Source organism: Cornus florida, unplaced genomic scaffold (assembly GCF_030987335.1).
Source record: "Cornus florida cultivar Cherokee Brave unplaced genomic scaffold, ASM3098733v1 CherokeeBrave_3.0.0_Hap2_Chr03, whole genome shotgun sequence".
Taxonomy (NCBI): Eukaryota; Viridiplantae; Streptophyta; class Magnoliopsida; order Cornales; family Cornaceae; genus Cornus; species Cornus florida.
The window spans coordinates 69,760,250-69,832,338 of record NW_026775573.1 but is presented as its reverse complement, the minus strand read 5'-3'; the positions used below and the strand labels follow the sequence as shown (position 1 = coordinate 69,832,338).

At 35.8% G+C, this 72,089-nt stretch overlaps 3 protein-coding genes across 5 annotated transcripts; all 3 read right to left on the bottom strand.

Annotated features, from left to right (window-relative positions):
* Window positions 1-46,376: 46,376 nt before the first annotated feature.
* LOC132301722 (peroxidase 10) lies at window positions 46,377-49,839 on the bottom strand. The gene is made up of 4 exons (XM_059798951.1): window positions 49,615-49,839; window positions 47,664-47,855; window positions 47,393-47,558; window positions 46,377-46,786 (listed from the first exon to the last, which is right to left on the bottom strand). Exons 1-4 carry the CDS (start codon window positions 49,837-49,839, stop codon window positions 46,377-46,379), a joined length of 993 nt encoding a protein of 330 aa, XP_059654934.1.
* Window positions 49,840-50,591: 752 nt separating this feature from the next.
* LOC132301721 (B3 domain-containing protein Os01g0234100-like) lies at window positions 50,592-53,175 on the bottom strand. Its single transcript, XM_059798950.1, has 6 exons — window positions 53,137-53,175; window positions 53,064-53,095; window positions 52,811-52,955; window positions 52,521-52,727; window positions 52,003-52,093; window positions 50,592-51,921 (listed from the first exon to the last, which is right to left on the bottom strand). Exons 1-6 carry the CDS (start codon window positions 53,173-53,175, stop codon window positions 51,170-51,172), a joined length of 1,266 nt encoding a protein of 421 aa, XP_059654933.1. The 3' UTR covers window positions 50,592-51,169.
* A 2,788-nt stretch (window positions 53,176-55,963) lies between these two features.
* Window positions 55,964-71,785, bottom strand: LOC132300736 (uncharacterized). Of its 3 annotated transcripts, none has more exons than XM_059797948.1 (7): window positions 71,384-71,780; window positions 70,708-70,943; window positions 70,372-70,630; window positions 57,464-57,523; window positions 56,925-57,104; window positions 56,694-56,849; window positions 55,964-56,387 (listed from the first exon to the last, which is right to left on the bottom strand). In XM_059797948.1, the coding sequence occupies exons 1-7, from the start codon at window positions 71,411-71,413 to the stop codon at window positions 56,214-56,216; spliced, it is 1,095 nt and encodes a 364-aa protein (XP_059653931.1). In that variant the 5' UTR covers window positions 71,414-71,780; the 3' UTR covers window positions 55,964-56,213. The 3 variants fall into 3 exon arrangements, with proteins under 3 accessions (XP_059653931.1, XP_059653932.1, XP_059653933.1); XM_059797950.1 differs by lacking the exon at window positions 55,964-56,387 and adding an exon at window positions 56,441-56,561 and having other exon boundaries at window positions 71,384-71,785; XM_059797949.1 differs by lacking the exon at window positions 57,464-57,523 and having other exon boundaries at window positions 71,384-71,776.
* Window positions 71,786-72,089: the final 304 nt, after the last annotated feature.

The window sequence follows — 72,089 nt, the reverse complement described above, 5'->3', positions numbered from 1 at the left end:
AAGACATCGAAAAGTTAGACAAGCTCAAAAAAAATTTCACTCGATTTGGAGTCCGGACGAGGGAGAAACGAGGGTTTGAAGTTGAGACATCGCAGCGGCCCAACGAAGGCCATGGCGCACACGGCGCCCATGCACGAGCCCACCGGCGCCCATGCCGGCGCCCAATGGCATGCACAAGCTGACAGCAAGAAAAAAAAAAAAGTGAGGTTTAGAACTGAGGCTTGAAACGGAGGCCAAGACGAGTTTTTCTGGAAAAACACGAAGAAGAAACCCCCCCCCCCCCAAAATTGAGTTTTCTACCCGACTGGGGGGACGGAATCGAAAAAAAACTCACTGTGAAATCCCAAAATGCCCCTAGATCAAAACTGGACAAGAGGGCAAAAAGTTGCTACAAGATCTGTCTATATCTGAAATGCCCCTCCATGAAATCTGGTCATAGAGGTTCAAAAAGCTGCTAAAAAAAACAGAAAGCTGAAATTTACGATCGATTTCCGGCAACAAGACGACATTTTCTAGAAAAACATGAAAAAGAAACCCCCCCTTAAATCACGTTTTCTAAGCGACCATATAAAGACCGGAATTTATTTCCTAAAGGAAAACCTCAGGATGCCCTAAAATCAGATTACCTTTCAACAAAACCTCAAAATGAGTTCCTAGGAGGCTCAAATTGCCAAGGAAGAGGTTTTTCTTGAAACCGATCATGCACACAAATGTAACTTACCTATTTGGATGCGCTACAATGGTCCATGGCTTAAAAATACCGCCGATGCAAAATCCGACCTCCCAACGGCCGAGAAGGCAAAAATGGACTTGAAATGGAATACATGAAAACCAAAATTGACAAATGATTTCAAATTACCGTTTGGCCCATGGCCACACTTCAAATATGATTTATGAGACCCTATGAAAGAATGAAAATGGAATTCCCACACCCGATGCAACCATGGTGAGACAATGACTTGGCATTTTTTCAATATTTTCATAATATTTCATGAAGTTAAAACATATAGAGAATTCAATATACATGTCAATGGCCTCCGGCCTCATCTCATACATATCAAATACATTGTAAAGAGTGTACTTAGGTACACATTACATACATGGAATCAAAGAATACAAGTTTTGTCAAAATAAACAAAAGTAAACATGATATGCTAACATGTGCTGTGACGACCCTGGTTTTTAGGCCAGTGTGTCCTGTGATGAACCGTAAAGATGATCCGATAATAGATCTGAATGCAGAAGCGAAAACAGAAAACAAGACTCTAAGAAGTCAAAGTGACCTTCCATGAGGTCGTGGAACTCAACAAGAACTGATGCGGAAGCAAAAGATCGAAAATATGACAAATAAGCCCCCAGGGGCAAAATAGTCATTTCTTAAAACTATAGATTCGGTTGCCACCGAGCACACCGCTGGAAGGACAACGAAAAACTAATCAAGATGGACTCAAGAATCGCATGATTCGGAGTCCGAACGAAGGAGAAACGGCATGACGAAGAAAAATGAGCACTTAAAGCAAAAAGTGTAAACTAGTAATTATCCAGGAAGAACTGGGTGCAACCGAGCACACCGTTGGAAAGACAGCGAAAAATTAGTCAAGTTAAAAAAAAAAAATTCACTTGAATCGGAGTCCGGACGAAGGAGAAAAGCCCAAAAGAAGAATTGACGTCGCGGCGGCCCGACGAGGGGCCATGACTCACACGGTGCCCATGCGCGAGCCCACCGGCGAGCACGCCGGCGCCCAAAGACATGGCTGGTGGCAGCCCTTGGCTGCTGATACATTTTTTTTTTTGATCTGCCCAGAACTGAGGCTTGAAATGGAGGTCAAGACGAGTTTTTCTGGAAAAACACGAAGAAGAAACCCCCCCTAAAATCTAGTTTTTTACCTGACATTGCGGACGGAATCGAAAAAAACTCACTGTGAAATCCCCAAAATGCCCCTAGATCAGAACTGAATAAGAGGGTCATAAAGCTGCTAAATCAAAACTGGAAGCTGAAATTTCACGAGGAATTTCCAGTACCAAGACGACATTTTCTGGAAAAACATGAAGAAGAAACCCCCCCTAAAATCATGTTTTCTAAGCGACCATGTCGAAAGAAGAAAATAAAACTAAGGTGAAAGGTCCATAATGCCCCTAAATCAAAATATGCAAAAAAAATGCGAAATGAATTCACAAGAGGCTCAAAACACAAACGATGAGGTTTTGCCTGGAAACGACTATGCACGCAAACATAGCTTACCTATTTAGATGCGCTACAATGGTCCATGGCTTAAAAATATAGCCGATGCAAAATTCGACCCCCCAACGGGTAAAAAGGCAAAAATGGACTTGGAATGGAAAATATGAAATCCAAAAATGCAAAACGGGATCAAATGACCGTTTGGTCCTTGGCCACACTTCATACAAGATTAATAAGACGCTATAAAAGAATGAAAATGGAATTCCCACACCCGATGCAACCGTGGTGAAGGAATGACTTACGATTTTTCAAGTTTTTCATAACATTTCATGAAGTTAAAAAGTTGCATAAAATACAATATACATGTCATTGGCCTCTGGCCTCATCTCATATATACCAAATACATTGAAAAGAGTGTACTTAAGTACACATTACATACATGGAATCAAACATACATATTTTGACATATAAGTCTACAAAATGACATTTCATGCTAACATTTACATGAAATGGAAACTTAAAAGCTACTCGACATCCAAGGAATGCTAGGCTTCACGAACCAAGTTTTCGTACCTGAAATATGCCCCAGTATTGTAGAGGTGAGTAACATAAAGCTACTCGTAGGAGATGAGCATGCATCGACCTAGCATTTTACAAATTTATCACCTTAAGGTGAAACATGTTAAAGAGGCTCATGCCACCTAACGTTTATGTCCAAGTGAGACTCGGGGAGCATCCTAAGCTACCTTAGAGTCTAAGCAACAAGAATCATGATATACATACGTGTATGAAACGAATCATGGTTGGAATAATCTAAAGAACACAACAAGAAGAATGCTTGAGCATATATTAACATGAATTGTATTTTCAATACAATTGAACTAGGTTTAGAGTAATCCATACAACATACCAAAAGCATATTTGAATACAAGTTAACAAGAATCACATTATCCATGCAATTCAATAACAAAAGAGCATGTTATACAATGCAACAAGGTTTAAATTCTCAAAGCCATCAACTTAGAATCTAAAGCACAAAATAATAGTAGTGGTTCATGCCACCTAACGTCTATGTTATAAATGAATCAATAGGATCAATCCTAAGCTTTATTAGAACATCAAAACACGATTTTCAATATCGATGCAATTTAACCAACATTGGAACTTCCGATACAACGCATAAAGCACAATTTCGCAAAGTTAACATCATGTAACTTAAAATGGAATGACAAATAAGAAACAACAAGTTACAACATCATCTAGTTATCAACTTGAAAATGAAATGCGAAATCAAACAAAGTGGATACTCGGACGTCACGCTGGATCAGACCGACAACATAATTACTTTAGGGTTACTAGCCTATGGGTAACCTCCCTATGTACGCACTAGACCATATAGAGGGACTATCCCCCGTACTAGAACCACGTTCTAGCCATAGTCAAACAACGACATCCCCAAGTTTCCAAAATCAACAAGTTGTGCAATAACGCATATATCAACAGGAATATGCAAGATAATCAACTATCTACTAAGCACAGCCAAATTTGGAAACCTATACAATACATGCTCTAAATCCACAACTAATATGATATGATGAATGTCGAATCTTTAGTGTGCGATTTATTACACGCTATGCATGAAAGATGTTAAACACGAAGTGTGCAAATCATTACACAAGGCAACAATATATTCAATAAGGAAAACATATTATCACGAATACAAACATAGCAACTATGTTATCCAATGTTCAAAACATAACCAAATGAATATACAACAAGTCTAAGTCCATGATTTTGATATAGAAACGACTTTCAAACACAATTAAATCCATGGCTCAATTCGATAGAATTTAATTAAATAAAAATAATTAAATTCCCTAAATTCTAATTCAATTCCAAAACCTCAAATTAATACATATTAAAGAACATGGCATGGTCATTACCTATATCCATTCTAAAACTCAATTAGGTTATTGGAATAACAAAGTAGAACTCTAATTAAATCATGCTAATTTAATTACCAAGGTTCTAAAATAACTTCTAACAGTCCCAAATTAATATATACTAGTAAACAAGTCATGACCAATACAAATATCAAGTTAAAACCTTAATTAAGCTAATGGGACCACAAAATAGATTTTAATTAATTCTTTTAATTAAAATCTCTAGATTTTTCAAACTTAACCAAATACTCTCAATTTAACATATCTTAGAGAACATGCCAAGGACTAATGTAATATCACATTTCAAGCTTATTTCATGCAAGTTACACCTATGTAAATTAAACTTTCACTAAAGTTAAATATAAAATAAAGGTTGCAATTCTCATGCAATTAATCCCAATTTAATACATGTGAACAACCCCGCCAAAGCTTAATTTTCTAGCATGCCACAATTCAATTCCAAATTGTATATCACCTTGAGGATTAAATTTTAAACAAGGAAATTAATTAAATGAAAGGTTTCAAAACCTCACCGAATATTCTAAATCAAATATATGTGAAGCTATATGGCATGTAGATCAAGAATATCAAGTCGGAATTCGAATTGAGTGAATAGTGCACTCGGGGCAAATTAATTAATCAAATTAATTAATAATTACTAATTTTCCAAAACACCTCCAATTACTTTCAAATTCAACTATATTGGAGAGCATGCAAAGGCCTAATTTAATATGCTAACACATATTGATTTTAAACTAGTTAAGGCCATGTGAATTAATCTTTCACCTAAGATAAATATTAAATAAAATCTTTAATACTTATTCAAATGTTCCAATTTTAATACACGACAATGAGCATATCAAGGGGCAATATAAAATTATGCTACATGTTTAAACCAAGTCATGAACAACTGGGAAAATTAGATCCCGTACAAGAAAAATAAATAATAAAATTTCTAGATTTTATATTTAATCATGCAATCAAGTAGTATAAGCATCACAAGCATGTTATATAACAAGAATTTAAACCTAAAACATCCCCTACCTCAATTTGAGATGAAAATCTCAAATGCCATCAAAATGGAACAGCTCCGAATCCGACGAAACTACTAGGTTTTGTCGGGGACAACGCCGTAAACATAACCCCCACAAAAGCCCCATCAAAATCATAACTTGACCTCAAAAGCAAACTCAAGAAATGGTCAAAACTAAATTCTAATAAGGGGGAAAGGTAGAGCACGGCGAGGGGAACAACAAACATTAAGGCCGAAGACTTTCCATCAAGGAAAAGTGAACCAAAAGAGGAGAGAGAAGATGGCAACACCCCTTGGGCTGCCATGGGAGCTCCAGGTCGTGCATGAAGAGGGGAGAAGATCAAAAATGAAATATCTCACCCCCCCCCCTTTTATAGAAATCTCAAAAAGTGCCCCGAACGGGCCCCGCCGGGTTCGAAAAAGTAAAATTTGAGCAAACGCGCTCAAATGGCAAAACTTTGTGAATGAAAAAGATTCAAAATGATAAAATATGAACAATGGAACAAACAGCTTTAAAAACCAAGTCCTGAGCAGAAAGTTATCCCAAAACAAGTTTGGCGAAAACCGGAGCCAGAAACCCTGAAACTGGAAAACATCGACCAGGAGGAAATTCCAAGAGTACATAACTCGACGAAATATGAAAATGAATCCTGTACGAGGATCCAGGCTCAAAACAAGACATTTTGTAATAATTTTCATTAATTGCACAATGGCCCCTCCAAAAAGTAAAAACTGCACTTATGGCCCAAAATGAAAATATCTTCCAAAAATATTTTCTTAAAAACCCCTGAACTAAAATATCTTCAAAAGATATTTACTAAAAACACCCTAAGAAAAGAAAATAATTTCAAAGAACTTTGCATCCTTGCCCCTATGGACACCGGGAGCAACCAGAGTACTTTCTTACAAAAGTAAAGATACGTATTTCGTGGAAACCACTCAAGATGAAGGCACGTGAAGTCAAAAACCAACTCCGAGCATGAGAAGTGAGGTTGTGCCAAAAACTGACAAACGGAGATAAGACAGAATAAGGAAAAAGACGAAACAGGGAAAAGGACGAAAAACGCATAGTGTCCGAAAAGTGAAAATGCAGAAATGACTCGGTCCTCAAAGGAAGTTGTCAATCCACGGAAAAGAGTCTCAGGAACCAATTCCAAGCACTCGAGATGACACTAAGCGACACGAAACAGAGCTCAAAAAAGAAAATTAAACGAAAAAAAAATTCATTCGTAAAATTTCAAGAAAAATGATTGGAAGGCAAATGACCGGGTCATTACATGTGCATATTCAATGTCATAAAAAAATACTTCAAGACTTCTAGCATGTCTAAGAGAGTTGTGTATCCCACAACAAAGCTTCTTTACCTATAAAACACCTAGTAACTTCGGGGTGAATAAACAAGACTAACAAGTTTATTCTAGGGGATGAGCATGCATTGACTCGATTTCTTTAGAGATTTTTAGGACTAACATGATATAGTTCAAAAGGGATCATGCCACCTAACGTCTATGTCAAAGATTAGACTCAGGGATCATCCTTATCTACCATGGAGTAATAGCAACAAGAATCATGATATATATACACACATGAAACAAGTCATAGTTAGGATAATCCAAGATCATGACAAGAAGGATACTAAAACATAGGTTAACATGAATTGCATTATCAAATACAATGGAGCAAGATTTAAAATGATTCCATACAACACGACAAAAAGATACTAGAATACAAGGATTTCATTTTCAATGCAATTACCATGGTTGGAGCATTCCAATTAACACGATAGGATTAATACACGAAGTCAAGAACATGGCATAATATCTATGCAATTTAACAAGGTTTAGACATTCCAATTAACAAGACAAGAATAGTACATAGAATCATGGATAATACATTGTATCAATGCAATAAAACAAGATTGGGACATTCCAATTAACAAGATAAGAAATTATACATGAAACCAAGAACAAAGCATAACATATATGCAATTTAATAAGGATGGAATCTTCCATACAATACGAAGGAGTCTTAAATCTTCAAGGAATACAACACTTGAAATTTAAGGAATTAAATCACGAATGAAGCATAAAATCTATGCGATGAGACAAGATTGGAGCATTTCACATACACGACAAGTTTAAATCTTCAAGAAATAGCAACTTGAAATTTAAAAAGTGAAATCAACCAATGTGGAAACTCGGATATCGCCCGAATTAAAACCGTACTCTTGAGATCACTTTAGGGCTATTAACCCATGGGTACCTTTCCCCTAGTGCGCACTATAGTGTAGAGGGACATTCCCCCGTACTAGAATCGAGTCCTAGCTATGTCAATTCTTAATTGATATCCTAAGTCCCAAAATCAACAAGATGTGCAAGTCAAGATTGTATCAAAATACAAGAAATGCATTAACCACATATCATGCACAACCAAGATTTTGGAACACACAAGTCATGCCTTAAGTTTTCAACTATGATGGCATGTGAAATGTCAAGAAATCAATGTGTGCATTTATATAGACCACAACCAAGATAAATAGCACATGGAATCCATCGAAGCAAATATACCATAAGTGTAAGATACATGATTCAATTGTATACTAAACAACACATGTGAATAAACTAATCCGAAACAATTGAGTATGTTCATTAAGCACATTAATGAAACCAAGATACAAGAAGTCTAGATACATGATATCAAGTTGTATAAGCAGCATAAGCATGTAATATAGCAAGAATTTAAATTATAACACCCCTACCTCAATTTGAGATGAAAACCCCAAATCCCTACCGGAAAAAAAGTGTTCTGAATCCGCCGAAATCGAAGGGTTTTGACGGGGATAACACGATCAACATGAATCCGAAGGAAGACCCATGAAAATCACAACTTGAATCTTAACCCAAACTCAGGAAATGGTCAGAAATGAATTCTAATAAGGGGGAATGGTAGAGCACGTTGAGGGGAGCGAAAAACGTAAAGGTTGAAGAGATTTCACTTAGGAAATCAAGTGGAGGAGAAGGTCAAAGGGTGGCAGCCAAGGAGCTTCCGTGGCTGCCAGCCAAGAGGTGGAGAAGAAGAGTGAAAATCTGATTTTTAACTTTAGGGCATCCTATTTATATTAAGTCTCAAAAAGTGCCCCGAAAGAGCCCCGCCTAGTCCGAAAAAGTGGAATTTAAGCAAATGAGATCAAATGGCAAAACTCTGTGAACAAAAAAGATTTAAAATGAGAAAATATAAACAACGGAAGAAACGATGTCAAAAACTGAGTCCGAAGCGGAAAGTTATGCCCTGAACAAGTTTGGCTGCAACTGAGTCCAGAAACTCTAAAACTGGAAAAAAAAATGATCAGAACGGAATTGTAAGAGTCCATGACTCAACGAAATGTGAAAATGAATTCCGTACGAGGATCCAGGCTCCAGACGAGACATTTTGCAATAACTTTCGTTAATTGCACAATGGCCACTACAAAAAGGGTTAACTGCGAAACTGCCCCAGAATGAAAATATCTTCCAAAAGATATTTTCTTAGATGCCCCTGAAATAAAATATTTTCAAAAGATATTTACGAAAAGCACCCCAAGAAATGAAAAAAAAATTCTAAAGAATTGTGCATCAATGCCCTTATGGACACCGGGAGCAACCAGAGTACTTTCTTACAAAAGTAAAGATACGTATTTCGAGGAAACCACTCAAGATGAAGGCACGTGAAGTCAAAAACTAACTCTGAGTATGAGAATTGAGGTTGTGCCAACAATGTGACAAACGGGGAAAAGACAGAATAGGGAAAAAGATGAAATAGGGAAAATGACGAAAGACGCATAGTGTCCGAAAAGTGAAAATGCGAAAATGACTCGGTCCTCAAAGGAAGTTGTCAATTCACATGAAAGAGTCTCAGAAACCAATTTCGAGCACTCGAGATGACACTAAGCGACACGAAACAGAGCTCAGAAAAGAAAATTAAACGAAAAAAAATTCATTCGTAAAATTTCAGGAAAAAGGAAAGGAAGGCAAATGACCGAGTCATTACATACACTGTAGTATAAACCTCATAAATCCAATGCATTTACATATATATAGCTTCAGAAACAGATTTCAGGATATATTGACATGTGTCCACTCCAGGGGTATTTTGGTCATTGAGAATTATGAACACTTATGTGACAAATGTCATGTGGTCCTAGTGTGAGAAATTAACTAAGGAAGGTTTTGCATTGCTTAGTGATTAAACTTTATATATGTCGTTGATATACTCATATACACAAGCTGTCAATTTACATGTGCACTAGAGGACAAATTAGTGACCAGGGGCATTGTGGTCCTTTTACTCAATTAAATATACTACATATATATATATATATATATATATATATATATATATATATATATAATATCAAATTGGCAGTTATTGCGGAAAACATGATTAACGTTAGAATTACATGAAGTAGGAGAATATTTTACATAAGTTACTGATAAAATTACATTTGCTCCCACTAAAATTACAAAAAAATTACCCATAAAATATTACATTTGCTCCCACTAAAATTACAAAAAAAATGCATTATTGCCCCCCCAAAATTTATTTTTGCCCCCACTTGCTTTAGATCTTGGCTCCGTCCCTGGCAAGAGTGATAGTTCGGTCAAGGGCTAAAGCATTCAACAAGCATCGAAATGGAAGCATCGGAGTAGAGCAACACAGGCGAGTTGACTCACATGACTCGGGTCAAGGTGGGTAACCACCCAAAAGAGCTCTTTTTCTCTTCCGGTTAAACCACCTGACTAGACTCGGGAGCGGTGGGGTTCGAGCCACTTAAGAGAATGGTTGGGCCCTTTTTGCGCAGCTTAGCGAGCTCATCAGTCCAGATATCTACAAGTGCAGACATGCCCACTCTTTTTCCTTCACTTGAGCAACAACTAACAAAATGAGACTATAGAGAGATACCAAAGAAGGGAAAAGATCTAGAGGGGTTTCTGAGATAGATGAAACTTATTTGTTTTGAGATATGAAGCGTCACAACAGCTCTTTATATCTATATATATATATATATATATATATATATATATAGTATAGTATAGTATAGCATACAATGTGGATATGGACTAATTGATAAGTCTATGTGCCATGAAATACAGAGGCATCATTGTCGGCTCTGTCACATTTTGTTGCCCCCACAATAAAGTTATAAAAACCGAAGCAAGTTAGATTATCCTGGGAATAAAAATAAATAAATAAATAAATAAAAACCATGTTTGGTGCATATGGTATAAGTACACCTTTCAATGGATCAGATTTTGATCCGAATTCGATCCAATTATTCGGACATAGATTAAATAAAATATCCGATATTAATCCGAATCCGATAACCCATTAGCTTAACAAATCGAATATGAATTAGGGTTAATCCGATCCACTAATGATTCGATCAGACTAAAATAATATATATATATATATATATATATATATCAGATATATTAACATTGTATTTTTATAATTGTAATGAAAATCAACAAATCAGAATGTTATACTTACAATAAAGTAGGTGTTCTCACCCCCATAGTAGTAAACCTTTGTCACCACATATTAGTAAACCTACTCGTATCTATCAGTTAATTCACGAGAGAGGAAGAAGACTTCGGAAGTAGGTAATCTGTATGCATAAATCGAATACAAGAAGGAGAAGGGGGAAATCAGCGATCAACAAACATTTTCGTAGTATTTGTCTGTTACTTATTCTCCCTCATTTTCTTCTATACTTTCTTCTCATTTCTCTATTACAAGCCCTAATTTGTATCTTTCAAAGCAAAGTTATTTCAGATTTTCCTCTTTCCCTCTCTCTTTCCATGTTTATGATGATTTTAGTTTCTTGTTACCGAACTCATTTATCTCTTCCTCTTTTTAACCTAGTTTTGGTTCAATTTGCTTGATTTGTTTGTGTAAATTACAAAAGGGTAAAAACTCACAATCGGATCGGATTTATCGAATCGGACATCCGATAGAGTGTGTATCAGATTCGGATTGTCTATGTAAAAATTCGTCAGATTATCAGATCGGATCAAATCGATTATATTTCTTATCGGATTCGGATCGGATCGACCATGATCCAGTCCAAATCCGATCTGTTAACAGGTCTAGGTATAAGGCTTTCAAATACTCAGAGAGTTGGGTTGGCATCCGGTTTTCTTGACAAAAAGGAGGGGAAAAAAAAAAAAAATTCACTACTCAATTATTGCTATTTACTAGGTTAAAACCTAATGATATGTTCTGCATTTTCCAAATAGAAGGCCAACAATGAGTGGATAAATTGTTTGATGATTTTGGTCTATTTGACGGGTGGTTGACTAATTTAATAAAAGCTTGTGTTGGAATTTCTTTGTAATATATTAATACACAGAGTCATTTTCTCAATTCTAGAGTCTGAATTTAACTGGTCAATTAAGTGTCAATGAACCAGGATTATTTAATAAATTCTCGTATAAGTGTATTTGTTGCAAGACAAATGATTTTTAGGCTCATCCATCAAAGTCAATTGCTTGACGGACAACTTTTGATTGGTCATCCTTTGAAAACAAAAAAAAATCTTAAACTTTGATTAGTTATATATGCAAAATATAAGAAAGAGGGACAAGGATCCTCTACTGTAAAACGGGTCATGTTGTAGCCGTACTATAGTTCCAAATGCAACATTTTGAATAAAATTATTAAAATATTTCTCTCTTTGCTAATTCTTTATTCTCAGCACCTATTCATCATTCTTCACTATTTGCATATATTCTTTCTGTAAGATATTTTCTTATATTTGTGGCCCACATAATTTGGACATGTGATTTACTTCTATTATTTAGTGGTTAAATAAAATAGATATGAGACTAAAAATGTATTATTTGGTCAACTTATAAATTACCTTTTTGGTAATTAATTATTGGGAAAGTATTTTCCTATTTATTCCTTACTTTGATGGAAAGTGAAATTAAGGTTACTAAAAGAAAAATTGGTCCTCTCTTTGCCTTTAATTAAAATGCATATCTCCCATCAATTAGGTAAGCTAATGAAAACAACACGTATAATGTTTATGTATGGAAAAGGCTAAGAGAGAGAAAACAGTTTCCACCCTTTGCCTATTGTTCAAAGTTGCGGCTTATTTCGTTGTTAAAGGATCTCGACATTGGACTTGATCTCAACAAAGTTTGCTATCATGGATTGAGGTATTTATATCTAACTATATTTATTTGTGCATTATAAGTATGTAAGAATAATGAAGTTCTAAGATTTGGAATTCATGTTTATTTGTGATTAATGATTTGCACGAATAATTAAAGTTTACATGTGGTATCAGAGCTTATGGTTTAGGGGCTCATTATTTTTCACTAAAGATTGCATAAATAACATGTGTAAGTATAAATTATAATTATATAATTTATTTATTTATTAGGATCATGTATTGTTAGCGAATTACGATGAAATTAGATTCGGATTGTACTTTATTATAGATTTAAATAAGATATATCTAGCATGTATTTATTTATTGATTTTCGTAAGCAATGCAATGGTAAATTAATAGACAAACAAGATATGGGTTAGTTTCTTGATTTTTGTGCATCACTAAAATAACTTATTGAATTAGAAAGTTTTAATAAAATTATGTTTATTATTGTTCTGATAAAACTTATTATTATATTAATTGATGTCTAATGAATTCAAAGATTCTATTTTAACCATTTAAAAGTTAATAAATTATTAAATACATAAAGTATGTGTATTTATTTATTTTATTATTTAAAATTTTAGAATAAAATGTGAATCTATAAATTTGATCTTATTAGACATACAAATAAATTATTGTTTTGTACCCATATATGCATACATGATGGAGAGTCAATTTTAGATTAATTCAATTATGATTTTCGAGTATGAAAATAAAAATAATATATTTTATTATATATATAAAGTAAAATGATATTTTTATTGAATTTTTGGACTATTAAATTTCTGGGATCGAACTTACTTAAACTTGGATTAATTATTATAAGTATGTGTGTATAATGTTAAATGGGTAAATTAAATGATTAATTAGTTACTAGCTAATTTAATATTCATATTATGTGTGGCTTAAAGCATCTCTAATGCTAAAATGCTAAATTCAGATGCCAAATCTATATTTTGACAGTGCTACAGTATCAAAATGTTACATTTTAGCAATTCTGCTCTAATGATGCATTTTATGCAAAATGCTATTTTTTGACACAATCACTATTCTTTTTTAACTTCCATTCCCACCATTCATATTTGCATCAGTAATGTTAATATTAGGTACATTCCAAGTCAAGTTGTACACATTAGAAGGAAACTAAAATTAAACTTTATTAAAAAGAATTAAAAATCTAAAATATCTGGTCAAAAAAGGACCAAATATATATATATATGTGTGTGTGTGTGTGTGTGTGTGTGTGTATAAATTTATATATTTGATTATATTATTATATAAATATTTTTATATAATTTTTTTCTTTTTTAGAAATTTATATATATTATATATATATATATATGTATATTATATATATTTGATTATATTATTATTAAAAATATATATATATATATTTAGGGCAAATCATTTCAGCCTCCCCAATCGCCTCCATCTCTATTCTCGTTCTCAACTCTGAAATTGCCCCCCCTTTCTCTCTCTCTCTGCAATTACAAACCACAAAATCAATAAGAATCAGAAGTTCAAAACCTATATCTTTCAGTTTCCATCACCCGCTATTCCAGTTCGGGTTCGCCGTTCGCAAGCTTCAGCCGCTGTTTCTCAACTCTCAAGCTTGCCCCCTCTCTCTGTGTAACTGCTAACTTGTACGTATGGGTTTTGTTTTAATTTTTTTTCTAAATCAACTAATCAAGGTCTGTAATTCTTGTTTTGCAAACTAAATCCTATTTGGTGAAATTTTTTATGATCTTTTTTAAATATATGTATATATATATATATATATCCCTGAACCCATATCGGCATATCATTTCAGATTGTTCAAAAAATCAAAACCCATATCTTTCAGTTTCCATCGCCCCCCTCTCCTCTCCTTTCCTCTCTCTCTCTCTCTCTGCTTGTTCTAAAATAGCAGTAGCTATTTCTTGTGCTACAAATGGCATAAATTTTGGTAAAGTTAAAATTTGGCAGTCTATATAGCATTGCATTGGAGAACCCATTTTTACCATCTCCTGCTATATTTAAGAAATGGTAGCACATATAGTAATGGATTGGAGATGCTCTTAGTAGTTACCAAAGTGGTCTAACCATAATGGTCGTTGAATATTAGTGATGAATATAACTTAATGATGAATATGTCACTAGATAATTTAATATTCATATTATGTGAGGGTCGGTAGTTGCCAAAGTGGCCTAACCATGGTAAATGATGAATATTAATTATAGTAGTAAACATAACTAATGATGAAATTAGTCAATACCTAATTTAATATTCATATTATGTAAAAGTTGGTAGCTGCCAAAGTTGCCTAACCATAATAGTTAATGAATATTAATTTTAGTAGTAGACATAATTGCAATATTTCATGAATTATTGATGCTTATGATTTCTTGTGATATTCATAAATATTGAGTTTATTTAATCATGAGAAATAATTCTCCAAAGGAAATTGATTTTCAAGTGATTAAATAAAAATTAAGGGGTTATATGTATTTTTTTTATTTGGTAGGTATAGGATATCCAAAGGTAACTTATCTGTCTAATTAAATAATACTTCACCAATAAAGGTATATATATAAATACATGTAAACATCATTATTAATATTTTATAGTTGTCACCTAAAGGGGTACTATAGTTATACATTGTATTTATACTTTTAAGTTATATATACGTGTTGTTAACTCAAAGCATTATTGTTGTGAGCATTTTATCCTATTATGTTTGTTTTATTACATCCCTTAATTCGCATGCTACATCTGTTCTAATTCTCAATATGACTAATTTCTCATAATGGAATGAGTAAGTTAAGTTTAAAATTTAGATGTGCTAAATGATGATTTAGTATTTAAAATTGAGAAACCTATTGTTATTATTGATAAAGACAGTGAGGAAGAAAATATATGTATCTATTTCTTGAATTGATTGATTTTATATACAAAAGAGAATGTAGTACAAGTGCATAAGGATGCATACCTCCTTTTACAGTTCAAGAGCTAGTATAAGCCCACTTCCAGTACAAATTGGAGAACAAAATAGAATACAATAACATAAAAAAAAAATTAAAACACTAGTAAAAAATCATCTAAACTTAGTTTGAGGTAAGTCAAAACTTCCCAAACTAAAGTCTTAGCAACATATGCAGCCTGATCTTTACATCCATCATGAAGCACAGCATTTCTAGCAGTCTAAATCTTCCAAACAGTAGTTATAAACATAGCACTCAAAATTTTTGTCTTGACAAATTTAATATTAGTATGTAAACAGAACCAATCAACAACTTACATCAAGTTATCACAAACTGGCATCTCCATATTCATCAGACCAAAAATTTCCAGCCAAATTGCCTGTGCATAAGGACACTGATAAAATAGGTGATCATTTGTATCCAAACTCTTCCAACAATTGTGACAAATAGATGTTAACATAATCCCACGCTTCTACAAATTAACCAAAGAAAGATTTTTATTGTGTAAAATAATACACACCACCACAACAATTCTAAGAAGAAAAAAAAATTCTGCATAAAGCTTAGGAGAGATCGAACAGATTAAGCATTATGGTTCGAATAATTATTCCCTATAGTGATAGTGGTAAGGAATATTTGACTAAAAGAATGTTTTCGTATTGTAGATAAATATCTAAAATGAAAATTATTAATTTATATCACTACTGTGCATTTTTGTTGGTTCTCTTACCATGTATGGGTATGTTCTTAAGATGACTAATGTTGCTGCAAAATTGAGAACCTTATGGATGATTGTGGATGAGAATTTTCTTATTCAATTTATTTTCAATTATTGTCTACTCAGTTTGGGTCATTTCGAATTAACACTATTAAGATAAGTGGAAAGTGAAAGAATTGACCATTATGTTAATTTAGGAGGAGACAAGGCTTAAGCAGTAAGGTAATCATTATGTTCATCTGATGACTAAAGAAGCTAAAAAGAAATTTGGAAATAAGCCTGAAAATGCATTAAGTGAGCAACATCCAAAATTAAAAGATTTAGGTCAATCTGCTAAAAGAAAGGAATATAATAATGTAAAAGCGTCATTTATGTATTGAACACTTTTAGAAGATTACATGAAACATAAAGGATAATTTGAAAAGAAATAGTAAGCATTTGGCTTTTGTATATTTCGAATCACTTATTGATATTCCTTCTAATACATGATAGGTTGACTTAAGTACTAATGTTTATGTTTCTAATAGATTTCTTATGGCCTAAACCACAAATTCAAAAGAGAATCTCTTACTTATGAGAATTGGGAAAAAGTTTTGATGAAACCATTGAGATATTTTGTTTAGTTTTAGACAATAAAGTTTTATTTAAATTGTTTAAATTCTTTATATTTCTTCAATTTCCCATAATTTGATTTTATTTCAAAAACTTTATGTTAATGGTTTTTTCTTTAAATTTGATAATAATGTTTATTCCAGAAATTCTAATTTGTGAGTTACGGTATTCTTTTGATGATTTATTTAAATTCAAATTTGATAATTTATTTATTAAAACACTTTTGACCTTACATCATAATGTTAGAATTAAATGTAGCTTAATTAATAAAAATTCATTTATCTTGTGGCATAAAAGACTAGACAATATATCAGTGAAAGGTTAGGAAAATTAGGAAATGATGTGATTCTTCTGAATTTATACTTTACTGATGTGATACCTCTCAATTCTAGAGCCACGGGTGATTAAGTTCGAGCACAGATCCGAGGGATACTAAACAATTAAGTATGTAAATGAACACAGAATACAAAAAGAATTTAAAAATAAATAATTAAATAAACTGAAAAGAATTCTAAATAATAATCCTCAGTAATGCTAATTAAATAATCCTACAACATAATCCATAAAATTCTCCAATAATGGAACAACTCGGGAATCCATCGAGTGGACCCCTAATAAAAATTCCAACTGAAGAAAACTGAACTAAAGAAGAAATCTAAAACTAAACATAAAAAGCAGGCCTACGTAGTCGGAAAAATGAGTAACCGTCTCTGCTCAGCACGAACAAGCTCTAATACTGGAACCGTCCGATACCTGAAAAATAATAGTGGGTCAGTCCCACGAACAAGTTCTATTCAACTACAATCCAAATAGAGACCCGATACGCAGATACATCCTAAACAACTCAACAATATCTATCTAGTCCATACATATAGATATATCCACACTAAGGGACTCTCATTGGACTACAGGCCGGTCTCAACCTGACTAGTAAGCAACATGCAAAACGCACCTAAGGTGGGCATGAGTACCTAGACCTAACAGGGTACACCTCTAACTATCATAGCTAGCTATGCATCCCAATGCATATACGCTCCCTAACCATCGATCCTGAGATGACACGAAATATAAGTAGGATTTAATGTAATAATTAATCCATTCCCTTATTCCATAATAGGTAGGACTTAGTATTTTGAACTAATCCATCCCTAGTATGCCACCATCCCATACCGATGCATACAATCTACAGCATCCATGTAATTGACACAACAAAATTTAATAGTTCATCAATTAAAATTCAGAATATTAATCCATGTAATTGACAGAACAGGATTTAATAGTTCATCAATTAAAATCCAGAATATTAACCCTTGTAATTGACATAACAAAATTTAATAGTTCATCAATTAAAATACAAAATAAGCATAACAAAATTTGATAAGTATATGACCATATTATGCATCCAATACAGATTTAAAAATCATATCCCAGTCATTTAAATTGTTAAAATCAGATTTAGCAATTAAATCCTCTCTATCCGTTAACAGTATGCAAACTTGTTTAAACTTCCATACTGTTCAAATCATTAGCATATGGATAAAAATTGTGCATTATGGGATCCTAATATGTCATGAAAATGATTTAGAATTCCCATTTATTAACCCAAAACCGTTCTGAAATCCCAAAAAATATCTAAATAGTGCCTAAAAACACTTCCCGTACACCTCGTAGCAAGAGAGCAAGCTCTCATAAGTTGAGAGCCAGCTTTGTACCAATGGGAACTGGCTCCCCTACCCTTGGAGCTGGCTCTGTGCCTTAGGGAGCCGGTTCCCTTTACCATGGAGCCAGCTCTCTCTCTCACTAAGAGCCTCGGCCAAAAAACTTAGGGAGCCGGCTCCATCCCCATGAGAGCCGGCTCTGTCCCTGCTTCCCATCATCGTCTTCATCTCCAACGATGCTAAAATCCCTCTATAATTAAAGTTCCTAGATGTCCGACCATGTCCCAAAAATTCCAGAAACTCATAGCAATCCAGTACGCATCGTTAACCAGAATTAAAACACAATCTAAAACAATTTTTGAAATAAAACAATTCCAATTAATCAATACATAAAATAGTTTACTGTCTAAATTAACATGCATACAATAACCATTTTAAAGTCTGATTTAAGTCCTGGAGACTATATAGGCATGCACAGAACACAGGTCTAAGGGAAGGAGTTAGAATAGGAACTTGCCTTTGATTTCAGCTTTGAAACCTTAAACCTCCTTCACTGACAAATCCGACGACCTTAGTTGCTTTCACAGACCCTTTGTTGCCCCTGGTTTAACCTACGAGCAAGCTTCAATTATCCCTCCTTGGTTCAGCCTTTGTTTGTGGCCAAACCCTAAATCACCCTCTCTCAGTTTTCTCTCAAACCGCACTGTTCTTTCTCTCTGCCTTCACTGTTCATGAATAGGGTTCTCAAACCCTCGACAGACTTATACAAGTACATTTATAGGCCAATTACTTTACCCTAATTCTAATCTTGTGAGGAGATGGAAAAGAAATAAATTAATTTAATTTAATATTTAATTTAAGCCCACACAATTACAGGATTTTAAATAAATATACTTGTCACTTAGTCAATTTAACCCTACAATGTCACTTAAACAAACTAAACAAGTTAAACAATTAATGAAATGCCATATAAGCACATAATTCAATTAAACAAATAAACCACGTAAATAATTAACTAATTAAACAAAATAAACAAATATAAAATATAAAATATAAAATTACAATAAAATCATAAAAGAAATACCGAGACTATCCTTTTAAAATTAAGGGTATTACATTTTTTCCCCCTAACAAATGGAATTTCGTCCTCAAAATTCGCTCTTACCTCTGAAACTGCGAGCGAATGACATCCTCCTGTTCCTAAGTAGACTCAGCCTCATTGTGGTGACTCCACTGAACACGCACTAAAGGAATAACCTTATTGCGAAGAATTTGATACCGATGGTCAACAATACAACATGGTGGCTCCAAATATGTTACATTCGGCTGCAACTCAATCTCCCCAACATTGATATGCTGGTAGCGATCCGCGTCTCGCAAAAATTTCTGCAACATGGAAATATGAAACACATTGTGCACACGATCCAAATGATCCAGAAGTGCCAACCGATAAGCGATAGCGCTAACTCGATCCGTAATCATGAATGGACCAACAAACCGTGGTGACAACTTCTTTTTCTTCCCAAAGCGCATTACTGCTTTCATAGGAGATACTTTGAGTAGAACCTGATCTCCAACCTGAAACTCCAATACACGAGTATGACGATCGACATAACTCTTCTGCCTCCTTTAGGCAGTACGCATACGATCCCTAATAAGAACAATCTTTTTCGAAGTATCTTTAATGAATTTAGGACCCAAAAATCTGCTCTCACCAATCTCCATCCAACAAACAGGAGATCGACATGATCGGCCGTATAATGCCTCAAACGGTGCCATTCCAATAGTCTATTAGAAACTATTATTATATGCGAACTCTACAAGTGGCAAATAATCCTCCCAATGGCCCTTGAAATCAAGAACACACGAACGAATCATATCATCCATGATCTAATTAACCCTTAGTCTGACCATCTGTCTGAGGATGATAAGCAGTACCAAGATGCAACTCTGTACCCAAAGCCTGCTGAAAACTCTTCCAAAATCCTGACACAAAGCTCGAATCCCTGTCCGATACAATAGATAATAGAATGCCATGTAGCTTCACAATCTCTGTAATGTAAAGTCTCGCCAACTGCTCCGAAGTGAAGTCAGTACGAATAGGCAAGAAATGAGCTGATTTAGTCAACCTATCAACGATGACCCAAATGGAATTGTGATCCTTAAATGAATTAGGCAATCCCTCCACAAAATCCATAGAAATGCTCCCACTCCGGTATAGGTAGTGGCTGTAGAGCTCCTAGTGGCCTCTGATGATCAATCTTGACCATCTGACAAGTACTACACCGAGAGACAAAAATAACAATGTCCTTCTTCATACCTGCCCACCAAAACTGCCGCTTCATATCCTGATACATCTTGTCTCCTCCTGGATGAATAGAGAACTCAGAATAATGAGTCTCAATCATCACATCCTTCCTTAAATCATCAATAGAAGGTACCACTAAACGTTCCTTGTACCTCAAACCTCCATCAGTCCCAATATAGTAAAATGGAACCTCCCTAGAAGCTATCTCTGTAATTTTATCAGTGCACTGCTGATCCGTGAGTTGTGCCTTCAAAACCTTATGAATGATAGAAGGCGTAACTACCATACAAGCCATACAAGTATCAGATAACTCATCAATTGTCTTCAAAGCATACCACTCAGTGGTGAATAACGCAGAAAGACTCGCATAGGGTCGGCGACTAAGTGCATCTACCACCACATTCGTTTTCCTTGGATGGTACTGTATAAAGAAATGATAGTCCTTCACAAACTCCAACCATCAACGCTATCTCATATTCAGCTCCCACTCAGTAAACAAATACTGTAAACTCTTGTGATCACTAAATAATCTGAAGGACTTTCCCAATAAATAATGGCTCCATATACGTAAAGCAAAGACCACAGCTACCAACTCCAAATCATATGTTAGATAATTAAGCTCATGAGGCTTAAGCTTACGAGATCCATATGAAATTGGTCGTTCCTCCTGTATCAAAACACACCCAAGACCTTGCGAAGAAGCGTCTGTATAAACAAGATACTCTATCCCGCTCTGTAGTAGACAGAACCAGTACAGATGTCAACTTACTTTTTAGCTCATCAAAAGTTTTCTAACAGTGTTCATCCTACACGAACCGTACCCCCTTTTTAGTTAAGTGAATGAGTGGTCCCGCTATCTTCGAGAACCCCTGAATGAACCTTCGATAATATCCTGCCAATCTGAGGAAACTCCAAATCTCGGTAGGTATAGTAGGCTGTCCCCACTCTACCACTGCTGAAACCTTGGCTGGATCTACCGCTATTCCTCTTTCTGACACTACGTGCCCAGAAGCTTCACTTCCCGCTACCAAAATTCACATTTCTCGAACTTAGCATACAACTGATTTCACGAAGTGTCTGCAACACTATATGAAGATGTCTGGCATGATTGTTCTCTGAATTAGAATAAATCAAAATGTCATCAATGAAGACGATAACAAATTGATCTAAGTAATCCCTGAATACTCTATTCATCAAATCCATAAAGACTGTTGGTGCGTTAGTCAATCCAAAAGGCATGACACGAAATTCATAAGAACCATATCTAGTAAGAAACGCTATTAGGAACATCCTACTCCCTAACTCATAGTTGATGATATCTAGAACACGGATCAATCTTAGAGAAGTATGAAGCTCCCTTCAATTGATTAAAAAGATCATCAATTCTAGGCACAGGGTACTTGTTCCGAATAATCACCTTGTTCAACTTCTTGTAATCTATACACAGGCAAAGTGAACCATCCTTCTTCTTCACAAACAAAACTGGTACTCCCCAAGGTGAAGTACTCCTATGAATAAAACCCTGGCTGAGTAATTACTGAATCTGATCCCTCAGCTTTTGCATCTCCACTTGTGCCATCCTGTATGGTGCTCTAGTAATAGGAGTAGTACTTGGAGCTAAGTCAATTACAAAGTCTATCTCTTGACTTGGTGGCAACGCTGGTATCTTTTGAAAACATCTGGAAATTCTTATACAATCGGTATGCTATCCAATGACACAGTAATCTCCTCATCCGTTTCCTCCTCCACATAAAACAAATAAGTGCTAGCAACCCCGTTAGAACGTGGCATAGTGACGACGAACATATCCTGACCAGGTATAGTAAAAACAACAGACCTATCATAACAATTAACTTGGGCATGGTAGTGAGATAACCAATCCATCCCAAATGTCACATCATAAGTGTGCATGTCCAGAACCAATAGATTGGCTAGAAATCTTAGTCTACCAATATCTAGTGTCACAGGCCCATCATTCTCATGTAGAATGGCAGTATTGCCTAAAAGTGTAGAAATACCATGAGGTCTATCACATACTCGCGACATGATCCCAGACAAAGCAACAAAAAATTTAGATACAAATGAGTATGTAGCACCTGTATCAAATAAAACATGACCCTGTGTACCATAAATAGGAAACATACCCTTAAGAGCCTGAGGTGCCTGAATATCTTGTGGCATGGGGTTGTACACACTGCCATAATGCAATTGCTGCCGTGCCTGTCCCTAAGGCTGTGGCGGTGCTGGTAAAGCTGGATATGTCTGTCCCTGAATCCATGGAATCTGTGGAGCAGGTAAAGGTACTGGTGCCCTCTGTCCCTACTACACATGCTGTCCCTGTCCCTGTCCTACTTTAGGACACTGCCTGGAAGTGTGACCAAACTCTCCATAAGTGTAACAGCTACCTTAAAGGTGCTAAACTATCTCCTCTACAATTAAACTTATAGAATTGATTCCCACAAGTTTCATTTATAACATTATTGGCAATTGTCCCGTCACAACACAGCTTATCTATAACCAAATATTTATTTATTTACACAAATACCAACCACTCCACTGTGATAATTCTATATTATCGCAACATACATATTCCAAAATAGTTAAATGATGGACGGAGGGCCACACTACCGTCAAGTTTGAGAGTGTGGAATTTAAGGCGAGGGCCAAAAGTTTTACATTTATAAAAGACACTACTACCTTTCACTATAAATATAGCAAGGGCGAGTAGGGATCGTCCCAAGGGATTGCGAGGGTTGAACAAGGTTGTGGAATTTCTATTAGGGCTTGTAGATCTAGTGATCAAACAATTGGTTGGTTGGTTGATTAGAGAGCAACTAAATTGAATTAAGTAATAACAAAAGAATGCAACTAAGAGTAAGTAAGAGAGAGAAGAGTCTTGGGGTTTAGAGATCACCACCAAGCAATGCATTTCTATACCGTTGACAAGTGACTAATGAGGACAAATGGTGTGTTGCAAAATTGGTGTGTGTGTTTGGTTGATTCAATAAGAAAGGATGACTAGTTAAGCATGTATTGTCTAAACATCATGTGAAAGGCACAATATATCTAAGCAATGAAGCATATATTGTCTAAACAACATGTGAAAGGCACAATAGATCAAAACAAGTCATTAATCCTTTCATTAAGCTCACAATCCATATACAACACAAGGTTAGAGACATATGTTACTTGCATTCAAAAGCTTAGATCATCAAACAACAAACATGGATTGTCCTCCCATTTAACACTACGCTACAACTACACTACTAGCATGAAAATAAACTAAGGGAGAAGCACAATCCATCAAGGAATAAGTATGAACCATCAAGAAAATTACAAGAGCATTCTTTTAAGCATTATGTTTTGACACAACACAAAATCTAGAAACAAGCACATGAACATCTATTCTAACATACATAGACATATGGATAGAATGAAATGATCAATTGGAAGCATTAAACCACATAAATCATTGAATAAACAAGATCTATATATATCCAAGTGTTGAAACATTAATTATAACACTAATCCCTCAATAATACACAAGATTAAGATATAGAAAGCATGATTGGGGCTAACTTTAGCCCCAAAAGGATGTCTAGCCACTCATGGTGATGTTGCTCCAACCCTCCAGGGCTAACTCCATGGTTGAAATCTACTCCTTGTTGATGAAGAACTCTAATGGTGTCTCTAGCCTCCTCCTCTTTTCTTTTACACTAAGAATAGCCTCTAAAATTGTATCTACCAAATGCTAAAAATCTCCCTTTCTCAAAAAGTGCATCATATTCCTTTTATAGGTCAAGTGACACACCAAATGAGCTAGGGTCGTGCAAAGAATATTCTCTAATGATTGGATAGAGGACAGATTGAATAAGCTGGCTTTTTAACTTTTTTGCACTGGAGGAAGTTCGATCGATCGAACCTTGGACTTGGATCAATCAAACTTGTTGAGATCCATCGAACTGAGGCTGAATCGATCCAACAGGTTGAGCTTTTTGGGAAAAGATAAATCTGAGATATTTTGAGTGATATTTTTTGGGAAAAGGACAAAATTGGTTAGTGGGTGATACAACTGTGGATAGGATCAATCATTTGGATAAGGATAAAAGTGTTCGATCGATCGAAGGGTGGTGTTGGATCGATCGAACTTTGGACTTTTTGCTTTGGGTGGATCTATCTTGAAGTACTAAGATAGATCATTGTTCGATCAATCGAACCTTGAAGTTGGATCGATCGAACTTTGCTGCTTCCCACCTTTGGCTTCATTTGCTTCTCTCTTTCTCCACTTTGCTCCTTTCTTTGTTTAATCCCAGAATTGCTTCAATTAAGCTTTTATTTGGCTGAGTTAGCTTATTTTCGAGATAAGTGCCTGAAAATGGAAATAATTCGAAATCAATCTAAAACGGTAGAGTAAGATAGATAAAGGTACTAGAATGCCTAAGCTTAAGGGGTTTAAATACGCACTTTTCAGCGCTCATCATTAAATACAACCATTTATGGCAAAACTCCAAAAATACCCTTATAAAACACAAACACAGTTGCCATGCCAAAACCTCCAGTTCACTTTATTAAAAACTTCTTTAAACCATAAACTTCCATAAGAATAATCATAAAATATTCTTTAAAAATAAAAAAAAAAACTACTAGTGTACGTGACTAAATCAGTACCACACTTCTATTAGTAATTAAGATTACTCTTAAAAAAGCATTCATCCTTGAACTCCGGCACACTCCATCTTGATTGCTCCGGTATCTCCTCCATCATGGTCTTCTTCGGGGTCTTCCTCTCCACTTGGCTTAGCTTCGAGCACCACCGAAGTTTTGTTAGGTCCAGAGTATGGTGGCCAATCTCGCACAGCAGAAACCTTCCTTGACTTATACTCTGAAGCAACACCTATTGGAACCAATTCCTTGGTCTTCAATTATGCTTTCTTGGTCTGCCTTCGCAGGGGAATCGTCGGAGTAATCTTTTTCTTACTTGGGTCCTTCTTTGCTTTCATCGTGGACCACATCCTTTTCCTAGTGCCAAACATTCTGAAATTATAGAATAAACTTGACATCAGTAAATTCTAAATGAACCGTATAGGAATACAACGAATCCAAACTTAGGCTCTAAACAAGATAATACGCTATGCGGAAGTCTTAATACGAAATACCCTAAAGACACTGAACCTGGAATGCTCTGATACCAACTGTGATACCTCTCGATTCAAAAGCCATAGGTGATCAAGTTCGAGAACAAATCCGAGAGATACCAAACAATTAAGTATGTAAATAAACACAGAATACAAAAAGAATTTAAAAATAAATAATTAAATAAGCTGAAAAGAATTCTAAATAATAATCCTCAATAATGCTAATTAAATAATTCTCCAACATAATCCATAAAATACTCTAATAATGGAACAACTTGGGAATCCATCAAGTGGACCCCTAATAAAAATCCCAACTGAAGAAAACTGAACTAAAGAAGAAATCTAAAACTAAACATAAAAAGCAGGCCTACGTAGTTGGAAGAATGAATAACTGTCTTTACTCAGCACGAACAAGCTCTAAGACTAGAACCGCTCGATACTTGAAAAATAATAGTAGGTCAGCCCCACGAACAAGTTCTATTCTAACTATAATCTAAACAGACACCCGATACGCAGATACATCCTAGACAACTCAACAATATCTATCTAGTCCATATATATATATATATATATCCACACTAAGGGACTCTCACTCGACTATAGACCGGTCTCAACCTGACTAGTAGGCAACATGCAAAATGCACCTGAGGTGGGCATGAGTACCTAGACCTAACAAGGTGCACCTCCAACCATCATAGCCAGCTACGTATCCCAATGCATATACGCTCCCTAACAATTGATCCTGAGACTCAAGCTCATATCGAGGTACCATAATTATAAAATCCATCCAACAAAAGTGGTGCCACTCAACTGTTTGTTGCCATGACACAAAATATAAGTAGGATTTAATGTAATAATTAATCCATTCCCTTCTTCCAGAACAGATAAGACTTAGTATTTTGAACTAATCCATCCCTAGTATGCTACCGTCCCATACCAGTGCATACAATCCACAGAATCCATGTAATTGACACAACAGAATTTAATAGTTCATCAATTAATATCTAGAATATTAATCTATGTAATTGACTGAACAGAATTTAATAGTTTATCAATTAAAATCCAGAATATTAACCCTTGTAATTAATAGAACGGAATTTAATAGTTCATCAATTAAAATCCAGAATAAGCATAACAAAATCTGATAAGTATATGACCATATCATGCATCCAATATAGATTTAAAAATCATGTCCCAGTCATTTAAATTGTTAAAATCAGATTTAGCAATTAAATCCCCTCTATCCGTTAACAACATGCAAACTTATTTAAACTTCCATACTGTTCAAATCATTAGCATATGAATAAAAATTATGCATCATGGAATCCTAATATGTCATAAAAATTATTTAGAATTCCCATCTATTAACCCAAAACCGTTCTGAAATCCCAAAAAATATCCAAACAATGCCTAAAAACACTTCCCGTACACCTCGTAGCAAGAGAGCAAGCTCTCAAAAGTTAAGAGCCAGCTCTATAACAATGGGAGCCGGCTAACCTACCCTTGGAGCCGGCTCCCTTTACCATGGAGCCGGCTCTCTCTCTCACAGAGAGCTTCGACCAAAAAACTTAGAGAGCCGGCTCCATCCCTATGAGAGGCGGCTCTATCCCTGCTTCCCATCATTGTCTTCGTCTCCAACAATGCCAAAATTCCTCTGTAATTCATTAGTTAAAGTTCCTAGATATCCGACCATGTCCCAAAAATTCCAGAAACTCATAGCAATCCAGTACGCATCATTAACCATAATTAAAACACAATCTAAAACAATTTTTGAAATAAAACAATTCCAATTAATTAATAAATAAAATAGTTTACAGTCTAAATTAGCATGCATACAACAACCATTTTAAAGTCTGATTTAAGTCCTGGAAACTATATAGGCATGCACAGAACACAAGTCTAAGGGAAGGAGTTAGAATAGGAACTTGCCTTTGATTTTAGCTTTGAAAACTTAAACCTCCTTTACTGACAAATTTGATGACCTTAGTTGCTTTTACAGACCCTCCATTGCTCCTAGTTCAACCCATGAGCAAGCTTTAATTATCCCTCCTTAGTTCAGCCTTTGTTTTTGGTCAAACCCTAAATCACCCTCTCTCAGTTTTCTCTCAAACCGCACTGTTCTTTCTCTCTGCCTTCACTGTTCGTGAATAGGGTTCTTAAACCCTCAGCAGAATTATACAAGTATATTTATAGGCCAATTACTTTCCCTAATTTTAATCTTGTGAGAAGACGGAAAAGAAATAAATCTATTTAATTTAACACTTAATTTAAGCCCACTCAATTACAAGATTTCAAATAAACAAATAAATCAATTGAACCCTAAAATGTCACTTAAACAAACTAAACAAGTTAAACAATTAATGAAATGCCACATAAGCACATAATTTAATTAAACAAATAAATCACGTAAATAATTAACTAATTAAACAAAATAACCAAATAAACAAATATAAAATATAAAATTACAATAAAATCATAAAAGAAATACTGAGACTATCACTTTAAAATTAGGGGTATTATAACTGAGTATGTTGTATGTGTGGATTGTATTAAGGTTAAACAAACCAAACACATAAAAAAAAATGAACCACAAGAAGTACAAAGGTTCTTAAAATTATTCATACAGACATTTGTAAACCTTCTGATATTTCATCTTTTGGTGGAGAAAAGTATTTTATCACCTTTATAGTTAATTTTTCGTGTTATGGATATATCTATTTGTTGCATAAAAAATCTCAAGCAGTGGGTACTCTTGAAGTATACACAAATGAGGTTGAAAAACAACTAAATAGAAAAGTGAAAATCATAAGGTCATATAGAGGTGGTGAATATTATGGAAAATATGATGAAACAGGTTAATACTCTAACCATTTGATAAATTCCATGAAATGTATGACATTTGTGCTCAATACACTGTATCAGGCATGCCACAGCAGAAGCGTGTAGCTGAAAGACGTAATTGTACTCTTATGGATATGTTTAGGAGTATGTTAAGTAATTTCTTGTTACCCATAATCTAAAGGGTACAAGTTTTACTATCCTAAACATAGTACGAGAATTGTTGAAACTGAAAATGTCAGATTCATTGAGAATGGTGAAGTCAGTGCGAGTGATAAAAATAAGAATGTGATCATTCAAGAAGTTATGGTACAAATTCATATACCCATACAAATTCATTTACCCATAACTTCTAAGGAAATAATTGTTTCTTCAGTTGTTAAACCGTATAACAACAAAGAACAATTGAATGATCAACAACTCCATGATGAGATTGTTACCAATGAATAGATCATAGAAAAATTACAGAGAAATAACACTAAGAAGATCTCAAAGAGAAAGGACATCTGCTATTCCGGATGACTATGTGATATATCTACAAGAATCTGATTTTGATAGTGAGAAATATAAGGATCCGGTTACAAATTCACAAGCCATGACAATAATGATTTTACTAAATGGATTAGTGCTATGAATGAAGATATTATAAAGAAACCTTCTCTACAATATTTAAGAAGGATTCTCTTAAAATATCATGGCATTAATAGATTATTATTATTTAGGGTTACATCAAATGGATGTGAGTACAACTTTTATGAATTAGAGTTTAGAAGATGGATCCTATATGATCAACCTGAAGGCTTCACATTAGAGGGTAAGGATTATATGGTCTATAAACTTAAGATGTCAATATATGGACTTCAACAAGCTTCCTGACAATGGTATATTAAGCTTAATGATACCATTATTTCTTTTGTTTTTAAGAAAAACACTGTTGATCAGTGTGTGTGTGTGTGTGTGTGTGTGTGTGTGTGTATATATATATATTGTTCTCACTCATCGTTTGATAAAATCTAACCAATCTGATTCATGATAAAACTTAAAATAATACTAAATTAATATTATTAACATAGTCAAATAAATAAATAAAATGACTTACCAAAAAAATTGAAAAACAAAATTGTACCTCAAATTGAGAAAACACAAATTGAAACAGACAATGCTAATTTCTCTTCATTATAAAAATAAATAAATAAATAAATAAAAACAAAGAAAAAGATTAGGCTGAGATATAACGAGGTTAGATGGTGGTGGATCTTATGTAACCATGTTAAGAAGCTTCCTGAATTCTTAAGTCTCAACCAACACAATGGATTAATCTTGAGGATGAGAAAAAGAAGAGGAGGAACTTGTTGCTATGCGAACCAGATGAAAGAGACAATCTGCGATGCGATTAGGTTTCTTTACATATATAAGGATACAGGTGGAATACTTTATTTTTTGTTCACAAATATGGAGGGCACGCTTGGTATTTTGAAAGTTTCATTAAACCCCTTAACAGCTTCCCATGTCTTTAAAAAACAAAAGGCGTTTAAGAAAAGTTGGGGGTACCCAGCTTCTCCAAAATGCTTTTCTAAGACTCAAAAGCTCTTTTAAAAAATTAGCCAAACACTACTCAAAACAGCTTCTAACCCCAAAAAGCTAAAAGCAACATTTCAAAAACCAATCCAAACGGGCCCTTAGAGAGTTAGGTTCTCATTCGGTTTTCTTGACAAAAAGGAAGGGAGAAAAATCTAAAAATTCACTACTCAATTATTGTTATTTACTAGGTTATCACCTAATGATACGTTCTGCCTTTCCAAATAGAAGGTCAACAGTGAGTGAATAAATTATTAGATGATTCTGATTTATTTGACATGTGGTTGACTAATCTAATGAAAGCTTGTGTTGGAATTTCTTTGTAATATATTAATACACTATTATGGAGCCATTTTTAAAATTCTAGAGTCTGAATTTAAATGGTCCACCAAGTGTTAATGAACCAGGATTATTTAATAAATTCTCGTGTGAGTGTATTTGTTGCAAGACAAATGATTTTAAGGCTGATTAATCAAAGTCAGTTGCTTGACGGACAACTTTTGATTGGCATCCTTTTAAAAAAAAATTCTTAAATTTTTTACTAGTCATATATGCAAAATATAAATAAAAAAAGAGAAAGATGGGCCAAACTATCACTGCACTTATTCCAAAGAGAAATCATAATAATAAGATTTGAGTTGACCACTAAAATCTTTAAACTAATTATTGAAGTATACAAAATCTCTCTTCAAAACTTCTCCTTGGCACCTATGCACCTTTTTTCTATCAAAATAGTTTTAAAAATTAGCAACTTGATAAATAACAATAATTGACTAGTGAGTTTTTTTAATTTTCTTTAAATTTCCCTTCAAAAACACACACACACACACATACATACATACATACATATATATATATATATATATAGGTGCAAAAAATTGAGAGACTAAGAATAGTCAACAAAATTTTGAAATCAATAAACTCAAATAACAATGATGAATTAGAAGACAAAGTACATAGAAGAGATAATTTCTTAGAGAAGAATAATATGGTCTTCATGTGGAAATGGCTTTTAAAAAATGTATGTAGGCATGGAAAATCCCAAGGTGGTGTCCATGCTTGGTAGAGATGGGTTTCAAGAAAATACATGCTATACAATAAAGTATAGAGAACTTACTAAAGTGATATGAGTATATCACATAACAATCCTCAAATGTATTGTATAACTACTTTAGCGTGATCTTCCAATGTTGAATCTACTCTTCAATGGTGGAATTAGCCGTCAAGAATCACGTACTCATTTATCCACTCTAAAGAATGCCTCCAAGTATTTGATGGTAGGATGAAAATAAGAAGCAAAACCCTAGATCTAGAATTGTAGATGGTGATAGGTATAGAGGAGTGTATGTATAGGTTTATCTCATACTTTCTCTCACTATAATTGTCTCCAAATTGCTTGTGAATTGCCAACTATGAATTTATCTATAACCACCTTTTATATAGATATCTTGGAGTAGACACATCAACTCCTACAATCTAACAAGAGTGGCAATTCATCCCACTCACATGGGTGCCCTATTGCCCTATCACTCACTACAATTCTTTTATCTTTTTTTCATTTGCTTGAAATTCTTTATTTGTGCTACAGGTGAAGATTTTTGGGCTCACTAGTTTTATAGCTCTATTGGACTAATAATTGACGACCCAGTCAATCACATTTGACCCAACAATTAATTAGCCCATTAATTCAATTCTAACTCCACTAAATAGTATTATTTGCATTCCATTTAGAATAGTGATTTTCACTAAGTCAATTTGCGACATGATCCCTCTATACTTATTTTAGCTATCAACCCAACCACTTAATTATTCCTTTTATTTTGATTCCTTGATTATTCCGTTTGACCACATAAAAGACTTATTCGGTAAAATAATAAATTTAATAAATAAATATATAATAAAAGCATTTTATCAAAACCATGGGTCCCCCCCGCCCCCGAATTTCCCATTATTGAATCAATCTATTCAAAATAGAATAACACCAATGCAATTCTTAAGAGTATCTTCCCAAGTTATTAATTAAAAGCTACTCAAAGTATTGGTCATTAGATCCTGTGGACCCCGCCAAATAAATCAAAGCAACTACTAATTAATGCAAGAGTCGATACCTCTATTTCCATTGAAAATATTGAACATAGGTAAATGTAATTAAAACTAATATACATATACATATATATATATATATATATATATATATATATATATATATATGATTGGTTTCTAATAAAAATTACTTCCAACACTAAGATTGTTGGTCCCATCCTTTAATTAGGGTTTGCTCTATAAATGTTAAAAGTGAGCTCACATGTCCATTATTATGATATTCCATTATTTCTGGTGTGCTCAGGATGATTCTGATGTATATGGGGGTAGTATGGTCATTTTGCATATGGAAAGCTTATGTTAAGTACAATGAGGAAGGTACATTGTATCACATATCATATGTACAGGCCATCACAGTCACTTTTCTGGTGCATTATGTGTAGTATGGATTTTGTCATACTCAGTGACAATTCTATCATTTCAAGCATAAGTATGGTTATTATATATACAACTTGGATGCTACATTACTTCTCTGAGCTTAGAAAATAAATGTGATAGTTTATTCATAGGCTGCATTACAAATTTCTTGTATATGTGACATTGTCCTCCTGAAGGGCATTTTGGTATTTTTGGCATATATGGTGCACATGACAGATACGTGCATTGTGGTCCTAGTTTGAGAAAGCTTATGAACCACATTCCATTTCTTTGGAACCAAGTTTTCAATCTCACTACAGCTGGTGTGAGTGTGAGTGTGAGTGTGAGTGCACTAGTGAACAAAATATGTGAGCTGTGCAAGGATAATGTGCTCCATTAATACAAAAGAATGTCAGAAAATTACCTCCCCAATTATTGGTAGAATGTGACACATTCATATCATTTTAGTGTTGCATCATCTCTTATTGAATCACTATATATATATATATATATGTTATGTTATAGTAGCAGCTCATTTTTTAGCCTCCTGAGTGTCCATGACGAGTGTCCAGAGTGCTGCATTGTGTGTATGTCTCAGTTAATCTAAAAAAAGTTTTCTAAGTTTTAGATTCATGATTTGAGCTTCAATTCTACTCAAAACAATGTATTGAGAGCATACAACTTTAAAGATCAATAAAGTGGTTACATGGTATTGTTTTCTGGTACAGATTCATGGTCCAAAGGCTTCAAATTGATTTGATCCATTTCCAGAGCACTGTGAAAGTTGAGGCAAGTTTGTTTTATCATTTTACAACTGCAGAAACTGTATTTTCATTCATTATACAACTCAATTCATTTTGATGTCTCAGACCTTAGTTTCATTGGAATTTTTGGTGTAAAGATTCTGATATGAGTACTACATATTGATATCTTGCTATGGGCATCATTTATATCATTTTAGCAAGTTTATATAGTAGATTTAAGACTATTCAAGTTGAGTTTCACACAGAGAAATGGTCATTTATGGTTTTGGCCTTCTATACCTTGACAGTTGGGGTTTTCTATAGAAATCAAGACACTTTGAGTACTGATATTGTTATACCTTGCTATTCTCATTATGTTTATCATTTGAGCAAGTGTATATTGTTGATTTAAGGCTATGGGAACCAGGTTTAAGTCTGTATTGAAGCTGTATTCTATTTTGACATCTCAGACCACAGATTCCGTAAAAACTTGTTTAGTTCTTTGTATTGATGCATACTTTGAGTTATGTACTCATTCTGATCTTTTGTAATAGCCATTATATATTTGTCATACATCTTTTATAATGTATTTGAAGAGCTGTGAGATCTTATTTTGTCCAAGCAAGGGTGATTAGGATAAGGGAAGTGTTGTGTTCACATAGGTGAGTTAGGGTGTGTACAGAGTGTGAGACATCTGAACATGTGTAACGACCTAAACCCGAGGGTCCGAATCATTATCTGAGTCCTTACCTGAACCCAAGGTCATCTAAGTACATTATGGTAATTTCTAATGTGGAAATAATGAATACGTCATACTTTGTATTGTAGTACACTATGGCATAAATGAATGAGAAATGATACAAGGGCAAATGGATTGGGCTATGTCGGCCGGCCAAAACAAGAGGGTCGGTCGACTGATAGTATTGGTCAATTGGCCGAAACGACAACTTTAGAAACCTAACTCTCTGTCTACGCCCAAAATGAATTGTCGGTCAGGCTTATAACACCAGCCTGCCGATAGGCCTTGGGAGCTGTAGAAATGCTTGGTTTTGGTACATAAGGCCTTGAACACAACCGGGGCTTACTTGTGAGCCTAGATATGGTATAAACCTATCCCAACAATAATCACAAATGGCCCAAAATGTGCATGACAACCCAATTTATAGAATCAATAACATGGTGACGCAAAAGGACTTGAATTTCATTCATTCATCATTCATGTTATACATTGAACCAAGTGAATCCATTATCATCATAATATAAATATCCTAAAAACATAATTAAACATGCCCAAAATAATAAGGTTACAATCTATAAGGCAATTATGTGTCATTTGCCAAGACTTTACAAAAATAGAATGTAGTTACAAAAGATGACAAAAACAATCTCTCTAGCCCTATCTAAGCTTGTGGAGGGGTGTCATCCACCACCTCTTTCCCGTGACCTGAAAAATGTAGAGGAATAAGCACAAGGCCCAGTAGAGTTTGCCAAAGTGGCATCTCCTCAAACAAAGTAAATAATCACATGCCTTACATACAATGAATAGGAAAGAGAAAAAGGGATCATGCAAGGGATTCACATACAACACTTCCAACTTCAAGTAATCATCATCTCTATTCACATGCAATGCAATGCATAAAATGCTCAATGCAACCAGACACTTCACCCACACCCTCGCATATCCACAAACACGCCCCAAAAATGTGCTAACTAGCCGGACTTTAGTACCTCCGCTATACCTAGGGAGAATTTGCTAGTCATCCCTGACAAAGTGTGACTCCCAACTACTATTTGGGGCTTAAGTTCGCTAAATTACTCACGTGTACCTCTCGTATCCTTATTAACTAGTTAGTACCGCTGGCAAAAGGGTGAATCCCCAACTACCGAGTTTTGAGAAAAACCTTTTTCCTAACTCATGAAATCCACATTTTTCAACCTTTCAAACCCACACACTTGTCTCTCAACCCACATACCCCAAATGCTCATGAACCATGTGACGGCCCTGGTATTTCAAGCCAGTGCGTTCTGTGATGAACCGAAAATTGACCCGATAACGGATCCGAATGCAGAAGCGAAAAACTAAAAAGAAGACTCTACGAAGTCAAAGTGACCTTCCATGAGGTCGTGGAACTCAATGGGAACTGAAGCGGCAGCAAAAGATCACAAAAAAATAACAATTAAGGCCCCTAGGGGCAAAATAGTTATTTAAAAAACTATTGATTCAGGTGCCATTGAGCACACCACTGGAAAGACAATGAAAAACTAATCAAGATGGACTCAAGAATCGCATGATTCGGAGTCCGGACGAAGGAGAAACGGTAAAACAAAGAAAAATGGACATACAAAACAAAAAGGGTAAAATGGTAATTATACAGGAGGATCTAGGTGCAACCAAGCATACCGTTGGAAAGACAGTAAAAAAATAGTCAATTTCAAAAAAAAATTTACTCGATTTGGAGTCCAAACGAGGGAGAAAGGTCAAAAATAAAAAGAGGGTCATGACAGCTACAATGCTACCGACCCACTGCTGCTGCAACTGAGAGTAAAAACGGGCATCTAAACGGACTTTTTTGGAAAAACTCAAAGAAAAAAACCCTCCCTAAAATCAAGTTTTCTACCTAGAAGCGTGGACGGAAACAAAAAAAATGCATTGTAAAATGCTCAGAATGCCCCCAAGAAAATCTGGTCAAGAGAGCAAAAATCCTTCCGAGCTGCTGCCCAAGGAAAGGAAATGGGGCTTCAGGAGGTTTTTAAATTGCCTAAATTGAAAATGCAATCTTAAAATACACCCACAAGACCCCCGGAAGTTTCGGATCGATCGTCACACTTTTCAAAAAAAAGTCGATGAATAGTACCAAGTACACTTGTATTAAAAATCAGCAAAAACCTGGCGGTAAGGATTTTTCAGAAAAAAATGGGTTTTTGAGGGCCAAGATGACATTTTCTGGAAAAACACAAAGAAGAAACCCCCTCCGAAATCGAGTGTTCTACCCGAGCTCGTGGGCGAAATTGAAAAAAACACAATGTGCATTACCCGAAATTCCCCTTGAACAGAATAGGGTAAAAACTCAAAAAAAATGCAACCTTAAATTTTTGTTTCATCAAGAAGGGTATTGTGTGCCGAAGTGAACATGTAAGCATACGTAATATGATAAAGTAGACATACTACAATGGCCTACGGCCTCATGGCATGTTGTATGTAAAATATGACCTTTCAATGCATGAAATCTCCTAACTTCTCATAAGCAACAATGAAGTTAAAAATTTGCATACATATCACATAAGTGTCTTTGGCCCTTGGCCTCATTACATACAAGTCAAATACGTTGCATAGAGTGCACTTATGTACACATTACATAAATGGAATCAAATACACACATTTTGACAAATAAGGCTACAAGTAGCATTTCAAGCCAACATTTACAAGAATTAAAACATTCAAGTCTACAATCATCCAAGCAATGATGAACATCACGAACTAAGTCTTTGTACCTGAACAAATCCCCCAGTAACTTCGGGGTGAGTAAACAAGTTTACTCGTAGAGAATGAGCATGCATAGACTCGATTTCTTTAAAGATTTTTACATTAACTTGAAACAATTCAAAAGAGTCATGCCACCTAACGTTTATGTCAACTATGAGACTCAGGGAGCATCCTAATCTACCTTAGATCATTTCTAGCATAATTTACATATCTATGCAAGTAACAACATAGGAACTTCCAACATAACACATCAAGCACAAATTCTCAAGTTAACATCTTGTAACTTAAAATGGGAAATCAAATAAGGAACAACAAGTTACAACATCATATAGTTATCAACTTGAAATGAAATACGAAATCAAACAAGGTGGATACTTGGACATCACGCCGAATCAGATCGACACCAAAGTTACTTTAGGGTTACTAGCCCACAGGGTACTGCCCTATGTGCACACTAGACTATAGAGGGGCATTCCCCCGTACTAGAACCATGTCTTAGCCGTAGTCAAACAACGACATCCCCAAGTTTCCAAAATCAGCAAGTTGTGCAATAACGTATATATCAACATGTATATACAAGATAATCAACCATCTACCACGCACAACCAAATTTGGAAACACATACAATACATTCTCTAAGTCCACAACTACTATGGCATGAAAGATGTCAAATACAAAATGTGCAACTCATTACACAAAACAATGATATATTCAATAAGGAAAATATATTCTCATGAATATAAATATAACAACTATATTATCCAATGCTCAAAATGTAACCAAGTAAATATACAACAAGTCCAAGTCCATGATTTAAACATAGAAACAACTTCCAAAACACAATTAAATCCATGGAGCAATTAAATAGAATTTAATTAAACAAAAATAATTAAATTCTCTAGATTCCAAATCAATTCCAAATGGCTTCAAATTAATATATGTCAAAGATCATATCGTGGTCATTACATATATCATATCAATACTTTAATTTAAGCCATGAATAGAAAAACATAATTTAATTAAATACAAATAATTAAATTCTCTAGATTTCAACATTCATCCAAATATTCCAAATTTAATATATGTTAAACAACATGTCAAGATAATCACTAATATCAACTCAAAAGTTTAATTACATCATTGGAATAGTTGAATAGAATTTAATTAAATAAAAATAATCAAATCTCTAGATTTCAAGACATCTTCAAATCCTTCCAATTTAATATATAACAAAAATTAAATCATGATAATCACTAATATCAAGTCAAAACTTAATTACATCAATGGAGTAATTAAATAGAATTTAATTACATAAAATTTAAATAAATCTCTAGATTTCAAAACAACTCCAAAATTTCTCAAATTAATATATAACATAGATTAAGACAAGGCCTAATCAAATATCAAGTCCTTAATTAATTCTTCATCATATACAACCATGTGAATTAATTTTTAACTAATGAATAATTAAATTAAATCCTAGATTTCATACAAAACATGGTATACACATCAAAAAATATATAATAAATCATTCCCTACCTCACTAGAGAAGTGTCTCTCTAGAATCCAAGGCAAATCAATACAAAATGGCAAACCCTTCAAGGGTTATGTAGAGGAGGATGATGGGAACAAAAAGTATTCCAAACTTTACGGTCTAAGGTGAGTAAAAGGGCCTTAAAAATCACCTTCAAAGCCTAAGCATCAAGCTTCTCTAATGGTGGCTAGGTTTTGTGGTGAGGAAGATGATGATACAATATGATAAAGTGTGAGTGGAGGAAATAGAAATCCTCCACTCACTATGTGATCCTACACCATAGTCAACACACATAAGTCTTGGTCAATTGCACAAAAACCCTTCTTTAAAACCATAATCCCAAAGTGGCCCAAAAATAATTGTAAGACTTAATTTGAAGCATACATTTGTCATTCATCCATGGCTCCCTCCTAGGCTTAATCATAAGCCTACACTTGTCAACCATCCAAGCCAACAAGTGCTCCAATCCTAGGCCAACAAGTGGGTGAATCTCCACCCTCCATGTGTCATCATCCAAGGCATCAAAGTGTCTCCACACAAATGTCAATAAGTGGACCAATGAAAGTGTGACACTTGTCTCACTTTTCAATAATTACAACAAGGTCCTTTTTGAAAATATCTTCCAAATTAAATTGCAAAATGGTCCCTAAGATGAAAAATAATTACTTTACATAATTACACTAAAACCCCAAAAGTTAAGAAAATTATCAAAAGTTATGCATACATGCCCTTTACAAGAGAAGTAAACATTTAGCATGCTTTTATACAAAAGTAAAAATGTAGATATCATAGAAATTAAATATCATGGGTGCATGCAAAGCCGGAGTCAAATCCGAGGGCAAAAAGTGAGGTTATGCAACGAAAAAAGAAACTGGGAAAAGACAAAAAGTGAATAGTGACGAAAAATGAAAAATTTGGAAATGACTCGGTCCTTAAAGGAAGTTGTCAATCCCAAGAAAAGAGTCTCAGAAACCATTTCCGAGCACTCGATATGACACTAAGTGACGAAAAACCAAACACGAAAGAAAAAAGACAACGGAAAAAATTTATCCGTAAAATTTGAGCAAAAAGAAAAGGAATGAAAATGAGCGGGTCATTACAAACTATCGTTATGCCATGTGTATGGAATACCTCAAATATAATCCATTCACCATTTATCATGCTTCCATTATAAAGTAAACAATTCCATGATCACAAAAAAATTTAATTAATCAACAAAGCATGCTCCAAGCAATATAACAACATCTAGCTTGAAAATAGTCAAGGAGGAAAATATATAATCCATCACATAACAAGTTAAGAGCATGTCATTGGGAATTTAAACACAAGATACATATATATATAGTCGCATAGAACACATTAATTTGACAAAGCTCAAACATAGGCCAAAACCCTATAATCAAATCATGTAATTAAACATCAAATTGACAAGCTAATGAAGGGGAAAAACATCCAATCAACTATCAAATTCAAGGAAAATGACAATTAAATAACTCTACCTCTTTAGAGACAAAAGGCCCCAATTTTCAAAAATTCAAATGTTACCCAATTGGAAATCTGCTCCGATCACCTTGTAGCTCTCGTTGAGCTCTACAACTTTGCCTTCAATGGCAAAGATCAAATCGCACAAGAAAATGATGAAATCTAAAGTGTTAAAGATGAAGTTTAGAGAGAGAAATAGAGATTTTAGAGAGAGATGAGATCTCAGCAGAGAAGAAGAAATGAAATGCAGAAAATGAGTCTTCATGACTCTTATGACACGTGGCTAGCTTGGTCAACATGATCCCACTTTAACCCAAAATATCTTTAAAAACCCTTTTTATTTTGCAAAATAACCCCAAACATGATATAGTTATACACATAATATCACCCAATCACATAAATATGCATCAAATAAAAATAATGGAGTGCAATGATCCCAAAAAGTAGCCCCAAGTATAAAAAATCCGGGTTCGGGACCTCCCGAACAAAAAATTCAAAAAATGCAAAAATGACCAATAATGTATTTCTAAGACTCCTGAACTTGAAATTTTACCCCAAATAACTCTCAGGACTCACACGGCACACTGAACTGTGACGGCCCAAGTTTTGTAAACCCGATGCATCAGTGATGACCAAAAGATGACCCGATAATGGATCCGAAATGCAGAAGCGAAAGGTGAAACAACGGTCTCTAAAGATACAATGCGTCTCTAAGATACAAATGTAACCCTCAATGAGGTCACGGAACCCAAAGGAAACAAATGCAGAAGTGTCGTTTCAAAAACGGACAAAAAGAACCTAGGGGCAAAATGGTCATTTTGTAAAAAGTGGATTCAAGTACTATCGAGTACACCGCTAGAAAGACAATAAAAAATTAATCATAATGAACTCAAGAATTTCATCATTCAGAGTCCGGACGAAGGAGAAAGATCAAAAACAAAAATGATGTCGTGGCGGCCCGATGAGGATAACCCACCACTGCTGCAACTAAGAGTAAAAACGGGCATCTAAACGGACTTTTTTGGAAAAACTCAAAGAAGAAACCCCCCCTAAAATCAAGTTTTCTACCCCGTTCATGAACGGAAACAAAAAAAAATGCATTGTAAAATGCCAGGAATGCCCCCAAAAAAATCAAGTCAAGAGAAAAAAAACCAATCCGAGCTACTGCCCAAGTTTTGGAAATAGGGCTTCGGGAGGTTTTTAAATTGCCTAAATTGAAAATGCAATCTTAAAATACACCCACAAGACCTCCGGAAGTTTCAGATCGGTCGTGACGATTTTCAAAAAAAAGTCGATGAATAGTACCAACTACATTTGTACTAAAAATTTGCAAAACCTGGCAGCACAGATTTTCTGGAAATAAATGGATTTTTGAGGGCCAAGATGATGTTTTCTGGAAAAACACAAAAAAAAAACCCCCCTCAAAAACAAGTTTTCTATGTGACTCGCAAGGAAAAATTAAAAAAATATCATTTTGAAATACCCGAAATGCCCCTGTAACAGAATAGGGTCAAACAAAAAAAATATGCAACTTTAAGTTTTTGTTTCATCAAGGAATGTGTTGTTTGCCAAAGTGAGCGTGCAAGTGTATGTACTATGATAAAATAGATGTGCTACAATGGCCTATGGCCTCATTACAATACATTTACAACATTTGGCATGTCAAACTTCCAAGTTAGAAAAATTACATTTCATAGATAAATCATGAACATGCTAACACTTGCATGTGAACAAGAATGCTTCTAAAGAAGTTCAACTCAGCAAATCACCCAAGCAATTACAATCTCCAATCTTGTATCCTGTACTTGAAATATGCCCCAGTATCGTAGGAGTGAGTAACATAAAGCTACTCGTAGGAAATGAGCATGCATCGACCTAAAGTTTTACAAGTTGCATGATTTAATTATTGCGGTTCATTCCACCTAACGTCTACGTCAAGGTGAGACTCAGGGAGCATCCTAGCTACCTAAGATCATTTCTAGCATCAATCACCTCATTCATGCAATTTTAACAACATAGGGTCATGCTTGCACAAAGCAACAACATATGAGCATGCTTGCACTAAGCAACAACATAGTGGTTCTCAAGGTTATCAACTTGAATTCTAAAATGCGACATCAACTAAATATAACAATTTAGCATAATTAGAATATCTAATACCACACATCAAGACATAGATTCTCTAAGTTATCAACTAGAAATCTAAAAGTGTGGAATCAACTAAATATAACAATTTAGTATAGATGTACTTAACAACATCAAATCGCCAATAGTCAAAACCACAGTCACAATATAAACATGATTAATAACTTGGAATTGAATGCGAAAACAAATAGTGGAAGACTTGGACATCACGTCTCGGACTAAACCAAGAACAAATTGGTTATTCTGGGCATTAACCCGCTGGGAAGACCACCCTAGTGCGCACTATCTCAATTGGGGAGAACTTATACCTCCCGCCCTAAAGCCGAACTTTAGTCATGTCATAGTAACAATGTCCCAAGACTCCAAAATAAATAAGTTAACAATTTATATACGTATTAAACAGTATACGAAACTACCTTCATGCACAAGTAGGTTGTAACCACACAACACATGCTCTAAATCCACAACAACTATAGGATGACAATGTCGAATCTTTAGAGCGCGATTCGTTACGCGCTATAATAACATCACATGTCGAATCTTCAGAGCGCGATTCGTTACATGCTATAACAATATAATCCAATATTGAAACATAACTCATAAATCCATTATAAGTCAAAAGTCATGCTTTAAACATACTCTCAATGTCAAATACATGAGTTAATCAATAATACAATAGAAATGGAATTTAATCAATAAATTAATTAAATTCCCTAGGTTTCAAATCTCAATCAAATGGCCTCCAATTAATACATGATAAACAATATAGCATGGTCATTACATACACCACATCAAAACTCGATTAGGCTATAAGAACAATAAAGTGGAATTTAATTAAATCATGATAATCAAATCCCTAACTTCTAAAACAACTTCAAATGGTTCCAAATTAACATATGCTAGAACATAAGTCATAGTTATCATAAATATCAAGTTAAACACTTAGTTAGGCCAATGGAACCCTTAATTAGATTTTAATTAATCATTTTAATTAAAATCTCTACATTTTCATACTTGTCCAAATGCTCTCAAATTAAAGTATGTTAAACAATATGCCAAAACATAATTTAAAAGTATATCACAAGTCAATTTCATGCAAGGTACGGCTATGGGATTTAATCTTTCACAAAAGATAAATATTAAATAAAATATGCAATTTTTATTCAATCCATACCAATTTAATATATATTAACAAACATATTAAAACATGATTTTCTAGCATGCCACAATTCAAATCAAAGTTATATATCATTATGAATTTTAAATCTTATACAAAGAAATAAAAATTACTAACTTTTTAAATTTGATACAAGGCATACATATAAGTTGTATAATCATGAGAAACACTCAATACAACACATATAAAATCCTAAAACATTTTCTACCTCAATTTGAGATAAAAATCTCAAAAGCCACCAAATGGAAACCGCTCTGAATCCGACGAAACTTCTAGGTTTTGTCAGGACCGTGCATATAACCCCCAAGGAAGCCCCATTAGAATCACAACTTGACTTCAAACCCAAACTCAAAGAATGGTCAGAAATGGGTTCTAATAAGGGTGAAAGAAGCGCGTAGTCAACACGAACACTAAACGCAAAGGCCCTTCTATATTCTGACGAAGGAATGAAGCTCAAAAGAGGAGAGAGAAGGTGGCAGCACCCCTTGGGCTGCCATGGGAGCTCCAGGTCGTGCATGAAGAGGGGAGAAGATGAAAAATGAAATATCTTACCCCCCTTTTATAGAAATCTCAAAAAGTGTCCCGAACGGGCCCCGCCGGGTCCGAAAAAGTAAAATTTGAGCATACGCGCTCAAATGGCAAAAATTTTTGAACAAAAAAGATTCAAAATGATAAAATATGAACAACGGAAGAAACAGCGTTGAAAACTGAGTCCCGAGCAGAAAGTTATGCCCAAAACAAGTTTGGCGCAAACCGGGGCCAGAAACCCTGAAACTGGAAAACATCGACCAGGAGGAAATTCCAAGAGTACACAATTCGACGAAATGTGAAAATGAATCCCGTACAAGGATCCAGGCTCAAAACAATACATTTTGCAATAACTTTCATTAATTGCACAATTGCCCCTCCAAAAAGTGAAAACTGCACTTATGGCCCAGAATGAAAATATCTTCCAAAAATATTTTCTTAAAAACCCCTGAAATAAAATATCTTCAAAAGATATTTACGAAAAACACCCCAAGAAAAGAAAATAATTTCAAAGAACTTTGCATCCATGCCCCTATGGACACCGGAAACAACCAGAGTACTTTCTTGCGAAAATAAAGATACGTATTTCATGGAAACCACTCAAGATGGAGATACATGAAGTCAAAAACCAACTCCGAACACAAGAAGTGTGGTTACGCCAACAAAGTGTCAAACGGGGAAAAGACAAAATAGGGAAAAGGATGAAATAGGAAAAATGACAAAAAGTGAATAGTGTCAAAAAACGAAAAATGCAAAAATGACTCGGTCCTCAAAGGAAGTTGTCAATCCATATAAAAGAGTCTCGGAAATCACTCCAAAGCACTCGAGACGACACTAAGCGAAGAGGAACTGAACTCCGAAAGGAAAGACAACGGAAAAAAAATATTCGTAAAAATCCGGGTCATTACAGAACGATACTCGACATGCAAAACGAGGCGATAAATAAATAAATCCCGAAAAATGAGAAACATTATAGTGTGTATCAACTTGCATCACAACTAGTAGATTTTACATTGGGTGTGTACCCAAGAATCAAAGTTTTTGATCTCTATTGAGAGGGGTTTTCCTTATACAATCCTTGTGTCTTTGTGGCTGTGAACTTCCATCAAACAGATTAGGGTTTCATCACCCTATTGACATCTGTGTGTATTGGTATCAAGCCATGGTGCTTCATTGGTTTGAGAAAGGTGTTTAAGTGTTGAAAAAGTGTAAGAATCAATTCACCCCCACCCCCTCTTGGTTCATCATAGATTCATTTAAGCAGGTTAATGTGAATACACATTTCATTTTATGAAGCATTTCATTTTATGAAGCATTTCATTTTATACATGAACATATATAGACTCGCCTGAAATATATATTTATATGATCATATACGTATAATAAATCAAAACTTACATGTTGCTTGTTGGAGATAGCAGCTTCAGTTGCAGAGAGGAGAAATACGAATGGTGAGCTAAAGTAACAACAAATGGATCTTATAGAGAAGGTGATACAACAGTCATATGCAAGGGCATTTTCATCATTAAATGTGAAGGTGAAGTAATGTGCCCTCCAGAAAGTACACTCTGGTGACCTCTAACGGGTAATATGCAATATTTTTATAGGGGTGCAACTTGAGTTAGGTAACCTGAACCCAACCCGTTTTTTAACAGGTTTGGACAATTATTTTTATAATTAGGGTTGGGCTTAGGTTGAAAAACCTCAACCCAAATTTAATTAGGGTTGGGTTTGGGTTGAAGTGCTAGCAACCCGAGCCAACCCAAACCCAAATTCTAATATTATTCATAAATATTTTTACTTTTAAATACATTATATATAATATTTAAACTATGACTACTTTTTTTCTTTTCAACTTGTTTTGTTAAATCTTAACTTATTATATGTTAACATTTAAGTGAATTAATTTTCTAAAAATTTGTTTGTAATTTATTAAAAATCTATAGAAAGTCTTTAAACTTTTTATTGTTTAAGAGTAATTTAATCTAAAACTAATTCAAGATCATATTAAATTTTCGGTGTAAAGATTAGTCATATGAGTAACCCGAATTAACTCAAAGTTTTTACCCGGAATCTAAGCCCGAGTTGCAAGCCCGAATTTAAAAGGATGGGTTGGGCTTGGACTTGGGTTTAGTAGTTAAGGTTGAGGATAGAGTGAGGGTTTGGGTTGAGTAGTTAAGGTTGAGGATAGGGTTAGGGTTGGGTTTGGATTTAGCATTTCGTATGGTGGGTTGGACTCAAGTTATACCTCAAACTCGGATTGGAGTTGGGCTCAAGTTATAACTCAAACTCGCCTAATCCGCCTAAGCTATAGCCCTACATTTTTATAGACATGCTACAAAAAATAGTATAGGAGCTAGCTTCTTGCAACTACTCAATAGTTCATGAAATTTTTGCATTTTTGCCCACATAGTATGCAACAACCATCCTCAAAGAGGGCGGGAAGATTTTGAGTCCAAGTGTGGGAAAAAGTGTTTGTGTGTTTGCTTTACCATTCAAAAATAAATAAATAAAATGATCATGCAGCAACCATCAATACAAGATATATTCATCCAAGAACAACATTTAAATTTATTTATGCATCCATGGTTTATATATCTCACACCATAAGTTACAGTGGTTCCATACAAGGGGTGACATTTAAGACCCCATGCCAAATCTAGTTTACAGATCCACATTTCTTCCTAATCTCCCCATCTTTGCCAGTGAGTATCCCAATATTTCCAAGCTTCACCATGGATGCTGCAAAATCCTTGGAGAAAAGAGAAGGGTACATGCTATAGTCATACACCATTGCAGCAGTCCTTGGATTCCCCATTAAGGCTTGATCAGATTCAAGAAGTCCCATTTTGTTCACGAGGTTCTTATAATACGTATTGTCGAATCTGTAAACAGTTTGGGAGTCAAGTGGAGCAAGGTTGCTGTTTGATCCATCTACATTAGGGCATGTACTTTGCAAGTTGGAGCGAAGTGAAGAATCAAGAAGTGGATCAGGCTTTCCAGTGCCTTTGAAGTCGAACAGTCTATTCTTGAATGTGAAGCATTGAGCATAACCTATAGTGTGTGCTCCTAAAACATAAAGGAGTGACAGCACCATATATATATGTCAACATTAATATACAGAAATCACAAACAATACTTCTCTTTGTTTATTTTTAAAAACAATGAGTACAGTACTAAAAAATTAATACTTGTCGTCCATCTCCACACCAGTGAGAAATTCATCTTCCACAGCAATAATGTGGGCACATTGATACAATGAAACATGTCAAGTTTGAATTTTAAATATAAGAGATAAGGTTATGTTTCATTCTCATTTTTTTTTTCTTTTTCATATTTAAATTTTTAAAAATAACACTTGTCGTCTTGTGTCATATCAGTGGTGTGAAGGAGATTCCTCCTCACTCGTGTGGAGATAAACAAGTATTATTTGCGGATAATCACCTCATCTTAAGATGTATTTAAAGGTTCATACTAATAATCCCACTGTGTTCTACACAGTAACTAAAGTTTTTTTTTTTTTTTTCTTTTTTAGTCCCTTATAAAATAAAATAAGAAAAAGACCTTTTTAAAAGGAGAGGTCAGGTGTTTGATCAAGTATTAGTGAAGACATGCGTGTATGTGTTTGCTTAACCTTTCAAAAAAAATAATAATAATAAGTGTATAGGACTTTACCTGATAGAACTACAACATCCTTCAAGTCAAGACCATTTGCTGCAAACTTAGCAGTGATATTTCCCAGAGGCTCAAAAGGCGACGGTAACTTTTCATTCGCCGCGTTCTCACTTGCAGTGAACCCATCTCTCCGGCCTAATCCCACAGGCCAGGGGGTCCCTCCAGACTTAAGCAAAAGAAAAACGAAACAGAACACAGAAATAAAACATGTTAATTGCAAAGTTGTCGAAATTAATGTAGATATGCATAGAAAGTGTGCCAATTTAGTTACCAGAAAGACAGCTTCTCTAGCTGCTAGAGTTAATATATCAACACATGAAACAATTAACGGACAAGCTCGTTCAACATATGCCTTTATATTCTCAATCACTTCAAACCCTCGAGCTGAATTGCGGTTAGGTAACGCATTCTTCTCTCCCATGAAATTTTCAGTGTTATCAAGGAGCACCGAACCATCGCAACCCTATGCCATGAAAGAAAATCGAAAGAGGTTGTGACTATATATATATATATATATTCACAAATTTAATTTACAGATAATTGCAATCATGTTTGAACTAATTTTACAGATAATTGCAATCGTGTTGGAACTCTCACTATGCATATATATATATATATAAGTAATTGTATTTATAGAGCTCTATCATTATAATAACAATGAGCTCTCCCACGTTTACAGAAATTAAAAAATTGTCACAATCAATATTATATTGGAGAACTCGTAACTATTGTCAAAGGAAGCTTTCTTGACAGCATATTACGCTCTATATATATAACAAGTTGGCTCAAGAAGGGGTAGTTTGTACTAAGTAGTTGAGGATTCAAATTCTCAATTTCTTACTGGTATACGTAACTAACTATCTATAAAAACAATGAAAACAAAACTATGTATATATATACACTACTATATGGAAGTGGTACTTCTTTACTCTGAAGGCTCGGCTCCCAATAAAAGCAAAAGTTTATGCATTAATGCCTCGACTTTTACTAAGGGAAACCTTCAACTCTCCCACTGAAAGTGACTAAGTGGTATTTCTTGTCATGCATTGTAGGAAAAACAAAAGAAAAAATAAAAATAAAAATAAAAAAGTAAAAAATGAAATAAAGAAGTAATGAGTATTGGAGATTATTGGGATTCCCTTACAGTTTTAATGGCATCTAGGATGAAAGCTCTTAAAAAATAAGATTCTCAATTATCTTGCGGACAGAAGAAGATAACTTTATTGAGAATCTACCATTAGAAGGAATTCCATTAAAAAGTTTTGATTCCACGTACAAAAGATAAAAGAATTTTTCAGAAAGTCTTTAATTCTACAGTCCACGGCCAAACAATCATTATGACTTCTCCTTTATCAGAGAACTAGCAACGTTATATGATAAGAAGACAGAAATTACTAGTGGACCATTCGACTGCAGAGTAATTCAACACATGCCATCCAACCACTATACGGACTCCGAAGTTTAATTTTCGATTTCAATATTTTATGTATAAAAAGGGGGTATTGTTTACCCTCATATTATCTTTTGATCAGTTTTCTATTCTCTTTTTTGTAATATTTCTAAGTGTGTACTTTGCATTGAAGTTGAAGAAAGAAAGTTTTTTGTAAGTTGTTTTCAAGTTTTAAATTATTGTTTTTAATTTTAATATTATTAGTGCTTTATATATTAGTATATCTAGTGGTATGTCTTTTAGTAATTAATGCTTTGATAATGCCTTAGTGGTATATCTAGTAGTAGTGTTTTTCCCATTATTAGTACTATTCCATTGTATCTTTTATTCCATTAAAATAAAGATGTAATGTTTCTTCTTCTTTCAAAATGAAAAAGTTAAGGGTTGAGTCAACAATTGAAATGTTGGTGTGATTACCTACAATAAAAATAAAAATAAAATAAATAAAATAAAATAAAAACTCATAAGAGGGTTGTGTCATACTTTTGTGTGATTACCTATTATAAAAATAAAAAATAAAAAAACTCATAAGAAAAGGTTTTAATTAATTTTCTTCACCCTACATGGCCGGTTCTAATTAAATCCTAGCGAACTGACCTTAAGCACCATTTAAGTTACCATTAGACAAATATTACAAGTCTATTATATACATGAAACAGTGTGTGTTTATATATATATATATATATATATATATATATATATATATTGTTGTTAAAAAAATAAAAATAAAAAAGATGGAGGAGGGAATAGATTTGAAGAGAAGAAAATTTACATTTACGAAACAATCATGAAACTGCAAGCGAAGAAGGGATGCAGCTATTCTGGTGTCATTCCTTAAAGCTGCCCAAACACCATATCTTACTATCATAGACAAATTAGGGCATGATCTATCATAAAAATTGTAATCAAGTTGCCCATAAGCACGAGGCTTAGGAGACGAAAACGGTATTAGAAACAACAAGGGAATAATGAGGTTGGGGAAGAGTTTGAAACCCATAGGTTATGAATGAATGAACTGTTTGCGCATGTAATTATGCAAATTATGATAGTGGTTTATAAGCAGAAACAGGATATTAACGAATAGAGATCATTGGCTAAGCTTAGGGAGCTAGTGGTAGAGCCACTATGGTTGATAAAACCTAATGGCCGTGTCTGCAACTTCAACTTATAGTTTTGTATTAATTTGAAGGAGATAAGTACTGCCTCACGTCACATATTCACTCGTATTTTTTGTTGGTTGATGTGGGATTAGACCTCGTTATTATGATACGTTGGATTGACATTTAATAAATAAATAAATAAAAATTAGGTTAATTGTTTTTTCATTTACTTTTTAAAGTTATAAAAACACACGTGACAAATTAGTTGTAAGGAGAAGACTGTGCCCGCTGAGACAAGTGTCATTCGAGTAGTAGTTATGCAATATTGGCATTACATTGGGAAAAGCACCTGAAAACGATATCCGGGTTTGCAGTGGTAAGCATTTTCCACTAAAGGGCGGTTGTCTCATTCGAAATTTTGGGAGCATTGTTTATTTTTCCTTTCTCGAACACTTTGTCCATCAAGTGATTCATCCAATGAAAAACCATTGGAATGTGATGGACCTTTTTAAAAGTCTTGGTCATGCACTTGCGAGAAGCAACTACTTAATTCATTCGTTCAGGCCATCGTTGGCTGGAATGACATAATTAAGGTGCTTGTGATATCGAGTGTATCCAAGATTACTTTGCAATCATCAAAACAGTCAGCAAAAAGCAAAAATTACAGCATTTAGATGCAGGAACTTAGTTCCTCAGTATAGATCATCACTAGCATATTGATGATGCACGTTCAACTCCAAAAACAAAAAGACTATCCACACATCGGTGCCCAAAAGAAAATAGAGAGGGCTTTTCACCATATGGACTAAAATCTTCTCCTGCACAACAGTAAACCGGTCCCTCATTACTAGCATATTGATGATGCACGTACAACTCCAAAAACAAAAAGACTATCTACACATCAGAACCCAAAAAAAGTAGAGAGGGCTTTTCACCATATGGACTAAAATCTTCTCCTGCACAACAATAAACCAGTCCCCTCATTACTAGCATGTTGATGATGCATGTGCAACTCCAAAAACAAAAAAGACTATCTACACATCAACCCAAAAAAAAGCAGAGAGAGCTTTTCACCATATGGACTAAAATCCTCTCCTGCACGACAACAAACTGGTCCCCTCAAGTTAGTGATGCACGTTAGGGAAATGTTGTAATGTTAGGTTTGCATCCCATATCACTAACTGGAGGGGGCCGGTTTACTGTTGCACAGGCGAGGATTTTGATCCTTCACCATATTGCATTAGCCTCTTCCTGGAACTTGAGTTCTAGCCTCTCCCCTTTTAACTTCATGGACTCAATCTCAGCATCTAGACTTTTTATCACCAGTTCCACTTCTAAACGCTGTGCTTCAAGGGTTTTCATCTCCTCTACAGCTTGAATTCTTTCGACTCTCTTTGATTCTATAACCTTCTGCGATTCATATGCGAGGGTCAAAAGCCTATTAAGACGAGCACGTAGGAACCCAACATTCATGCCCAAGTCCTCAAATGCTTTTAGAGTCCGGTCCCAAGTTGTGAAATCATCCTGAGAGGTTGTTGGCTTGGAAGCTCTAATTGCATCCGCGATGTTGACAGTTTCAGAAATTATGCCAGCAGCTAAGTTAAAGTTTAGGCCCTTGACAAGGTGATCATGAAGAAATGCTTCTTGACTACGGCAAAGCTCATAATACTTGACACGAAGGTGTTGAGGTACCTGGGAATCCATAACTAAACCATCCACGAGAATGGTGAAATTCTCAAAACACTTCACATCTTTAAAATCAACAGTGGATTCCGAAAACCTGATGCCTTCAAAGCTAGTATAATCACCGTTGTCTATGGCCTGATCACCGTTGTCTATGGACTGATCTGATGCAGGAGGTCCAAGGTCACTTAGCACCATCACGCCATCTTTTTTAATATTTTCTTGATGATGGTCTAGCGGAATTGGCTGCAACCATTTCTCCACGTCCTTTTGTTTCGCGTTGTTTTCTATTTGATCTTTTATGAAAAAAGAAAATGATGATAAGTAGCATTTTTGGGCCAATGAACTTAGTGAAACAAAAAAGTGAACCAACTTACCAATATCCATCGGTTTTGCACAAGCATCTAAACATAGAAGACCAATAGCCCCATCAATTTCTGTCAAGTCATTTGCTCTAACAATGTACACCTACAAAAGATGGAAGACAGTAGGTGACAAACAAGTGTTCCTCACTTCGAACAAGAAACAACTTCAAGCAGTAGAAATACCACTCAAATTCGACATGCACGTAGTATATGAGGTGAGGAAGCCCATTTTACAAGCACCAACAAGTATTTTGGACTGCCACATGCATCAAGAAACTCAAATTACCAAATAATACAATTGAAGCAATCCATTGGTCAACGCAATCTTAAATTACTCAATGAATTAGAATGGAGATGCAATACGACTCAGAAATCTCAATTTTGATCGTACTTTAGATCAAAAAATTTTGATGCATTAAAAGGCCACTCCTAGTTAGTCAAATATACACACGATTAGTAACTGAAATATATAAAAGTAATTAGAAAACATGAGAAACAAAGTGGCATATAAGCATAAAAGAAGCAGTTACCTTAAATTTGCAAGGTTCAATCAATTGGAAAACTAAAACATCTCCCTCAAGTAATTTGTGTGCAATGGAGAAGCCTCTCCATCCACCACTCAGTCCATTCTTATCCGCCAGATACTTTGTCCTGTACTCTTCTCCACTTCCATCCAACAAAATGACAGTCTCGTCATGCCTCGGCAAATGCAAGTTACAGAATCGCTTGGGTAACCCCTGTCAAAAAAATAGTTGCATAGATTTGTATTTGGAAATTTGGACTAATTCATGAATTTGGACAGAATTTGCATAGATTTTACCAGCCAAAATCCACCAGTAACGTGTGATGGAAGCATAGGCTTCACAAAGCTAGGGAAGTCAGCTACTAAATTTGCTTCAACCTCTTGCGCTCGCTCTATGACAGATGCCTTGGTTTGGAGACAGATTATAGCTCCTACCCCTTCACTGCTCAATCAATTTTCAGAGGCAGCATGGTTTCAGAACAAATAAATCTCCATCATTGTTGAAGAAGATCAAAAACCCACTTCACATACTATATATACACACACTGACCTTTTGGAAATCTTTGGTTTATCATTAGTTACCTGATCAAAAAAAATCATAAGAAATTTCCAATTAGTTTTACCTCTATAACCCATGACATAACAATGCCAACTATTGCCATTGACGAGAAGAAATTAGTAAATCAACAAATATTAAATACTATACCTGACTAGAAAAAAAATTTCCAAACTATTATAAATAAATTTTACGTCTTAGGTAATTAAGTTAGATGGTACACCAGAGCACAAGTGATGAAAATTAAAGGACACAAAAAAAATCATATATATTAAATACTATACCATGGGGTCCCGGGTACTAGGCATGGAAAAGCTCAATCAACATCGTCTATCATAAATAAATTTTACATCTTAGGTAATTAAGTTAGATGGTACACCAGAGCACAAGTGATGAAAATTAAAGGACACTAAAAAATCATATATATTGGCAAGAAGAGCACAACTTACTTTCATGTTATGTTTGGAAACACAAAATTGACAACCTGGAATTGGAAATAGAGGAAAGTTTGAACTTTCCTATGCTAGGGCGTAGATGCCTTGCTCCAAACAAAATTATTAGGTAGTCTGGGACCATGGGGTCCCGGGTACTAGGCATGGAAAAGCTCAATCAACGTCGTCCTCTCCCGAGGTTAGAAATGTGGAGATACGTTTCCCGTCACGTCACCTTTTAGCTCTGTCCGCAGCAACCACAAAAAGGCCACGCAAGGTTGCTAAAAATTTGTGATTGGCCAGGACCTCACAATCCCAGACTACCTAATATTTTTTTCCTAAAAAGTGTGATTGGTCGGGATCATGTGGTCTTGGACTACCTAATAATTTCTCGACTTTTTAGGGCTCCTTTCTCATGGAATCATCACTTCATTGCTTCAAAAGTGCATCTCCTTTTTGGCTATGGTCTGGTTTGGTTACATTGAAACTGATAGCAGAAAATGAATGATAGGAAAATAAATTTTCCAACATACATTTGACTAGCATAGAGAGTTATAAGAAAAAAGGGGTATTGTTGCCATTTCATGGTTGGGAATGCGTGAAATTTACAAGAGGGGTATTTTTGTAAACTCATAAAATCAAAATTTTCCTATGTTTTTGTAGGATAACTTTTTTTTGTATACTTAGCCACTTAGGTGGTCGTCTCAAATTACTTTCCTTCAAAATTTTCCTTTTCCTTCAAACTCCTAAAGTGATTAGAAAAAGTTAATTTTCTTTCTTTTATTGCTATTCCCATCTAATCAAATGGAACCTAAACATAATGTGTAAATTCAATTTTCGGTATTTGAGATGATGACTTTTTTCAACAATAGATTTCTACTTTTTAGAGAGCTTATATATTACTAATGTACGGACTATTACACATTAATGAAACACAAGAACCTAGACATAAGCATCTACAAAGAGCAAAAGAACCCAAGGGGCTTTATAAATACTATTACTACACAGTATTAATGAACAGAGCAAAATAGGAAATGAAAACAGAACCAAGCTATTAGAAATTAATTAATTAAATCAGCAATCTCCAATGAGACAATTTGAAGGTGAAAACTCTAACCTCTAATTAATTGGTGAATATAATTTCTCAGAAAATTATATATATATATATATATATATATATATATATATATATATAGGGAAAATATCCTTACTTTCTTGGTCATATATTTAGGGCCAGATGGTCTTTTTTTCGACAATTTCTTCTTGGTCTCCGGTGGCTTCCTCCCCTTATTCTACAAGAAAACAAATTTAAAATTACAAATGTTCAACTGTGTATAATAAAGCATACACATAAACCTATATATATATATATATATAGGGAGAGAGAGAGAGAGAGAGAGGGGAAGAGAGACCCTTGAGTCAGAATGAACTGGGCTTCGATTAGAGAGCGAAATCTGATTGATAGCCATTTGTTCTTCACTCTATGGACGAAGAGAGAGAGAGAGAGAGATGCGTTAGTGTGGGGTAGAAGTAGAAGAAGGGTTTAAAAGAAAAGAAACAAATCGACCGTTTGGGTCTAAACAAAATTAGCTTGTTTGGTGCAATTATTTGAAAATTTTAAAAAGGGATGTGACTACATGTCAGACCACCATCTCGGAGAAGGTAACGCCGTCTTGGAGCCAAAATTTGAATCCAGTGTCACCATGCCACGCTTAATGGCATTATAGATAATAATGAATAAATGGAGTGCAATTTTTAAATATTCAATTTTGTAAATATGTTAATTGTGTTGAAAAATATATTTACTCTACAAGGTATGTGACTAGATCTCGGAGAAGGTAACGCGGCTAAAAGCCGTCCAATATTTGAATCCAATCCCACCATACCACGCGTAATGGCATTATCGATAATAATGAATAAATGGAGTGCAATTCGGTTTCAGATTGCCCTGACCATTTGAATCTAATTCCACCCAAAATGTACGGCGTTTCGCATCCTTTTCCTGTAAGTAAATTAAACGATTTTTTTATTATTATTATTTATGATACAGTTAATCGGGTTTAACTCTTTCAAATAAGTAGAGAAAAGTAATAAAATAAAAGTAAAATGATTAAATTGTTAAACATATTTTTTTAATTGATTAATTATGCAACAAATAAAAGAGTGAAGTACTCCACTTAATTATATTTGATATAAATAGTTAATTAAAAATTATTCGGTTAAGCAATTCATTGCAAGTGTTTAGTATGAATATCACTACTCAAAATAAAATTATGAACAAAAATTTCACATGTTCATTGAGAGTCTAAATCAGTCTCCATGTCTTAAATCACATTGTCATAAATTGAAATGGATTCATCCAATCTAAATAAGCCCTAAGAACATCGTTTATCAGCAATCAGCCTCATAAAGCTTGCAATATTTTGGCCTTTACAAATTACAATACTGCAGCAGCAACAACAATAAAGAAAGGCACAAGCCACATCCTTGTTTTTTTTTCCCTCTTTGAATTAGCTCCCCCTACACCAATGTTTATATTACATAAAATAATAATAATAAAAAAAAAGGGAAGGAGGAAACAAAATTTGACAACAGGCAAGCATCTGGCCAAAATTTCAACAGGATGGATCTCCTGTTGGCTTCTACTATTTAAAACAAATAATAAAAAATAAGCAAAACAACAGAATATGATATTTACAGTAGGTGCACTAGTCTATATTTCATAATCTGCATGGAGGAAACTTTCATACGGTGTTCCCCGGAGCGCCCTTTGGATGTCATCCCAGTTCTCAACCTGTTCAGACAAGGACCCTTTGTGTATCTTCACCTGACGACTCTTTAGATCCCTCCGCGGAACTTTCAGAAAATCTTGAACTTCTATTAGTTTCTGCAGAAGAAATGGAAAATAGCTAAACCTTTGTGTAGAAGTATCGAAAAGAAGGACAATGTAATATTTTTTTTTTCTTTTCAAATAAGAAACGAAAGATCAGCTTGGGGTATAAATGGACATCTTCCATTCAATCATTCATAATCCTGCTTTCATGTGCATCCCATATGGATCCTGGAGCAGTGAAACGTACATTAAAACACTTGTAATGATTGATTAGAGAGAAAATAAGATGTCCATTTACCACCCTCCACCTACTTCAAAAAAAAGAGGCGGCAAATCAGTGTCATAATATGTATTACTTACCGTATGATCCTTTATTATCTCCTCGTAATAAAGGATAATATGTCGTGTGCTCTTGAAGTGTTCTAAAGCTTTGGCAGTCATCTCGTCCACTTGCCTTAGGTTGGGTATCAGCAATGTTGTATTAATTTTAGGTTTGTATCTTGAAAGTATTTCAGCCTGGAAAATGAGCATGTCTTCAGGAAATATAAGAGAGACAGAGACACAGAGAGAGACAGAGAGAGAGTGAGAGACCTCCTGGGGTGAATGCACATGAGATTTATGTGTCCCATTCAGTAGCTTAGCATCTCTATCATAAGAATTTGCAAGTATTGAAATCATCCTGCGTAAAAGATTTCTTCTGAAGAGAAAAATCACTGAAACACCCTTGGTGTTAAAATATTCGACTATTTCATCATGATGCTGCATTAAACCCTACATTAAAAATAGAAAGGAAAGGTAATTCACTATTTCATCCACATATAATGCATAAACAGAGCAAAATAAAAATATTAATATACAATGAGTTAATGCACTTATTACAAACTAGGCAAGTGAATAATGCAACTGGCCAAATAAACAACTAAAGTAGTCCAAATCAAAACAACAGAATCTATTAAAATTAAAATGAAAATTAACATACATCAATCTTCTGTCTATTTCGTTCTTCAGTCTTGCCCAAAAGGAAGCAAGACTGTCTACAGATCCCATACCAGTGCATTTGATAGAAAAATGCATTGACCATGCATTCGAGCATTAAATGAGAAACCTGATCTTAAAAAGAGGGTCGGAACCTCAAGTCTGCTTTTAGCATAAGAGACAGCATTGGGAGAAGCACCATTAAGAAAACTGGACTGCATCAATTCAGATCCTGTGTCAAAAGTGTGAGACGTCCAGCTTCTTACAACAAGCAGGCCTAAATTTACAGAGATTGAACCAAGTAATTACCGTAATTTCATCCAAGAATGTTAGTGGAGAAAAGGTAAAGAAAATATGAAGAAGAGTAATTTGGCAGAAGTCAATACATGATGAATGGAATATTTCATTTGACAGAAATTTGATATCACTAAACAATAAATTGCAAGTTCCTTGAGACCGACCCTGAAATTGGCAAACTTGAAGGCTATCATCCCAGTGGAAAGACCTGCTATGACTTGATTTAAGTTAATTGGATTTCATTCACTCCTTTAGTTCCTATAAATCAGGAGAAATTTGGTGGGCACCTTCAATTTTATCATTTATTTTGTTCACTCATTGTAGAGAAGATTGCATTCTCCATTACTTTGATTCCCTCCTCTGTGTAGGTCTGTTTCCAATAGACAAATTATCTAGTATATGATCGACTTTGAAAGTTCCTATTCAAAATATACTTCAAACTATTTACATTTTATAGTTTACTGCTGTCATACTGCCTCAACTTTTTCAGATTTGGGTTCAGGGTTGTCAAAAACCCCCTTTGTCATTTCCTTTGTTATTTTTCTTATTCAATATCTCGTCCTCCATTACCTTGACTATTCTCTTTGTGTCTCTGGATGTGCTTGTCCATTTGTTGCTTCCCGTAAAGAAAAATATCAATTATACCTATATAAAGTATGAATAATTATAGAGCAAGTATTGTGAAGTTTCTAACAGAATCTAACTTATATTTTGTATTGTCATTTTACAACTAGAGCTATATGTTAGTGAAGTTTCTGCATTATAGAACAACCATATATGTATGTCCAAAAAAAAAAAAAAACTGAACTGAACAAAAGAAGAAGCTGATAACTCAATGCCAACCTTCAATGCATACGTATCAGGATTCAACATTCACTTGTCCCTCTAATTATCCTGCTACTAGTTACCACTCCAACATAGTGTACTTGGTCACATACTTCTTTAAACCTTTTATGATTCAAAATTAACTATCCCTCTAATTAGTCTCATACTAGTTACCACTCTAACTTAGGGTCCTTTATCAAATGCATATAGAATTGATAGTCGTTTATTTACAAACCAACCACAGTCAACCTAGCATACTGTTGTATGGTTTCTCCAAATCTTTTATACATGCCATTTAACGATCTTTCAACAATCTGATCTATGCTTTGGGCTGCATGGTGTAAAGGGATATGAAAGAACGGAAAGATATAAAAGGAAGAAAAAGCTGAAACAAGACATCGGCGGCATCTACTACATCCACAGGTAAGGAAAAACAACTCATCTCAGCCAAAAGTAAACTAGCTCCATCTGTGGGTAAGAATTTACCCGCGACAGCAACAACCCTTGTCGCAGACAGATGGGTTAGTCGCTATGCAGGCTGATGGCCCATGAGAGGCAAGTTCCCAGAAAACAAACTTGTCTAAAGAAACTTGCTCCTAGGGAGAGTGGCCATAAGCATGGCGCGTAATGCTATGGTCTATAACTGTTGATGTAAGATTCCACCGCGATCGAGAACAGCGTCGTACCTGAAAGGAAGAGAAAAAGTAACTGGAGAGGCACCGGTACCACACCAGCCTAGGGGTCCCTGACGATGAAGTTAGTACCAGATCCTGAAAGCAAAGGAAGGGGAAAGGACTTTAGCTATGGATTTTTTTAGTACCTTTTCGAGTTGACCCGAACCCCCTCTTTATAGAGGCAGGAGGTAGCATTCAAGTAGGGAAGTTATTCCTTTTACTTCTCCACTATGAATGGGGAAGTCATTTATTATCCTTATCCCTTCAGTTATTGTAACCCATTCGACTCTTAGCTTTCGTGCCAGTCAAGCTTCCTATTGGGTGAAGATTCCATATTGTTTGCCTTCCATTCTCATATTTTCATCTCAAATTTAGAGAATGTAAGTTGCTTCGGGTCCCGCCTTAGCTTTAACATGACATATTAGCTGAACAAATGATATAGAGAAACAATACAATTTTTGTTATGACAACAACAATTATATACTTCACTAGTATTTTCGTAAACGCTATGAAAGTAGAAGTATCGTATTAATAAGCATATATATATATATATATATATATATATATATATAGATAAGGATACAAAGAATGAACTAGATGAAGAAGAAGTAAACCGATCAATGAAAGTACTGATGGTGGTAGGGAGATTGTGCTGTAATCGCGACAGAGTCCCAGCTTGTCCTGCCTTAATGAACCTTTCCTCTAAGAGTGGTATTTATAGGCCTAGAACGCTCTAGGTATTACCCAATGGTCCATTGCATGTCTTGTCATTTGCTTCGTACCTATATAGATAGGTATAATGGCTCTAGGTACCTAAGAGATCACTTCCTCTCATCAAACCATTCGATATGCCGAGCCTCTCTTATCCTGAGTATTAAATGCGTTTTGTCATTACTTGACCACGGTAGCCAGGTTAATAATGATAATGTCAGAGCATTAAATGTGATGTTAAGGTTCTCTGTCACGGCACATATCCATCGTCTCATTGATCAAACATCTTTGTACTTGCAAAGCATCTTCTGAATTCTCATCCACCAATCCAAGGTCCTTCAAAGTATCCCAAAGACAAGGCATCAAGTATCCAAGAAGGCCCTACCTTCATTTCGTATTCTACTTGAGCAAGACTTTGACAACGCTTCGAGGCTTAGCTCCTCGAGACTTGATGACCTGGCGCGATGCCAAAGCTTGATGACTCAAGGGCAAGGTCCTCGAGGTTTGATGACCTCAGCGCGATGCCAGGGTTTGGTGACTCGAGGGCAAGGCCCTCGAGGTTGATAACCTGGGCGCGATGCCAGGGTGTGGTGACTCAAGGGTGAGTACTTTGACTTTTCAACATGCCACGTGGCCTTAACAATCCAAGTATTTTTTTACTTTTCAACGTGCCACGTCAGCTGGAAATATACGACACCTACATTTAGTCCCCCTGTGCACGTAGCAGTTCAGCATGAAGTGGTGCGCGTGCAACATAAGTTTAGTAGAGATGCATTTGACCGAGGGTATTAAAATGACGTCTGGAGTCATTAAGGCGCCGTTTTAGTGTCACTTCGTATGGAGAGTCCCAATGAGGCGTGCTTAAAAGGACATGTCTGCTTGTGATACTTTTAGTGAAAGAAAAGAGAAATCGTTTGTGTGTCTTGGAGATCACCATTGTTGTCTTGTAAAGAGCTTTTAGTTTGAAAAATAATGGTGTGTAAAGAGTTGAGTAAACAAGATGAGGTGCCACAGCGAGTACCGCCGGACTCTGAGTGGCAACGAGTGCCATTCTTTGGGAAACATGACCGGTTTTGGCGATGGGCGGACCGAAGTGGGGTTGAGGGGGAGGGAACCTCTAGAATTGCCGGAGTTAATGGAGGAGGAAGATATTGCCACTACTCATCGTATTCCCGCAGACACAGTGCTGCCATTTAATGTGGAACGGGGTAGATACCCATGGTCATATGTGGATTTTGTGAATCATACAAGTCCAGGTCATGGGTGGGAGGAATGGGCAGATACAATTTAGGCAATGCAGAGAATGTGCGTTTCCTGACAGCGACCGGGGTGATTTCATCAATCAGAATGTTTCTTAGTTTGAGTGTTCCGCGAGATGCCAGTGGCAATTGGTGTCGTGCTAGAGCACAAGTTCACATATCTTTATCACAACATGGGAGAATTTACTCCTACCATTGAGGATGTGACCCAATTATTGAGGCTGACTTTTCAAGACTCAAGAGAACCCTACAATATGGACATTTTAATGATATGGAAAATGGCTTGATTGGGGATCTAATTGAGGCATTGGTAACCACAAAGAATTATGGGACCAAAACAAAGGAGCGAAACTTGCAGATCGAGGGAAGGGGGCGCGCAAGTGAACTTTTGGCTCGTGGGTGAGGTATCATTATAGGGACTTCCCTATGTCAAAGAAAGGGTTGTCAGAGTAGGGCAAAGCAGTCATTGCAGGTCCTTGGGTGGGGCACCCCTCAAATCTGGCTGCGTACCAGTTATGCTGGGTATCGCAGTATTTGCTCAAGCGATGCACCCTTATCATATCACATAGATATCGTAGTTAAGTTAGCAAGTGGGGTAATAATAGCATTGGAGCCCCTATTTCTGGGAATTATACCATAGACTGGATATGGTGGCAGATGACTCATCGCGCTCTGTAGGGCGATATCTGATTAATTCCTATGTATCCTCCTTGTTTTTACAAATGTTTTTGTGTGAGGGGATCAAGTCTTATGCAACTACACATGTGGCGTTGCCCAAGGGAAATCTGGTTGTGCGAGGGATGAGGTAGCATGGGCGTGCTCCTCAAAGTCACCTCAGCTATGGGATTGATCAGAGTTTTCAATTTGTTGTGCGTCCTTATGCAAAAGTACTGCCAAGGGTATTGACAATGGCAATGTACTTTGAGAGTGATGAGTATATTCCAAATGGCGCTTTTCGTCTGCTGGCTAGCGATGTGCTAGTTCTATTGTTGTGCATGACACCTGGCTTTTTGCCAGCATTTTGGGAGGGTGGGAAGCTTGTGAAGACTAACAACCCTCAAAGAATACCTTTGCAATTTGGGTATGATCGAGGGTGGTGGCCTCTCAGTATATATTTGTTGATGGCAAGGCATCGTATGCGAGGAGCTTTATGTGATTTCTGACAAAGCAAACAGGTTTGTTAACCGAAGGGGTAGGTGTGTTGTTCTTGCCGGGAAGACTGCGAATGCCTAGATCGACAAACGCATCGCGCACATACTGGCGATTAGAGCTGGATGACTTTAAGGATTTTTGCCAGAGGACAACGACAAGGGTGGTGCGAGCGCTTGTTGTTTATCCAGGGGATTATTCTTTGACACCACCAATTGAGTTTGACAGAGTGGAACTCTGCAGATTTGTACAACCCGCAGTCGAAGGTGTGGTAAATGAAGAACAAGTCCCAACGAACGAGGGTCGAAGTGGTGGTGTGGTTGTGGTGGATGTGGCACCAGCGAGTGGGTCCTCTCAAAGGAAGAAGGGACCATACACACGCTCCAGGACAAGCCATCTAGCCAAGAGAGCAGCCGTGGTTCTCACAGAAGCTGCCACTGCTCATGATAGAGAAGGGGAAGGTGTATCGTTGTCCACTGTGCTACCTGAAATAACACATCGACGTAGGTTGGTACCCTCAGATTAAAGTGAGGCTGAGGAAATTGAAGGAATTGGGGGGGCAGTTAGTGAGCCTCTACAGCATTCACTCCTTCGGGCCATGGCTCGATGGAGAGAATTTTTGGGTCTGGTGCTGTAGGTGGGCGCATGTTGCAGCACGTGAAAAGGGTAGGTCTAACAGCCACCGTAATTGATGAAGGCTCTGATGAGGTACCTTCTAGTGATACTAAGTTTCCTTATCTGCCCTTCTTTGATTTTTCCAAGGTTTTAGGGAAAGTGGATTGCTTCCTTGAATACGGGAGGTTGCACCGGCGGGGCAAGTGGAGGACAAAGAGAGTTCGCCCTTGAGTCCGCTCAGGGCATCACATATTGAAATGGGGCATCGCGAAGATGTGATTGAAGCAAGTCCTCTCAGGGCCTCGCCTATAGAAATGGGACATCGCGAAGATGTGACTGAAGCAAGTCCTCTCAGGGCATCGCCTGTAGAAATGGGACATCGCGAAGGTGTGACTGAAACAAGTCCTCTCAGCGCATCGCCTGTAGAAATGTCCCATTTCGAAGATGTGACTGAGGTGAGTCCTCTCAGGGTATCGCCTATAGTAGTGGTGTATTGCGATGTCAGTGCTGAACAAGTGGTTGGAGGAGCAACGATGGTTGGGCAAATGGTGTTATTTGAACCAGAGTTTGCTGCTCATCAAGTGGCAGAGCTGGGGAGGGGAGTGAATGTTGTGGAGATAGAAAGTGATGGGAGTGAAGGGGATACAAAGTAATGCAAGACATGGGGGTCGATGGTGATGGTGATGAAGGCAATGATCCTTTGAATGATGAGACTAGGGAAGAGAAGGGGAATGATCCTGCGCGGACATAAGTGCAGAGCGCTGATCAGAGCCCAATCGAGGAAACACCTAGCAAGGAGTCGATGGAAGTGCATGAGAATGCTCAAGAGTCAGTGGTTGCTGAAGAATAGGTAAGGCAGAGTTTGCTGCTAGAAATGGTGACAAGGTGATTCGGAGCATCGAGTGGTTGCAGATCCTAACAGTAGCGAACAAGTCCAGAATCAAGCTGACGCGCAACTGCAGGTAAGGGTGGATGCAAATATCGAGCATCAAGGTGTTGAGGAAGTGGCACAAACAAAGGCGCCAAAGGATGGGTGTTGCGATGCCTTGCTCATACGTGCGCCTGCTGGAGAGGCCTTAGGGCATCATCCTGAAGTATCCCTATGCTTCGCCCATCGCCACGTGCTACTTCACCAAGTGGGCTACCTTGGCCTAGGCAGGATTTTGGAAATATTTGCGATGATTGAACAAGGGGAAACGAATGGAAATCTTTTTGGGGAAGCAGAGTTGCTGCTGGAGGATCTTGTAGAGATTGAGCTACCTGTGGGCAGTTAAAAGAAGGTTGCTTATAGCAGAAAAGTGCTTGAGATGCTCCCAGCTACACTGCACGAGGGGTAGTGATTTCTTTTTGCTATATAAAAACATTATATATCTACTTATCGCTATGCAATGGAACATATGAATATTGTAGGTGTCGTATATTTCCAACCAACATGACACATTGAAAAGTCAAAAATACTTGGACAATTAAGGGCCACGTGGCATGTTGAAAAGTCAAAGTACTCACCCTTGCGTCCCCAAAACCTGGGTGCCTTGAAGAGCTAAGCCTCGAAGCATTGTCAAACTCTCGCTCAAGTAGAATACGAAATAAAGGTGGGGCCTTCTCGGATACTCGCCTTTGGGATACTTTGAAGGACCTTGGATTGGTGAATGAGAAGTCAGAAGATGCTTCGCAAGTACAAAGAAGTCTTATTAATGAGACAATGGATATGCGTTGTGACAAAGAACCTTAACATCACATTTAATGCTCTGACATTATTAGTATTAACCTAGCTGCCGCCGGTCAAGTAATGACAAAAGGCATTTAATGCTCAAGATAAGAGAGGCTTACCATATTACATGGCTCGATGAGAGAAAGTGACCTCTTAGGTACCTAGAGCCATTATACCTATCTATATAGGTATAAGGCAAAGGGCAAGATATGCAATGGACCATTGGGTAATACCCAGAGGGTTCTTAGCCTATAAATACCACTCTTGGAGGAGGCATTAAGGCTGGACAAACTGGGACTCTGTCACGATTATACCACAATCTCCCTACCACCATCAATACTCTCATTGATCGGTTTACTTCTCCTACTTCATCCAGTTCATTCTTTGTATCTTTCATATTGTGTTTTAGATATCACCATTTTTTATATTTTATTATGTTATGAAATGAACCCCTACATTTTGGCGACTCGACTGGGGATATCAACACAAGACAATGGATTCACATAGTGTCCAACCAAATCATTCTAAGCCTTCTATGGAAAGAGAAAGCACTGTTCCAATCCAGTCACAAGCTCCTTCTCATACCTCCGCTGTGAGGGCGTTACGAACGCAGACCATAAGCCCTCCGCACTTCTAATGAAGTACTCTTGGAGTCCAACAGTTACCCCAATTAGCGAATGAATATGCTCGAGGCTATCATCATAGAAAATATACAAAAGCTAGAACGCATTCAAGAGAGCACACCTAGCCGGCCAATTCATCAAAGCAGGCGCCACCACTCCTCTATCCGCCCACTCAAGCTCAAGCATCGCCTAAAGTCCCACTGACACCGGCCACACCCTTGATCAATCCTTCACCTAAGTTTGTCACTGAGACAAGGTTGAGAGACTTTTTCACATAGAACTCTCCTTTTGTAGTTCGTGCTTTGGTCCTATGATCAAAGCCACCGTACCCAAAGAGTCTTGCTCAAACCCCGTATCCTCAAGGGTATGTTATTCCAAAATTCCCAAAGTATGACGATAACAAGGGTGACGTAGACGAGCGCACACAACGATTCACGAAATCCTTAAAGCAGCACAGTCATGATGAGGTGCTACACCTCTTAGAATTCTCCAAGTCTCTCATAGGACTCGCGTATAGGTGGTTCAGGAGTCTAGAGCTAGACCCTTGCATCACGCCCAAGTGATCCATTAATATCACACAAAAAGATCAAGCAAACTCATTAAGGAAACAAATCCCTAGTTTAAAAAAATGTTCCATTGATCTAACATTTAAGAAGTTTCGATCAATCGATGCTACGCAAGGTTCAATCGATGGATCTAACATTTAAGAAGTTTCGATCAATCGATGCTATGCAGGGTTCAATCGATGGATACGCAACTTACTGTTTTTTGTTTATCTTTTTTTAAATTAAATCGACTCAAGTATTCTGGACTTCATTCTACACATCATAATACTCCATTAAGATCCCGAGAAAATGTTTTCTTGATGCATACTCAAAATATGTGTCTAAAGCAAAATAAAACTTAACAAATTAAGCATAGATGAATTTATGGGAAAAAAAAAATTTCTTGATGTTGAAAAGACATGCTTAAGTTTAGAAAACTTTAAAAACTTAGCAAAAAGAGTTCGAAGCACACAATAAACCTTCTATGTAAATTCAAGAAATATACGTGTATATACATGTCATGTATATTTAAGAGAAAGCTCTAGAATCTTAATATTAACATATCACATATATTTTTGTGAAAACTCATTTTTCCTAAATTAGCAAACCAAATAAATTAAACACCCTTAGGTTTTACCATGCAACAAAAACATATAAACATGAATAACGTGTATGCATGTACCTAAATGATGATAGATGAAATCAAGTATGATTCATACCATTTTAAGCTCAGACTTGAGAAGATTTCATATTCACCTTTCTTTTTTTCTGGAACCCCATCACTTTAGTAGTCACCTTTCCTTTTTTATGGAACCGCGTCATGATTGGCATAGGAATTCCCACTTTCTTGGTGTTGGGCATTACCCAGCACCTTTCCTCTTTATTTTGTCAATAAAAATAAAGTTCTTCCTTGGAATTGAACTCTAGAGCTTGAGCTCAAAGGAGGAGATCTCTTACCAGTTGAGCTATGTTAGCTCTTACGTCTACATTCAACAAGTAATATATATAAAGAAGCCTACTGTTTTAACATCTGAATTAAATTATTACCCATGCGCATACACTTTATATATATATATATATATATATATATATATATATATATACACATGTTTGCATATTAATATAATGTTTCTGTGCTCATAGCATTTAAAAAAGTACTAGTAAAGTATATAACTGTTGTGGCATAACAAAAATTGTATTGTCTCTCTATATCATTAAAATACTAGTAAAATATATAATTGTTGTGGCGTAACAAAAATTGAATTGTTTCTCTATATCATTATTCAACTAATCTGTCAGGTTAAAGCTAAGGCGGGACCCAAAGCAACTAACATTCTCTAAATTTGACATGCAATTACGAGAATGGGGGAAAATGATACAGAATCTTCACCCAAAAGGAACTTGACTGGCACAAAAGCTAAGAGGTTGGATGGGTTACAATAATTGAAGGGATAAAGATAATAAATGACTTACCCATCCGTATTCGAGAAGTAAAAGGAATAATTTCCTTACTTTAATGCTACCACCTGCCTCTATAAAGAGGGGGCTCCAACTCGAAAAGGTACGACAAAAAATCCCTAGCTAAAGTCCTTTACCTTTCCTTTGCTTTCCCGATCTGGTACTAACTTGATCGTCGGAGACCTCTAGGCACCACACCAGTGCCTCTCCAATTACTTTTTATCTTCTTTTCAGGTACGATGTCGTTCCCGATCACAGCAGAATCTTGCATCAACAATAACAATCATGGTGTGAGGCTACTTGCAAGGCATCATGACCCAGGCGTAAAGGAGGATTTGTCGAGGCATGGTGGATTAAAAGTAGGACTTGTTTGTATGGGATAAAAGAGGGTAACCACAAGGTACTCGCGAGTCTTAGGAAGGAAAGAGACATCCGTGTCTCCCCATAATATGCTTGAGAGAGGGACACGCGTTGGAACCACATTGCGAGACATGGAATAGCACCTGCAAAACACATGCTCTAAGCTCTATAAATAGCAGCACGGACCCTGGCATAAGGGCCAGAACATTCCTTAGCCTCCTCCCTGTTTTAGCATATTTTGGATGTCCTTTTCTCCCTCTTCTACTTCCCTACCTTTCTTTTTCTTTTGATTTTTTTGGCACTGATGCTATGTTTGGGAGCACCGAATCGGCACCTTGGAATTAGAGAAATTAAAGTTCAAAATTTCAACTAATTTTTCTCCAATTCCAATTTCAAGGAGCCGATTCGATGCTCCCAAATACAACATGAATGTAAGTCGTTTCACATTTACCTAATCACCCTAAATTCTCAAAACAATTTATTTACATATAGGGATGGCAATAGGGCAGGTTTGGGACGGCTTTGACTGAACCCTACTCCTCCCCAGTACAAAATACTATACATCACATCCTCGTTAAAAACCCATCCCGGGTTTCTACGCATGATCCCATCCCTGTCCTGAAAAAAATACCAAAGAACCCATTCCCGCTCCGCCACAATCCGTTTCACAAACAAATGTAGAGATAAACTGAACAAAAAATACAGATTTTTTAATCTTCATCAATTTGTTTCCAGTTGCAATAAGAATCTACCTATAAATTTTGAGAGAGAAATACATATTTTGAGATTTGACAGAAGGAAAAAACTATATATAGATCTACATATGGGTATAAAAAAATAAAAAATAAAAACTCTATACATGTATGCATATAAAGTGAGAAATTTCTGAACGAAGAGTTGATCGGTTTCTTGATCTGTTCAAAGGGTTATCTAATACGTGGTATGATATATACATATACATAATTACCAAAGACAGAACACTGGTCTTTGGTCATCGGAGGTCGCTAGTCTTTTGGTCATTTGAAATCGCAAGCCTCTTCATTGTCGAAGATCAGGCAGATTGCGGTTGAAAGCGGTGGGGAGGCTGAGGCAGTGAAGAGAGGATCGTGATGCAACATTAGATCTCATACTTAGATTTAGGGTTAAAATGTTAAATATCTTACTTTTGGGGAATTATACCCCTTCGTTCGGCACAATGGAAGCAAGACACAAACAAGCATACATAATAACATAATATTTTACACGGTTTGACCGATCAAACTCGACCTACGTCCATGAAGACAAGAAATTTCACACTCACTGCCTCATGAGAAATTACACAAGTAGAAACTTCGAACAATAAATTGTGTACTCACACTCTCTACTTGGATACTCAAGCCTTTCACGGATTACCACTTCACGTCATCAGTGTTCTACCAACTCACTCATCATCTCTACCCACCCCACACTCACCAATTTCTATGAAGCTACATCTCTCTACTCTTGGTGCCCCTTCGCACCCACCCACTCTCTTCTCTTTTCACTTGCCACTTCATTCTATTTTCTTCTTTGCCTTCTCCAAACAGCTCAAGTAATACAAATCCTTATTAGACAATTACTTGGGGCTCAAGTAGAATTACTTTGGGAAAGACTAACAACACATCCCCAAACCAATACAACCCAAAACCCAACAAAATAAGAATTTGAGACATACATAACATATATATTTTTTGATAAGTAAGCATACATGACATATATATATATATATATATATATATATATATATATATATAGAGAGAGAGAGAGAGAGAGAGAGAGAAATTCAAAGCCTCTTCATCGTCGAAGATCATGGTGGATTGGGGTTGGAGGCGGTGGTGAGGGCTGAGGCAGTGAGGAGAGGATCGTGAGGCGGTGCTGGGTCTTATACTTTGATTTAGGGTTAAAATGTTAAATACCTTTATATATATATCTATATATATATATATGTGGAGTACAAAGGAATGGTTAAGGATATTATGTAATACTATATAATTAGGGCGGGCCAGTATTCTACCTGGCCCTGAACCTGAACCCGACTTAGGTTTTGTTTTAGAATCCCATAGCCGCCCCTGCGAGGTAAAAGGGCTACCCATATCCGTTCCATTTTGGACTGGGCGGGGTGGAAACCCACCGGGTCGGGAGAAATTGCCATCCCTATTTACACATGGTAACACAACAATTGAAATGCCTAGTTGAGATCCACTCATAACACCAACAATGATTCTCATACCTAGGATTCTCTTGTCAGGTTTAGCATGAGATTGGTGACAGAATTATTAGAAGAAAAAAGAAAAAGAAAAAAACAGAACGACGGTCACCATCAAGTTCAAAGAGTCATTACCCAGTATGGTCCCCATTAACTGAGGATGCTGGGAGCAGACTTATACAAACCTAAACGTTGGTATTAATTACACAAAGCGACTACTCTCATGATTGGAATCAAATTCTTACACATAAGAGCCTGAACATTTTACCATTGTACCAAACAATTAGTACCATCATCAAGTTAAGAGATAAGCCTTGTATATATGATAAAGTAACAAATATGCATATCTCAAACAGGAACTGAACCCTACACCTCTCCTTTGCAGGTGATACCTCTGAAAATAATAGCTAGTGGTAAGTGCAGACACAGCATTAAAATAAATCTCAAAAGAAAGAGAAGTGATTAATTCGACATTGACATCTACTATATATAAACAATGCAGTAGTAACAATTAAGATTCATGACATGTTCTCCCATCCGACAAAATTCATGCATAACTAAATGGTAAGATAGAGGAAATAGAAATTTGAATTTTTTCAGGACAGCACTAACCTGATTAAGCATCCATTTCAAGCCAACTGCAGCAGTACACTCATTCTTGGAAGCACTGGTTAACCAGTCCAGGTTATACATTTTATCCAAAGTTCCGACAATTGTAGAAATATTAGCTCTCCGAACTTTAACAGAGAAGATCTCTCCATTGGAGCTAATGTTTATGTGACTATTTAATAATGTCTCAAACCATCCACTACCGGATCTCTGCGTAGACAAAATGGCAAAAAAACGCACGGGATTGCAAGCACACTCAGCCCTAATTACGCACCAAAACCACAAGTCAGTGAATCTATATGGAAGCCAGACTCAGAAGCACCATAGTTAATGCCTTACCTGCTGAAAGTCTTCGGTTGCGGGTAGTGCACATAAGGTTTCTCCCACTGTTCTAGATTGGGTAGCTCACACGGCCTCTCGACCACTTGAACATTTGGGAATCTGGCCTTGGTGTGAGTACTGATTTGCTTTAGACAGATTGAACAGATATAAACACCACAGGCCATTGCAAACGTTAAGACAAGCATTCTCAATACCAATGGAGATTTCTTTGGACCCTTTACAATCAAGTTATCCTGAAATACAGAGGGTTTTGCACATATTAAAAAGGGCATAAAACCCTTTTTCTTTTTTGATAAGTAAAAAGGGCATAAAACCTGATATGGGTATTCATGAAATTGTAGAAACACTGTAATATAAAGCTAAAATAAATAAATTTAGCCACATATAAAATGCTTCATTTCAATTAGAGGAAATCAAGACATATATTTGAACAAAACAAATAAAATATCAAAAAATAGAAACTGGGTCTGCCCCAATTCCGATGTATTGACAAAAGAGTGTTGGGAAATTGTGTTTGATTATTCCGAACCCAGATCAGACAATACACATGGTACTTCAAAATTCAAAAAATTAAAAAATAAAAGGAATGTTTTATCAATTACTTTATGTATAGTACACGCATCAATTGATAGTAAAAAAAAAAATGTATGTTTATGAAGATCGCCGAACGCACCTTCGAGAAGAAACAGAGGACGTCGTCCATTTTTTTTCAAAAAGGAAGAAAAGGTAAAGGCATTTGGTTATTTAGATTGGACCCTCTTTTCCTCCTCTTAGCTTTATCCGTCAGTTTGTGTCTGAAATACATGTGCTTAGGGGTGTCGGTGTGAATGTGCGCAGAGAGAGACTGTGTGTACTGTGTGTTTTGTGCTTTTTCTCGTGAAGAAGAATATAATGAGATACGCCGACCGTTGCACGCACACTGCTTTGTTGTCCGGACTTGACTTCAGATTTACACCTCCTCCTCTCTCTCTCTCTTCCGCAGACTAGTGCGGTGAGATCCGGATCCAACTATGGAAAATCGAAACAAGAAGACGTGACCGAACGACGTCGTTGGTTTAATGCCGTCCAAGGACTATCTATCTAATCCAATGGGGTCTCCTGTTATTTAATTCTAACCCGTTAATGACCAGTTAACCTAAATCCAACAGAGGAACCGAACCAGTAATGATTGGTCTTCATTACTGGTTTTTACTTTTCTAATCTTTTTCTTCCAAAATTAAAGCGTGTTTCCTTATTTCTTCGACAAAGTCCAGTGTGTTACAATAATACCAATTGTATACTTATAAGTCACATAATTTTTTTTTTCTTTTTTGTTATGGTGTTACTTTTACGTTTTTAGTGCACTCTTGTTCTTATACTCTGTGTACATTTTTGTTTAA

Bases quoted from the DNA above. Each gene is read 5' to 3' on its own strand.
- LOC132300736 (XM_059797948.1), bottom strand. From the start codon at position 71,413: ATGGACGACGTCCTCTGTTTCTTCTCGAAG. The intron at 70,631-70,707 runs GTAAGGCATTAA...GTGCGTAATTAG, and splicing joins CAACCGAAGACTTTCAGCAG to GGCTGAGTGTGCTTGCAATC. The intron at 56,388-56,693 runs GTAAGTAATACA...TTTCTTCTGCAG, and splicing joins AGATAATAAAGGATCATACG to AAACTAATAGAAGTTCAAGA.
- LOC132301722 (XM_059798951.1), bottom strand. From the start codon at position 49,839: ATGGGTTTCAAACTCTTCCCCAACCTCATTATTCCCTTGTTGTTTCTA. The intron at 47,559-47,663 runs GTAACTAAATTG...CTTTTGCTTAAG, and splicing joins CTAGAGAAGCTGTCTTTCTG to TCTGGAGGGACCCCCTGGCC. The intron at 46,787-47,392 runs GTAAAGTCCTAT...TTTATGTTTTAG, and splicing joins GGATGTTGTAGTTCTATCAG to GAGCACACACTATAGGTTAT.
- LOC132301721 (XM_059798950.1), bottom strand. From the start codon at position 53,175: ATGGCAATAGTTGGCATTGTTATGTCATGGGTTATAGAG. The intron at 53,096-53,136 runs GTAAAACTAATT...TTTTTTGATCAG, and splicing joins TTATGTCATGGGTTATAGAG to GTAACTAATGATAAACCAAA. The intron at 52,094-52,520 runs GTAACTGCTTCT...CATCTTTTGTAG, and splicing joins TTGAACCTTGCAAATTTAAG to GTGTACATTGTTAGAGCAAA.